Here is a 72,089-nt window from a genome sequence, read left to right as displayed (position 1 = left end):
TTTGCTTCAAGAGTTTGAGGGTGATTTGCCTTGGAAACCCTAGTTTGACTAGGTATCTTGAGTAACTTCTCCAACAATCTATCTCACTAATTGATCAAATTTCTCAAGGGAAACTTCAAAATTCATCATCTTATGCATATAAGATCTACCATGAACCAAGAAAGTCAATAGAATTGGAAGTTAGCAAGTTGGTTGATGGTGGTTGGCCAGGTGAATTCATCTGATCAAAACTGGGTCTCTCTAGACCCTATCTCCTACAATTTTCACCATATGAAAATGATTCCAAGAGAAAAATTACTCTTAATGACATTACAAAAAACTTTCATGTTGATACCTAGAGCTATTTTTACTTGGAAAATCATTTTCTATGTTAAAACATTATAGGTCATTTTGTCTAAACCCTAATTTGAAAGTCAACTTCCCAAGGCCATAACTTGCTCAATTTTTATAAGATGAAAGTTTCCAAGTTTAAAAATCAAATTTAATGTGTCTACTTCAACTTTGATGTTTGGAGTAGGAGCCAATTCAACTTTTTTGAGCATGTGATATGAGGTTACATTATAGGTCACTTTTGACCTATACCATTGATCAAGTGATTCTTCCAAACTTAAAAAATGCATAAATCTATTATTTTAAATCCAAATGGCATGAAATTGGTTACCATTTTGAAGGTTTTTGAGATATCTACAACTTTGATGAAGACACGTTTCTCATTTGAAGCTCATATAAAAAGTTAAGCAAGGTGGAATATTGAGACATATGGCTTGACCCTTAGAAAAATTTTGATATGTCAAAAATTTCCAAACTTCCACCTCAAATTTCTCCAAGTTCCAAGCTCCAAATGAAAAAGTGTTTAACATGAAAGTTGTTCCTCTTGATCTCACCTTTCCAAAGAGCTCAATTTCATTCATTTTGGACAAGGAATGTATAGGCTGCACATGGCATGAACAGGGTGACATCACTTGGCAAGGATCAAACTTCAAATCCAAATGCACACTTGCCTTGCAATCCAAGCTTAATTCAGACTATCCAACATTCATTTGTGGACTTATTGCAATGATCTCATAGGCCTGTACACGCCCATGCACCCATGTATCACCATTTTGCCAAATTTGGAAAGTGATTTCAAGTGTGCAAATATCAATGATTTCAGCTATAAATAGAGCTCCAATTGCTCAGAATTTCAGAGACATTCGCGCCAGCTTTGATCCCCCATCTCAAACCCTCACTTTGCAAAGGATAAGCCTGAGAAATTCTCTTGAATTTGAGGTTGAATTTCCATTATTTTGAAATTCAAATCTCCAGGAATCCACAACCTTGTAAGCATCCAATCCTTCTTCTGCAAGCAAATGGAGTGAGATCAAGCACAAGCAACATCAAGATCAGTTGAATCCAGACCTCCATTGAAGGTATTTTCCAGAAATTTTGAACTATTCAATTCTCTTAAATTCTTGCTCAATTCTATTGATTCTTTGGTTGTCTGAAGTCCTACCAATGTAGGCAAGAAGATTGAGTTGCTTTGAGGCCAAATCGAAGCAACTCAGATCATGTACCTCAAATTTCAACTCCATGTATCTCTCAATATACTTGGAGTTAGAGTGAATTGAGGCCAGATTCGAGCTCAATGCCATTTTTACTTTAAAATCATGTCCCTGTTTTTTATTTTGGTGATGGTTGATGGTGGACCAGTCCGGTGAGGTCCACCGGAGAAGAAGACCGGAGCAACAGCTTTGGCCATGCGTTGGCATGTCTCCTAGCCACATGATCTTGTTAATTTGTTTTAATCTGGAGCGTGCGTTTTGATTACCAATGTTGCCACGCGCTAACTAATGACCATGGTAGAGCGTGCATTCCTGGCCACTTGATCTGCCACCTTAACTAATGAGGGAGATCAAGTGGTCCACGTTTTTTCTGATTTTTAAATTTTCATTTTAATTGCATTATTTTCAATAATTTATATTAAATTCAATATTGATCCAAAAAATATGGGACTTTCACCAAAAAATTTTAAATATTTTTCTCTTTCATATTCTGAATTAAAATTATTTTTTGGATCATTATTAATATTTTTCATGAATTAATTGATTTTGCATTTGTTTGTAATTGTTTAAAAATATTTTTAAATGTCCAAAAATTATGAAATTTTTTCTCCAAGGTCCTTTGACCTTGTTTGACCTATGATGAATCTCATGGCCATTTCTTTGGTGTTTTGATGAGATTTTAGGAATTTGACAAACCATATTTAATTTAAATGTACTATTTTAGTATTTTTAATTTGAATAAATGCCAAATAAATTTGTTGACCAATTGTGATGACTTGTTTATGTTTGACTCTTGTTGTTGGGCATTGGTCAAGGTTGATTTTACTTTGTCAAATTAATATCATTGGATTTAGGGGATTGATGGAAGGTACATTCCATCTCCCAAAATGAATGGATGATATTAATTTGGTAAAAGTCCTCATTTGACCAATTTGTGATTTGATCCATTCCCCTCCCTCTTCATCTCATTCCCCTTCTTTATGCATTCATTTCATTTGGCCTATGATATCTCAAAGTCCTAATGCTAGTTGATTGAAAAATTGACATGAGTATGGATGAGATTAGGCCACACCTTTTGCATATTCTTTTTGTGTGTGGTATGTTTCATGAGCATAGTCCATTATACTATGTCTCTAACATGCATTAACACCAAAATTCTATTGCCCGACCTCAAATAGTTGTGACTTCTACATAAGTCCAATTACGATTGCTTAACATAGCGCTAAATTTGTGACATAAAAGGCATAAGCATTCTAGTTAGTGAGATTGTAAGTCTCCCCTCTTTCATGGTATTGTGTGGAAACTTGGCCTTCTTTCCTTCCTTTGGAATATGTTTTGGCTCAAGGATTCATGCTTGTGATAAGTGGGTTGAGTGTTCTCCAAAGAATGTCTTGAAAATGAAAAACAAAAACAAAACAATACTAACTACTAACCTATTAACTACTAACTTTTAATTTCAAGCCTTTACTTTAATGCAATTTACTTTTAGCACTCTATTTCATTTTCCATTATTCATATCATTCTAATTGTTTATGTTAGTGAAATTTTCACTTTATCCACTTGGACCATATTGTGATATATTTTGTTTGCGTGTACTTTACTTGTTTGTGTTGTCTTTGACCATTAATGTACATAATAATAACAAAAACCCTAAAACTTTTGAGTGGACTGTTGGCTTGATCTTGGACAAATGGACTTAGAATTTAGGCAACCTTCCTAAGCTCAAGGACTTGGCCAATGCTAATTTGTTAAAGAACCAAGTCATAGCAATTTGAAACTTCATCTGATACATCTTTGAAGACATCTCTAAGCTCATCTGCAACATGATCATTGTGAAGCTGTTATTCTGAACCTGTGACTTGTGGAATTCATCTGTTACATGGGCTATTTGAAAAAGATCATGGAGTGGCTGAAGCTTGGATGAGGCTATCTTTATTTGATGCCTTTGCTCTTAAAGATAATATAATTGTGCATTTGTGTGTTGCTTGATTCTAAATGTCCAAAGGGAATTCTGGGTTTCTATTGACATTCTTGTCTATTGGATTGCTACCCACTTGGTCAGATCTTTTCAACTCTAAACTCTTAATTTTATACATAGGATAGTCTCTTCATCTTCTCCCCATTTCTTTAATTTCAAAATCTCTCCTTCCATGTTTTCAAAACCTTCTTTGTGTGAACTATTTTTGTTCTAAACTTTGACCACTTTTGCAAAAAAGGATAGAAACTTTGGTTTTATGCCATTGCATTTTCAAACTTCTTTTCTTAAATCAAACTTGTAAATAAACTTAACTATACTTGACTTAAACTTTCAAAAAGCCAAAAAGAACTAACTCATTCAAACCATTTTGGGTCTTTGTGCCTTTCAAACTTAATTTTTGTTAAAAGCAATGCATCCATTTTGAAATTTGTATCACGAACTACAAGGTTTTGATCCCTCATTTTTATGTTGGTACGTAGGCACAAGGCCGAAGGTCTTGTCAAACACAAAAATATAATTAATGAATTCTTTTCTCATCCCCCCATTCTATTTGTTTGTAAACATCACTTTGTACAAAATACATATGCACACAAAAAGGGCTCCCTAGGAGTACCTAGGACACTTTGGGTGCTAACACCTTCCCTCTGTGTAACCAACCCCCTTACCAGTGATCTCTAACTTTTTATTAGTTTTGATTTGAAAACTTCTTACTTTCGGGTTTTGTTCGTACTTTTTCCCTTTTCCCTTGGAAACAATAAAAGCGTGGTGGCGACTCTTCTTATTTAATCTCTAGCTTGTCAATAGCTTGATGGTCATGAATTTCCCGCTACAGCTTGCTTCAACCATGTGCTATTGGATTCTTCTCCAGATTGATAGTTGGCATGTTGTCGATCTTCATGGTAATTGCTCAATGACTCTTTATTGTTATCTCTTCGACCGGTATCACCATCCATGTTGCTTGACATGCACAAAGGGAATCAGCTATGTATTCTTCTTCACACGATGATAATGACACTACTGACTCATTTCTCAAACTCCAAGCATTTAGTACACCACCTAACATAAACACATAGCCATCTGTGGATTTTCTATCCTCAACATCACTACACCAACTTGAGTCGGTGTATCTCATTAGTTTGCATTCTTTTCCTTCATCAGCTTCAGGTGACAAAATGCCATAGTCGAGAGATCCTTTCAGATACCTTAGTATCTTCTTTGCTGCTTCTAGATTTGATACCTTTGGCTTCTACATGAATCTACTCATCATGCCTACATTGTATGCTAAGTCAAGCCTTGCGTGTCAAAGGTATCAAAGTGACCCAATAAGTCTTCTATATTGGGTTGGGTCGACATCATCTTCATCTGAATCTTTTGACAGTTGTAATATGGGCTCAGCTGGAGTCGAAGTTGGGTTGCAATCTTGCATCTCAAATCTCTTGATTATTTCGCCTGCATACATTCTTTGATGCATCATCAAACCTCCACCACTCTTATATAATTTGATGCCAAGGAAATATGAGATGTCACCCAGATTTGACATTTTAAATTCCTTGTTGAGATCACCCTTGAAGTCTTCGATCTCCTTATTGTAGCTACATGTTTTCAATAAGTCATCGACATAGAGACATAGTATAAGCAATTCACTCTTTCTTCTTCTTACATATACTCAATGTTCAATTTTTCACTTGACAAATTCCTCCTCCCTTAGAAAACCATCTATTTTCTTGTTCCAAGCTCTTGGAGCTTATTTAAGTCTATACATGGCTTTATGTAGCCTGTACACCTTTTTTTCTTTGCCTTGTTTCACAAACCCATCTGGTTGTACAACATAAACTTATTCTTCTAAGGGGCCATTCAGAAATGCACATTTCACATCCATCTGACACATCTTCCAGTTGTTCATGTTTGCTAGACCAACAACCTACCTGATTGTTTCGATCCTAGCAACAGGTGCAAAAACTTTGTCAAAGTTGATTCCTTCTTTCTGAAGAAATCCTTTCGCCACAAGTCTTGCCTTATGTCAATTCACTTCTTCTTTGGGACTCAAATTCACCTTGTATACCCACTTCACATCGATTGCCTTCTTATCTTGGGGAAATTCGACAAGTGACTAAGTGTTGTTGACTTCGATTGACTTCAGTTCTTCGTTAATTTCTTTCACCCACTTTGAATCTTTCAATGCTTGAGTTTCATTGACTGGTTTAACATCTGTGTAGAAAGCATAATGTACCAACTCACCTTCTTCATTGACTATATCATTTGATGTAATCATACATTATTGCAACCTTGCAGGCATGTATCTTGTTCTTTAAGGTTTGCTTGGCCTGTTTCACCTCTGACTTCTTGTCGTACTTCTCTTTCGACTTCACTAGCTGGTTCATCACATAAGATTATCACTGAATCCTTCTTAACATTCTCAGTCCAATCCCATTCCTTAAGCTCATCTATGATCATGTCCTTGTTGATCACAATTTGCTTGTTCACTGGGTCGAACAACTTGTATCTTCCATTCGAATGATATCCTATCAGGATCATCTGACTCCACCTGTCATCAAGTTTTCTTCTCAGCCGATTGGCACATGTCTATGTGTTATAGATCCAGACACCTTCATATGACTCAAGTTAGGCTTGACACCAGACAAACATTCTTCTGGCGTGATTCCTTCTAGCTTCTTCGTTGGACATCTGTTCAGGATATATGTTGTAGTCGACACAACTTCTCCCCATAATTCATTGGGTAGATGCTTTCCTTTCAACATACTTCTCACCATATTCATGATAGTTCTATTCTTCCTTTCAGCGACTCCATTCTGTTATGGAGTGTAAGGTGGCACCACCTCATGCACAATCCCTTCTTTCACACGTAATGCATCGAAGTCTTTCGACACATATTCTCCACCACCATCAGTCCTCAGAATCTTGATCTTTCGACCATTTTTTATTTCAACCATAGATTTAAACTTGGAAAATACCTCGATCATTTCACTTTTCTTCTTGATCAGGTAAGCCCACAGTTTTCGACTAAAATCATCTATGAATCCACCTGGATAGGACCACATACATCAAAGTATATGACTTCAAGAATTTCCATCGACTTGCTTCTTGCATCCTTACTGATGTTGTTCTTATGTTTCTTTGCCTGCACACATTCTTCACACACTTCGTTTGGAATTTTGATTTCTGGTAATCCTGAAACCATATTTCTTCTCTTTAAATATCTGATGTCTTTGAAATTGAGATGGCCAAGTATATAATTCCATATCCATTCATCTTTGTTGGCTGCTGTTGCGAGGCGCTTATGCTCCATCACATTAAGCTCAATCTTGAAGATTCTATTCCGAGACATGGAAGCCTTCAAGATCAACCTTCCATTTGAGTCGAGAACTCTCATCATTTTGTCTTTGATCGACACCTTGTAGTTCTTTTCGACTAACTGCCCTATGTTGAGTAAATTGTTCTTCATAACTGATATGTACAACACATTTGAAATTACTAACCTTTTGTCATCTTTCCTCATAATCAGAACATCACTAACAACTTCAACTGCTAGAGTGTTGTCATTTGCAAATTTTACCATGTTATCCATTGAGGACTTTATGTTGACAAACCAATCTTTCCTTCCAGACATGTGTGATAAGCATCCCGAGTCCAAGTACCACAGGTCCTTGAATCTCTCTTCATCTCATGTTGTAACCATCAGCAACATCTCTTATTCTTCATGTTTCGCCAGCTTTACATAAGTTTCTTGATTCTTCTGCTTTTCTGGACAATCACTAAAATAGTGATCATACTTCTGACAATTGTAACACTGAATGTGACTCTTGTCTCACTTTTGACCACCACCTCTTCCTCAACCTGCAACACCACCTCTTTGGTTGCCTTGGTTCCAAGATTTTCTCTTATTCAACCGATTTCCTTCTTGCTGATTTTGATCAGTCGAGTTATTGTATCCTCCTCTACCTTTGTTGTCATTCTAGCTTCTTTTGTCATTCCTTTCTTTTGCTGATTGCGCCTGCAAAGTCATATCACTCTTCGACTTTCCTGTGGCTCTTTCAGTCATTCTTTGTTCATGAGATTCAAGCGTCCTTCCTTTATCAGTTTTGACAAATCTTTCAACTCTTCTATGGCTACTACCACGTGGTCGAACTTTGGAACCAACGGCCTTAAGATCTTTCCAACAATAGATCTTGATGTCAACACGTCTCCACATACCTTGATTTGATTCACTGGTTTCGTAACCTTAGTGAAAAATTAGTGATCGGTCACCATTTCCATTGAATTCCCACCGTTAATCTGACATATTTTCATCACTTTGGTAAGATTTATGTTTGTTTTTAGTTGCTTCGGAGTCATTTATCATGTTTTGTTGGTTTGGTATCGCATTGCATTCGATTACAAGTTTATGTCAAAAAGATCTTGTTTATGCTTCGTTTGGTAGTGTCATTGTTACAGGCCATTGCATAGGTTTAAAAGCAATAATGGTGAAGCTATGGATACTCAGAAAGGCAAAAATATGAAGAAGCAGCAGGTCAACACGGGCACCCGTGTGCCATAACACTGCCCGTGTTGTTGATCAGGCAGAGCAAAATGGGAGGAGAAAAACAGAGATCAACACGGGCACCCGTGTGGTGAGGGATACTATGAAATTCAAGGATGACGAAGGGGCGAGTAAGAATATTGAAGTGTTAGATACTGTTTTTGCTCAATCTATGCAGATCACAACACCCAAGCTTCCTTTGGAGAGAGTTTTGAGTTTATCTATCGTTGAGGATACTGAAGGAATTGATGAGAAAGAATCCGAAGTGGTAGCGATGTTAAAGGAACAACCGCCTTGGGTTCGTTCCCGACCGCAACGGTGGGAGGAGCTTCGACCTAAAACATCTTCAGAATCGAAACAGGATATAAAAAAGGGGATAGAGTTGAAACAATTACCAGATTATCTCAAATATGTCTTTCTTGACAATGAGGAAAAATGTCCAGCAATCATCAATTCAGGTTTGAGAGAGACCCAAGAAGGAGAGCTAATCAAAGTCCTAAAGAAATACAAGGGTGCTATTGGGTGGGCGATGGACGATTTGAAAGGAATCAGCCCGACAATGTGTATGCATAAGATCTTGATGGAGGATAATCAGAAACCGGTCGTCCAACCTCAAAGAAGACTGAATCCAGCTATGAAAGAAGTTGTTCGCAAGGAGGTTGTGAAACTATTAGATGCGGGGTTAATTTACCCAATATCTGACAGTTCATGGGTGAGCCCAGTTCATGTGGTACCAAAGAAGGGAGGGACAACTGTGATAAAAAATGAGAAAAATGAGTTGATCCCCACCCGTACGGTTACAGGTTGGAGAGTTTGCATAGACTATAGAAGACTGAACACTGCTACAAGGAAGGATCATTTTCCTTTACCTTTTATCGATCAGATGTTGGAAAGATTGGCAGGTCATGATTTCTACTGTTTTCTGGATGGGTACTCAGGGTACAACCAAATTGCTGTGGCACCTGAGGATCAAGAAAAAACAGCATTCACATGCCCGTATGGAATCTTTGCTTATAGAAGAATGCCATTTGGTTTATGCAACGCACCTGCGACATTTCAGAGGTGCATGACATCCATATTTTCCGATATGCTTGAGAAGCATATGGAGGTGTTTATGGATGATTTTTCGGTTTTTGGATCTTCTTTCGAAAATTGTTTGTATAATCTGTCACTTGTGCTGGAAAGATGTCAACAAACCAATCTAATTCTGAATTGGGAAAAGTGTCACTTCATGGTGAGAGAAGGGATAATACTAGGTCATAAAATTTCCCATCAAGGGATAGAAGTTGACAAGGCAAAAGTGGAAGTGATCGACAATCTCCCTCATCCTGTGAATGAGAAAGGTATACGGAGTTTCTTGGGACATGCAGGATTCTATCGTAGGTTCATCAAAGATTTCTCCAAGATCGCAAAACCTTTGACTAGCCTGCTTGTGAAGGATACTCCGTTTCTGTTTGACAAAAAGTGCAACGAAGCCTTCGAGACTCTAAAAAATAAATTGGTGTCTGCTCCTATAGTGATCTCGCCTGACTGGTCTCTACCCTTTGAGATAATGTGCGATGCGAGCGATATAGCAGTAGGGGCAGTCTTGGGGCAAAGAAAAGACAAACTCCTCCACGTCATCTACTATGCTAGCCATGTGTTGAATCCAACCCAGATGAATTATGCAACCACAGAGAAGGAGTTACTGGCTGTGGTTTATGCCTTTGACAAATTTCGGCAATACTTGTTGGGAACAAAGGTAATTGTTTATACTGACCATGCTGCGTTGAAATATCTTTTTTCTAAACAGGACTCGAAGCCAAGGCTGCTCAGATGGATCTTGTTGTTGCAAGAATTTGACCTTGAAATTCGAGACAAAAAGGGGTGTGAAAACACCGTTGCTGACCACCTGTCTCGAATGTCTCCGATTGAAGAGACGGAAGAGGAACATCCCATAAAGGACGAGTTTATAGATGAAAGAATCCTCGCGGTGGTGGGTGTTCCTTGGTTTGCTGACTACGCAAACTACCTGGTAGGTGGTATAATTCCTGGCGACTTTGATTATAACAAAAAGAAAAAGTTTCTTCATGATTGCAGGTTTTATTTGTGGGACGAACCATTCTTGTATAAGAAAGGGGTAGACGGACTAATTCGTCGATGTGTCCCTAAGGAAGAACAAAATGAAGTCTTAAAGGCATGTCATGACTCAGATTATTGGGGACACTTTAGTGGAGACAGGACAGCCGCAAAAGTCCTCCAATCAGGGTTGTACTGGCCCACGTTGTTTAAGGATGCCCAAGTCGTTGTGAAGGAATGTGACAGATGCCAACGGACAGGAAATATTTCTAGGAGGAATCAGATGCCTCAAAAGGGCATGCTTGAAGTGGAATTATTTGATGTTTGGGGGATAGACTTTATGGGGCCATTTCCACCCTCATTTGGAAAAAATTATATTCTGGTGGTTGTGGACTATGTCTCCAAATGGGTGGAAGCCGTAGCCCTCCCTTCTAATGATGCGAGAGTAGTGGTAAACTTTCTCAAACAAAACATCTTCGCAAGGTTTGGTGTGCCTAGAGCACTTATCAGTGATGAAGGAACACATTTCTTGAATAAGCTCATGGAGAACTTATTGAAGAAATATAATGTGAAGCACAAGATTGCCACACCATATCATCCCCAAACGAGTGGGCAAGTTGAAGTGTCTAATCGGCAAATTAAACAGATTTTGGAAAAGACAGTGAGTGCTTCAAGAAAAGATTGGGAAATCAAATTAGATGACGCGTTATGGGCGTACCGAACCGCTTTCAAAACCCCAATTGGCATGTCTCCGTATCAACTGATTTATGGTAAGGCGTGTCATCTTCCTCTGGAATTAGAGCACAAAGCCTTTTGGGCATCCAAGTTCTTAAATTGTGATCTTGCCAAAGCCGGTGAATCCCGAATTCTTCAACTTCACGAGTTAGAAGAATTTCGTAATCAGGCATATGAGAATGCAAAGATGTACAAGGAGCAAACACGGAAGTGGCATGATCAGCAAATCATCAGGAAAGATTTCTGGGAAGGACAACTGGTATTGTTGTTCAATTCAAGGCTCAAGTTGTTTCCTGGGAAATTGAAGTCAAGATGGTCTGGGCTATTTGTCGTGCATAAGGTTTTTCCCCACGGAGCAATAGAGATTAAGAACCAAAACAATGGAGATATATTCAAGGTGAATGGCCAGAGGCTGAAGCCCTATTACAGAGGCCAACAACCTGGATTGATTGACCATATGCGCCTCGCCTAATGAGGTGGACAACCGTCGAGCCATGCGACGTTAAACGAAGCGCTTCGTGGGAGGCAACCCACGTGTTCGATTGTTAACTTTTTTTTTCTATGTGGGTATGAAACGTTGTTGCAGGTAAGGAGTGGAACTTGGAGAGTATAGTCATAATCACTTCCCAGCAAAAGGATGCCAAACCTAAGAATCATTGCAGAATTCAGAAATTGAGGAAAACAGGGCATCCACACGGCCACCCGTGTGGTGACACACGACCGTGTTAATCAAAACAGTGGATTAACACGGGCGCCCGTGTGGTGACACACGGCCGTGTTAATTAAAACAGTGAATTAACACGTGCGCCCGTGTGCAGGAACACGGCCGTGTTGTTTGTAACGGATTAATTTTTGAAATTTTGTGATTTTGGGTATTTTTAATATTGGGGCCCACTTGCTATTACATCTCTTCCCCACCACTTATTCTCACTTTTTCTGATTTTTGAAACCTCTCTCTCCCTCTTCCTCCATTGTTAACCTAGCCTCCATCAAATTAAGCTTCACTTTTCTCATAGCTCCACTCACTTTAACCTCATCTCACCTTCACAAAAATTGTTCCTCTCGCCGTCCTCTACACAGTGACGGTGGCAGTTTTCACTAATCTGTTCTTTGGATTTTGAAATTTTTTGCAGGTACCATTATGCCCCCAAAGCGTATAAGCAAGGAGAAGGATGTAGCCACGTCTTCTCGACCGAAGCAACGGGTTAGACGCTCTACAAATCCTCATGGCATTTTGTTTGACCAACCGAATCATCAAGAGAGGTATGTGATTCTCGCTAAACGTAAGCTCATTCCGACACGATATATGTGTGATGCTACACTGGATGAGTTAGGTTTAAAGGAAGAGGTGCACCGCATGTTTCACAACATCGGTATGCTAGAATTCATGCAATTCAAAGCACCGACCTTCGCTCGTATCACGCTTGAATTCTTAAGTACGGTTGAGTTCAAAATGAGGAGAAGGTGGACAGGTTCGGAGATGGAATTTTATGGTCAAATTACTTTCCGCTTGTTTGATGAAGACCACGAGTTATCTGTTGAGGAACTTGGGAGTATTCTGAGACTCCCGGTATCTGGACCCGGAACCCCTCCGGACACTTTTTCTGCTATTGATTTCTGGAGGGCAATTACAGGTAAAATTGGCTATAACCCTAGCTCGGGAAAAGCTTCTGGAATTCATAACCCGTGCTTTAGATATGCACAAAAGGGTTAGCCTACACGTTGTTCGGACGGGGTGATAGTACCGGGGTCGCTGCTAAGAGAGAGTTATTTTTTCTTCATTGCATGGCCCACAATGAGTGAATCAATGCAGCGGCTTTCGCCGCCAATCATTTGAAGCAGGTTGGCCACGCAACTACCGGTGATATTTCTGTGGGTGGTATGATCACGCAGATTGCGGGCCACTTTGGGTATGATCAACTCTTGCTGGAAGAGACTGTAGTGATGGGCAAGACTAAGATTGACATGCACACTCTAGTCAATCAGCAAATGATTGCCATCAGTCCGACTCATTACGCTCTGGTGATTTACAATGTGGAAGTGCTCGCACTACCAGCACCTGGGTCCATTAGCATTGCCAATGTTGCTAACTGGTTGTACACAGGTTCAGCCCAAGCTGTAGGGGAAGATACTTAGTTTGACCTTGACCTTTCAGGTGAGGACATGGAAGAAGATGAGAGGCCAGCTACCCACAGTATGCCACCCCCACATGATTCGAGCCTACATGGTGAAGGATCCTCCTTTATGTCTCAGGACCAGTAGGGTTGGATCCAGACTGAGATGGGAACTCTCCGCACCGAGCAGACCAGACAAGGTGCGGAATTAGATAGACAGAGTGTGGAACTGTTCCGGCAAGGGACAGTCATGGATGACATGCAAGCCATGATGCAACGTCTGATGTTGCATTTCCCGCACGATCCTCCGCCTCCTCCACAACAGTGATCACTGTAAGTCCCCTTCGTGTTTGAATTTAAATATTGAGGTCAATGTTTAGTTCAAGTGTGGAGGGGTTTTTCTCCTTTCATGTTTTTATTTTCTTTCAATTTGTTTTGTTTTTGTTATGTTATCGTTATATTAGTATGTTTGTTTGTTTTGTTTATTTTCTGTTCTTTTGGACCTACTGTGTGTACAGAGTGATGAGAAACGGTTGGACAAGCCCGGGATAAATGGTAGTGGATGAAGGACACCCCTCAAACTTAGGCTGATAAGGCACCCCGGAAGTTGATGCAACCTTGAGAAAATAAGTCGGACACAATTTGAGGACACCGGACCAAGAGAGCGGTAGGGAAAAACCAAGTCAGAAAAGAACCACATAACACGAGGAGGCTTCAGAGCTTGCAAGCTAACCAACATGGTGAGATCACAAAAAGCCAAACACTAAATATCAGCATGAGAGTTCAGCCAGGTATGACTTTATCACTCTAATTTTGCGTATGTCCTGTTGACACGTCACAGCATGACAACACACACTGAGGTAAGTTGTTTGTTTAGCCAGGGCCTTTCTAACCATCCCTATCTGTATGTTTCCCTTCGTGAACCCCGTTGAGCCTTAGCCATTTTATTCATCATAAACCCCCTGTTAACTATTAAGCATTATTCATCATAAACCCCCTGTTAACTTTTAATCATTCATTTTTTTCCATAACTCAGTATGATTGTGTGAATTGCAAGATGTGCAATAAAACTAAGTTTGGGGTGGAAATCTTGAAAGAGAAGGCAAGTGCATAATAAGAGATCATACAAAAAGAAAAAGAGTATGTATGTTCTGTAAAAGAAAAAAAAAGAAAAGAAAAAGAGAAAAGAAAAACAAAAGAGAAAAATGCACTTGCCGATACTTAAGACTCTAACACATATAAAATGCTCGAAAAATTTGAGTAGAAAAAGAGTCAAAAGAGTGAAATTAACCCCCAGAGTATACGTGATGCACGAGAAAAAGAGAGAGAAAAATCACACAACATGACTACCGAGTTCAAAACCCTTTGTTATCCATTTTTTTTTGTTTATCCCGCCATACCCAAGCCCCGTTACAACCCAAAAAGACCTCGAAAAGTGTGTGGAATCTGCTGTGGTAGTGACATTAGAATGTATTCAAAGTTAAGAGTTTGGTATTGCATAGTATGCTGTGAGTGTACACACCTAACCCTGAGAGATATTGTGAGTGTGTGAAAAGCTTGCAGGTGAAGAGGTTTCTGATGTGGAAATGTGGTAAACTGCCTGAATCGGAGAGACCTGAAACTCGATTGGAAAGGAAGAACACAAATGGTGAAAGACCAGGTTGCATTGTGGAAAATGAATTCGGGGGTGACCTTTGTTTGGACTCAATACATCACTTGAGGACAAGCAATGAGACAAGTTTGGGGTTGTGATCGATCACCATTTCCATTGAATTCCCACCGTTAATCCGACATATTTTCATCACTTTGGTAAGATTTATGTTTGTTTTTAGTTGCTTCGGAGTCATTTATCATGTTTTGTTGGTTTGGTATCGCATTGCATTCGATTACAAGTTTATGTCAAAAAGATCTCGTTTATGCTTCGTTTGGTAGTGTCATTGTTACAGGCCATTGCACAGGTTTAAAAGCAATAATGGTGAAGCTATGGATACTCAGAAAGGCAAAAATATGAAGAAACAGCAGGTCAACACGGGCACCCGTGTGCCACAACACTGCCCGTGTTGTTGATCAGGCAGAGCAAAATGGGAGGAGAAAAACAGAGATCAACACGGGCACCCGTGTGGTGACACACGACCGTGTTGTTTAAAACAGTGCATTAACACGGGCACCCGTGTGGAGGAACACGGCCCGTGTTGTTGCCTCTGTAGCTTGTGTTGAAAATAATTATCATGGAGAGCAACACGGGCACCCGTGTGGTGACACACGGCCGTGTTGTTGGGCGCAGCTTGGAAACCCTAACTTTTGCTTTGTGAACCGATTCTACTCATTAAGGGTAGTTTGGACCTTTTGCTTGGAAGAGATTGGTCTGAAGCTATAAGAAGGCTTGGAAGAGAAAGGAGAAGACACTTTTTTTGGACGGACGAAATAAAACATTGCATTGGAGAAGATAGCTACTACGAAGGATTTGAAGACGACGAGATTCAAGGGCATCAACCATTGAAGATCAAAATCTCCTAATTCTTTGTAATGTCTAATCTTTACATTATGAATTCTTTGAGTACTATGAGAGGCTAAACCCCCTTATGCTAGGGGGGTGGTCCTGATGTGATCGTATGTTATGAATTTGAACAAATGATTTCTTGATTACCATGTTACTTATTTCAATTCAATTGTGTGATGTTATTATGCTTTTGTATCGGACAAATACAAATTGATCTATGACTTTCAATAACAGGATTGTGATTGTTAGGGTTTTCACACAATTGGGTTTATGAATGCATCATCTAGGACTAGTAACTTTTGTAAATCACCGTAAACCTTGTTTATGATTAAAACCAATGATTAATTGAATGGACATTTGAGTAAGAATTGGTAGTTTAATAGTTTCTTCCTTAAGGACTTAAGGAAGAACATTCTGAGGTTAGGTGATTGAATGTTTCATATGTATGAAGGAAATCTTGACTGAATTCATAACTGGTTAAATCAACCACTCACCCTAGCATATTTTATCTTAATCAATTATTTCTACTATTTTTGTGTTTACTATTATAAATTCCAAAACAACCAAACCATTATCTTTTTGTTCTGATAGAATCAAATTAAAATAAGTATTTCCTACGCAATCCCTGAGATCGATACTTGGAAATAAAACTCCTTATTACTACATCGGTAAAAATAGTACACTTGCTATTTTTCCGATCAATTAGTTATACTTTCATTATCTTCCATTTGAAGCAATTTATACGACCTTTTGTGAGTTTGTAACTTCACCTCTTTCACCTTCTCCGCGCCTCCAAACGAATTCTCCAGAATTTTCCATACTTCTTTTGTTGACTCTACATCACTAACCTTTTCAAAGTTATATGAATCAACACATTGATGGATTATAAAGAGAGATTTATAATCTTTCTTTTTCAATTCTTTATGTCCATCCCTTTCTTGATTCGTCGCGTTTTCTGCAAGCGTTGTTACTCCTTCCTTCACAAGATCCCAAAGATCTAGATAACAGAACACAACATTCATCTACTTGCACCAATTCTCATAATTATTGTTCTTGAGAATCAGAAGATTCGCTGGAAAATATTTGTTTGGATGATTCATTGACATCGTGATGTTATTCCCACGAATCGCTTAAACCGGAGCTCTTAATACCAGATGTTGGAAATCCACCACAACCTATGGAGAATTTCTATCAATCTTGACGAAAAAGATTGTTATCACCCATATAATGACAATGAAAAGAAAAGAAAAATTGAGAAAGAAAGAAAAAAAACATTTAATAGGAAGAAGAATATTTTCTGCAGAGTTTTCTCTCTGTCCACAACTTGTGGAAAACTTCTTTATTCACTTTGCAACTGCAATTTTTTGTGAATACAATGTTATGAGTTCTTTTTTCTCTTCATACAAGAATAAGGCTTTACTCCCTCTATTTATAGATTTAGGTTAGCTTACTCCATAAGTCAAAGCCCAAAATTATAAAAGTCCAAAATAGATAACATACTAAAATAGGCCTAAGTCGAAATCCTGTATGCAGCAACATGCTTCGACACTTCGACGCACTAATACAACTCGGTACACTAGGTGATTTGAAACTTTCTTACTTCTATCGATCAATCTGCTTCGACACAAAGAATTACAATTCAACAGTTTGAATGTTAATGCTATGAAAATAGGATGGAGTTGATTGACGAAGCCAAGAAGGAAGAGTTAGCTTGAAGATGGGAGAAGTTGCACATTGTTGAGTTGGAGTTGTTTGTGAAAAAGGATGAACTAGTTACAGATCAGACGAGGTTGATACTCGAGGCCTACAAGAACTTCTTCTCAACCCATTAGGAATGCTTGCATGATCATACTCAAGAATAAGCTGGATTGATCAATTTTTTGTGGATGGATATTTTTGTGTGGTAATGCTAGTACATCTATGATCTATAGTTTATGTTTCGTGTAGTGATTTTGTTGCATGTAACACTTAGGTTTGGATGATGGTTAAAATGCTAACTTCACTCTTCAATATATGATAAATCGTTCTTGTAGCAATTTTCTTATTGTTTCCTATCAAGCCAACTCTAATTTTGATTATCATTTATGTCTCGCACTAGCACTGACTTTTCAGATTGAAAGTCTGTCAAAGTGTTTTGACACTTGTTTCCGTCTATATTTCGACACTTTTTGTGATTAACACATGCAATCACTTATATTTACCAACATTCCGTTTATAAATATGTGTGAACTGGACCTGTAACACCCTAAACCCCACACATAATTTATCGCGTAAATTAAATATAAAATAGAACCATGTAGGGTGTCACACATTCATAACACATATGACCTGCTTCGTAACACGGGTCTCAATAGTAAATTTCAATACACACATTTATAATAAGGATGTTTACACGACATCCAACTTATCTGAATCATACCCGGGATGTTTACACGACATCCATCTCATCTTATCGGTATTATATATTCATATAATAAGACATTTCATAACCTGTCAATGCATGCTCACTTCCATTTTTAAGTATCATTGCAGCGAAATTATCATCACAATTATGGAAGATAAAGCAAGTAATAACATCTAGTCTTAACTTCAATTATAATAACAAAATAAGAGAGTTGTAATCAATCAACTTAACATCTTAAGAATTCTCAACAACAAAATTAGTCTTATGACTTCAACATAATCAGGCATAAGGAATAAAATAAGTGTTTAACCCAACTCGATGTTACATGATCAGAGCAAGGTACCACTAGTAAAAACGACAAAATAAAGAAGTAATCCAAGAGCTACTTTCCACTTACTTCAACAATATTACTCTTGAGTATCTGCATGATGCCCATGTAAAAGCAACATTCAAACAGAAGGGATGGGAATTCATTTCAATAATAACGATATAGGATGAAGAATAGAGTACAACATCTACACAATCATGCACAACAATATATCACATTCTTACATCCAAATCATAATCAACATCATACACAACAACTTCTCAATTATCATCAACATCATACAAAACCACAACTCAATTATCATTAACATCATATGCAACAACATATCATCCAACAACACATCAATAACAACCAATACAAATGCAACACTTATGCAATGTACTCAACACCGACTCGACATGCATGTGATACCAAATATGAACACTCAGGTTCATCTCACTCCATTATCCCCACCATAGGATCCATTCCCTCTTAGAACCGAAGCACACCAAAATCGCTACCATCACCACAGGTAACACTTCACTAATCCCCCATAATAGGAATTAGCTACTCGCACTCGATCCATCACAATGGGATCGAGGCTCACCAAAACTCGTTACCATCAACATAGGTAACACTTCAATAATCCCCCATAATAAGAATTAGCTACTCGTACCCGATCCATCATCATAGAATCGAGGCTCACCAAAATTGGACCGAAGCACGTACACCAAGATGCATGACTCTCAAATAACATGCATTAACACAACAAGGTCCACCTAAAGGATCCCCACACACATCACATCATTTATGCATCACATCATTCATCATACAACAACCAACTCATGTTGCCACGTGAATAATATCAAAAAACAACAGCAACTCATCAACATCTTAACATCATCGACATAACAACATAATCATCACACCACAATATTACAACAATGCAATGATTCATCAATCAAACGTATAAACCAATACATTTATTAACATATCAGACATATGAATATTATTAAAACATATCAAAAATCACTACCATGTTATAGGTCTGAGTGTTAGCTTTCTAACCCCTTAAACGACATCAAAATCGGATATACGAAATAAAAGTTATGACCAAAATCGTTGGAATATGTCAACAATTCATTAATCGAACGTATGAATAAAACTTCACCAACATAGTAGGCATAAGAATAATACTTAAACAATTCACTTATCATCATTATGTTATATCTCTGAGAGTCAGATTTCTAATACTTCAAATCCCAATCCAAAATAATTCACTAGTTGAAAGTTATGATCAAAACCGTGCACGAAGACGTTACTAAAAAGTTGTTGTTTTCTAAAATTTCCAACACAATTTTCATCTTTTTCAACCACAAAAACGTTCATGAAATAATCACCAAAATTGTTTTATTCCTGAAACAAAATTATATCCCTTTATTTCAGATATCCAATGTTTCAAACGGCACTCGATTTGGACTTACGGATCAAAATTTATGGCCAAAACGATTTCGACCAAAAAACACAAAAAAGGCTCCCGCGCTGAGCGCGATCGTGACGGACAAAATGCATAATTTTCTACGTTTTTCATCGTTAGAGGCCTTCCGGACCTCCGATTTTGATTTCGTAAAAAGGAAAACGCTCAGAAAATTATAACCCATGCAATACTCTAATTATCTAAAGTTAATTTACAGTTTTAACATAATTAAATCATTTAATCATAGTTTTAAGATTATGCCTAAAACCTTCGAAATTGCAACAATGGTGGATATATGTTCAATCATAAAAACAGAAAAATACACGCACATAAGGGACACAAAATTCATCATATAATTATCATATAATAACTATCATAACATCCAAATTCAAAATTATGAATCAAAACACCAAACCCTAAGGAGGTTAAAGGTTCCTCCATTCTACCCTTATACCATACCCATTACTATTGGAACAAGTTCCCACACGTACCTGAATTCCTTGCAAAAATTCTAAATTGAAACTTTCACTCTCTTTTCTTGATCACTCTGCCTCTTGCCTCTTTGCTCCTTTTTCTCAAATATCACGTACTGTGAAAATCTCCCTAAACCCAGGTTCCTCTTAACTTTTTATTTTTAGGGTAAACTTTTCCAAATCACCAACTTCGCCCAAACTTAATTATCTCATATTCCTTCCACCCACTAACTTTCTCAATTTCTCACATTTGCCCCAATTATTCTATCTTCACTAATTAATATAATAAAAATAAATAAAATATTTTTTTTAATTATCAAAACAATTCTAAATTATTCTACTTACTTCTATCATCTCTTTATACCCCTAACTCAAGGATACATACCCCGCAAACACCCAGGCATAAAATAAATTATCAAAATCCATAATTCAAACAATTAAAATATAATAAAATATATAATAAAAAACGGGGTGTTACCGGACCCATGGATCCAATCTCCCAAGAATCACTCATTTTCTGATACGAAGCTGACAACCTGAAAAGGTAGTGCTCGTTTCGACAATAAATTTTGTACCTTAATGCATTAGTTCTATCAACTTTGTAATCAGCTGATAGTTCCATGTGAAACTTTTTAATAGCTTTTACATAATCTTCTTTTGTGCGAAATGTATCTCCTTCTTTCAAAGATCCTTGTATTTGCATATAAGGATTGTAAAATATATCTGATGAAGGTTCATCGGAATCCAAATTCAAGCTTGTCATGTGTTAAGGTGGATAATATACATGACTGGCTGGTAATGGCTCCTCTTCTTCATCACTTTTCACCATTGAATCAACCAAAATATTGACTTCTTCTTCTCCCTCATCTACAACATTGACATTAGCTTGTTCGTCGTCATCAGTTTTACAAAACACTTGTGACTGATCAATAAATTGAGACACTTGTTATTGTTGTGGTAATATATACAACTTTATATCGTTGTACTCAGATTTTTCGTGACTAACAAACATATGATGAACATCATCATCATCTCGAATCTTCTTCTGATAAAACTTCACCTGGTTGTCTACAAACCACACCGGATTTTTATAGATGATTTGGCACACAGGACTGCACTGTAATTTCTTTTTTATTCTTTATTTTAGTTGTGAAAAATTTGATCGTCGATTTATTGTAAACCGAGTTACTTCTGTGTTACAAAAATAAAAATCAAATAATTGATGCTCAAATATTTCACCTTCGATATGGGCACTGATCATGTAATTTGGTGAGGGAGACATTTTTTTAAATGTAACTTTAGTGTTTCTACTAATGATGAATGCATTGATCTGTTATTCACATGCAATTAAATAGGATAAATAGTATATGCATTGATCACGCAATTCATCTGCAAAGATAAGACAATGAATTGCAAATAATTCATGTAGAGATAATACAATACAATGCATACGCCTGGTAGGAATCTATGCACACAAAGCATGTGCCTGCACACAATAAATCTCACAAGGAATTTGTGCCCTAATAATCCAAGGCAGGTGCCCATTCCAATGGCGCATAAAGCAAGGTATGCGCCCAAGCCTTTGGCACCTCTTCCTTGCATGCCTAAAAAGACATGCATGCGCCACTAGCCTTAGCACATGTGACCATGCATGTCATAAACTGAGCATGCGCCATAGCCTTAGGCGCTTACTCTCTTTTCACATGCATGCATCAAATCCAAAGCTTCACATGTTGCGTACCTATTCAACCTATTCATCACTTACTCATCTATAAATAGGGCATCAACAATCAATATCTCATCATATGCAACACTAACAATCAACCTCTGCAACACTCTATCTTTACCATAGTTAACCTCTGCAACACTCAACCTCTGCAGCATTATGTCTCTATTGACTATGGGTGATGAACACCGAGGAACAATCGATAATATCTCGTCATTTGTATGTTATTACTTATTTTTACTTATTTCATATTTATTTTGTATTTATTTCTTATATATGTTTTTATTGTATATTACTTCTTCTTCTTCTATTTCTTAATTATGTTTTATTAGGATCTAAAATGATTTCGATTTCGTGTACATGAATATGTATCCACGATCCTTTGATAGAACTATATCTTAGAGGAAGTGGTTTTGGAAATCTCCTCAACATAGTCTCGTACTCGGTTGACTATAAATTATTCTTGCTTTGTTGGAGAGATGGAGACCCGAGACCCACACATTTCACCTTCCTTTTGGTGAGTGTACCGTCACACTTGAGGATGTCTGCATGTTGTTGGGTCTACGTATCGATGGTAAGACCGTGAATGGTAGAGTTAACCAGGATAACTCTATCTGCAATGAATTATTGGATGCCCCTTTGTGTGATGACCAAGTTGCGGGAGAGACATCCGGTCAAGCTAGGGGGCAAGGTATAAATTTAAGATATCTCAAACAATATTATGAGAGTATAATATTGATCGAAGAATCTACCAAGTACGGAAAAATAATTAAAGCTCGGTGTTATTTTATGATTTTATTTGATAATTTTTTATTTCCAGAAAGTACTGGTAATACGGTAAATATTATGTATTTACCGTTGTTACGAAACATAAATAAGGTAATCACATATAGTTAGGGTTCAACTGTTTTGGCCCATCTATATAGTGTGATGTGTAAAAATGCCAAAAAAAATACTTGTACTTTTTATTCTTGTGCGTATTTGCTACAAGCACGGGATTGGTCAAGAATGTTATCACTCGCCCCGGTAAACGAGAAGCCATTCATATTCCTATTTACAATAAAGTAAGTTTAAAACTTTATCATATAATTAATTATACTTTATATTATAATTAACTGTAAATAATATTTTTTCAATTGTTTTTTATGTAGGTGGTCAGTTAGATGGATGAACTACAATAGGTGTCTGAAACACGCTATAGTAGTCTATCGCAATCTATTGGATCACATTGGACCAGACGATGTAATACTCCTACACAACTCTATTTTAATTTAAAAATACTTATCAAATTATTTATCATCTAATCATGTCGTATTGTTGTATAGTTTATCTGGAGGCCATATATAGGTCTTGATAATCAGGTTAACCATGATGATAATGCAGTTTGGACAGCAGAGACACCAATTATCTGATTCACTATTATGGAGATGCACCAGAGTGACTGGGTAAAACTGCAATTCGGCATGCAACAACAAATTCCAGAACCTCCGTCGTGTTTGGGAGATTGACGTCAAAAAAGAGTTGATACCCAATGGGATTATTCCGACTAGAGAGACTTCGCCAAAGAGATATGTTGCCATTGGAGGAATCGACGACAACACATCTTAAACGAACCAGTCATACAGGGTGCTAGACCAACTCAACAATATATGGCATGGTTTAGGTCGGTTACAGCGCAATAATTTGTGTTTGAGCCAAGGTATTTGATTGATCCCCGCCAACTATCTTCGTCATCATACGCCCAACATCAAGTCCCCATCCAACACCAATGTCAAACCACCCAAACCCAACAACCAACCTCACACCATCACCTTATCACATACATCCAACAACCAAACACCCAACCTCGCAACCCATTCATGCCATATGAAGTCAAGCTTCTATATGATGAATGTTTTTGATGAAGACAAAACTCCAAGCAACAAGAAGGCAAAGATTTCATTCTATGATAAAGCATCTTGATTCAATAAGTTAAGCTTTTCACTTCAAGAAGGTATAATGAGAATACTTACCTTCACTAAAGTCTTAGATGCTCAAGTATTCATATGGTTGTTGCATAACTTTTCATAGTGCATGGAAAATGTCTTAGAATCATATTTTTCATTTTCAAACTGGGTAAATCGATTTACCTATAAGGGAAATCGATTTACCACTGAAGCTTTCATATTTTTTAAATGCAAAGAATAAATTTTTCACTTAGGTAAATCGATTTACCACTTAGGGAAATCGATTTACCACTAGAGCATTACCTTTCCAGAAGCGAAATTTTAAGTTTTTTAACTAGGTAAATCGATTTACCTCTTAGGGAAATTGATTTACCACTGAAAGATTTTGAAAAATTTTAAACGTTGCAATAGGGTAATCAATTTACCCATTATGTAAATCTATTTACCACTGCGCGTTTCTGAAAAATCAATGGTTGTTCATACACCTCTTCATGCACCATTTCATGGAATCTTTTCATTTCATCTTTGACAATTGTTCATGATTCTTTCAGAACATTACCATGTTTCATTTGAGGTGTTATGTGCATATAAATACATGATGAAATTCTAGTTATCAGACTTTCGATGTCACACGGGTTGTTATGACATCTAATTCTGCACAGACAAGAATTATGCAGAACTTAAAAGTAAGTGCAGTAAATAAAACAAGTAATTGTTTACCCAGTTCAGTCCAACATGACCTACGTCTGGGGGCTACCAATCCAGGGAGGAAATCCACTATTAGTAGTATTAATTCAAAGCTAAACTCCCCCGTTTACAACTCTTCACTTAATCCCTACCTAATGCAATTTCAATCTTACACTAAGATCAGAGTTCCTACTCACTCCCCCTCAATCACCTCAGTGATTACTACCTTTAATCAATATTAAAGACAATTATGAAGTCACACTTCAAACAACTCTTGATTGTGCTTAACAACTTTAATCAAGATACACAACACTCACGCTTAAAAGCTTAGAGTGACACAACACTTACAACTCAATGAACACCCTATACCAATGCAATCATCTACGTGATAATAGCTTGGCTTACAAGATATGTCTAATACAAGACTCACAAAATACAGCAGTGAAGTATGATGGACACACTAAATATTCACACCTCAAAATCCCCAGTTCTAAATGAAGGATTGCCATCCTTTTATATTGCAGCACTTGGGCCTTGAACTTGTATCTTCCTGAAATTAAGGTCACGCAAGTTCCCCTAAATTCCATATCTAGGTTACTAACAAATAGGCTATTTGTTAGGTTCATTAATTGTAGCTTGGTTGTTGGTTTCCTGGATTTTCTCTCAGCTGTTGAATCCCTGAAGAATAGCCTGAGAAAAATGCTGAAACAGAAAAACTAAACAACCTACAATATAGCATACGCTGTCAGGAATGAATGTCACAACATTCAGTTTGACCTTCAAGTCACTAACCATATGCTAAGTCTGTTTTTCCTGAAAACAGACTGTACAATTTGCTGTACTGTACAGAATCAATCTGTCCATGCTTCAGTATCAGCGTACATTAATAAATGTCAAAACATCCAATTTTGACATTCACACATAGAGACTTACATCAGGTTTGTTATCCTCTTGATAAGCAGACTAACAATAAATACTGAGTTATAGTAGAACATCACCTGTTCTATTCCTCAGTATCTGCTGACAGGGATGAATGTCATAACATCCAGTTTGACATTCAATAGATCCTGTATTAGCTAATCCTGCAGTACACTACTCAGAATGTCATGACATCAGCCAAGACATCAGAGTACAGCTAGATATTCTAACCTACAATGCAGTCACACAAACACCTCCATATCTTGTCATGACATCAGTCAAGACATTAGAATCCAACTAGTGTTTTACCATACAATGCAGCCAATTAAACACCTACAAACTCCCCCTTTGGCAAATTTTTGGCTAAAACACTTTGATCTCACAACAGAGTCCATAGCAGCGGAAATCACACATCTAGCAGGAAATTGACCTAGCTAATACACTCAGAGTGGCAGCACACTCACACATATGGAAGTTAAATAAAAACTTCACATAGCAGCACACATACAGAAGTTAAATAAAAACTTCTAATTGCAGCACACACATACATACTCACACTCATAGAAGTGGAGCTTCAGCTGCATAGTAGGGGAGGGAATCTTGAATCTGTCATGAATATCTGTTTTAACAAAACAATCTGTTGTCCTGGGGTATCACCTGTTACTCCCCCTTTTTGTCAAAAATGTTGCCAAAGCAACACTTTAAAATACAGATCCACATAACATAAACAGAATTACATATAAATGACAGAATTACAGACTTGGTTTTACTTCACAGTTTCAACCAAGTCAACACCCACTTGATCTTGCTTCACAGCTTTGATCAAGTAGTCACACATTCTTGCTTTACAGTAGGTACCACCATATCAGATGCCATGACTTTGTGTCTGACATCCAGAACCACTCCTGCATGAACATTGTCCTTGAACTCCTGCAGGAGCATAGGCTGCCTCAAGGTAGGATATCTCCTTAACCTCTTGTTGTCATACTTGTTGCAGGTGACATAGTTATGATTTGTTGACCAATCAGAGCACACTTCCAATTGTTTAATAGGCAGAGATATTAAACAATACATCCCAAACATCATTGGTTGCTATAAGTTCTCAGAGAGACATATTCCCAGTTTGCCCCTTAAGTTTTCAAACTGAGTAGCATCCAGAGCCTTTGTAAATATGTCAGCCAGTTGGAGTTCAGTGGCTACATGTTCCAAGGTAATCACTTTGTCTTCCACCAGATCTCTGATGAAGTGATGTCTAATGTCAATATGTTTGGTCCTGCTGTGTTGGATGGGATTCTTGGAAATATTGATGGCACTGAGATTATCACAGAACAATGTCATGACATTTTGAGAGACATTGTACTCAGTGAGCATCTGTTTCATCCAAACCAGTTGGGAACAGCTGCTTCCAGCTGCTATGTATTCAGCCTCTGCAGTGGACAGAGATACACAATTCTGCTTCTTGCTGAACCATGATATGAGACTGTTTCCCAAGAAGAAACATCCGCCTGATGTGCTTTTTCTGTCATCAGCACTCCCAGCCCAGTCAGCATCACAGTACCCAGATAGGACAAGCTCAGAACCATGTGAATACAACATCCCATAATCACAAGTCCCATTGATGTACTTGAGAATCCTCTTGACTTGATTCAAGTGGCTCACTTTGGGCTCTGCTTGGTATCTAGCACACACTCCAACTGCATAGGAAATGTCAGGTCTACTTGCAGTTAGGTATAGAAGACTACCTATCATGCTTCTATACAAACATTGATCGACACTGGGCCCTCCATCATCCTTGGTTAACTTTAGATGAGTAGGTGCAGGAGTTCTCTTGTGCCTAGCATTATCCATACCAAACTTCTTAACTATGTTTTTGGCATACTTGCTTTGGGAGAGAAACATAGAATCCTCCATTTGGTTGACTTACATTCCAAGAAAATAAGTCAGTTCCCCAACCAGACTCATTTCAAACTCAGATTGCATCTGGTGAACAAAATGTTTTACCATTTGCTCTGACATTCCACCAAACACTATATCATCCACATAGATTTGAGCAATCATGATTTTGCCATCTTCATCCTTCACAAACAAGGTCTTATCTATCCCACCTTTTCTGTATCCATTTGAGGTCAGAAATTCAGTCAACCTTTCATACCAAGCTCTAGGTGCTTGCTTCAACCCATACAAGGCTTTCCTCAACTTGCACACATGTTTAGGTTGGTTAGGATCATAGAACCCTTTCGGTTGTTCCATATAGACTTCTTCATTTAAGTAGCCGTTTAAGAATGCACTCTTCACATCCATTTGGAACAATTTGAATTTCAGAATGCATGCTACACCTAACAACAATCTGATTGACTCAAGCCTAGCAACGGGTGCAAACGTCTCATCAAAATCAACCCCTTCAACTTGAATATATCCTTGAGCTACTAGTCTTGCTTTATTCCTAGTGATTACTCCTTTCTCATCAGACTTGTTTTTGTAGATCCACTTGGTACCAATGATGTTAGTCCCTTCAGGTCGAGGAACTAGCTCCCATACTTCATTCCTTTTAAACTGCTCCAGTTCATCTTGCATGGCATTGATCCAATATTCATCAGTCAGGGCTTCTTTCACATTTTTTGGTTCAACCTTGGATACAAAGCAGGAATTTGAGCTAATTTCCCTTGATCGGGTAGTCACACCACTATTGGGATCTCCTATGATAAGATCCTTAGGGTGGTCTTTCTGAATTCTGATAGATGGCATTTTGGTGGGTGCATCTACCTCACATTCAGTAGGAGTCTCCTGTACTTCTTCAGACTTGACTGGTATGTCTGTTGTAGTATCAAGGAATGTTCCAACATCCTCTATGACATCGATTCCTTCCTCTTTATCATCCACAGTAACATTTATGGATTCCATCAAGACATTGGTCCTGTAGTTGAACACTCTGTAAGCTCTGCTGTTAGTTGAGTATCCTAGGAATATACCCTCATCACTTTTGGGATCCATTTTCCTTCTCTGTTCACGATCTGTGAGAATGTAGCATTTACTTCCAAAGATATGAAAGTACTTCACAGTGGGTTTTCTTCCTTTCCATATTTCATACAGAGTGGATGAGGTTCCTTTTCTCAAGGTGACTCTATTGTGAACATAGCAAGCGGTATTCATAGCTTCAGCCCAAAAGTGCATAGGGAGCTTCTTTGCATGAATCATAGCTCTGACAGATTCTTGAATAGTTCTATTTTTCCTTTCAACTATCCCATTCTGCTGAGGAGTTATAGGAGATGAGAACTCATGACTTATTCCTTCAGACGAGCAAAATTCATCAAACTTGGAATTTTTGAACTCCGTACCATGATCACTCCTAATTCGGACAACACAACTGTCCTTTTCCCTTTGAAGTCTGATGCACAGGTCTTTGAAGACATCAAATGTATCTGACTTCTCTCTGATGAAGCTTATCCACGTGTATCTGGAATGGTCATCAACCACCACATATGCATATCTCTTTCCACCCAGACTTTCAACCTGCATAGGTCCCATTAAGTCCATGTGCAACAGTTCCAGAACTCTGGAAGTTGTAGGATGTCCCAGCTTCGGATGTGACATCTTGGTTTGCTTGCCCACCTGGCATTCTCCACAGACTCTTCCTTCATCAATAAGCAGCTTTGGGATTCCTCTAACTGCTTCCTTGGATATGATCTTTTTCATTCCCCTTAAGTGTAGATGACCACGGCGTCTATGCCACAGCTTCACCTCTTGTTCTTCCTTGGCAGAGGAGCACATTGTGGAGAAGTTTGAGAGCTTAGGTTCCCACAGATAACAGTTATCTTTGGATCTGGATCCTCTCATAACTTCTTGATTATCTCCGTTTGTCACAACACATAGCTCCTTAGTGAACTGAACATAGTATCCTTGATCACACAGCTGGCTTATGCTGATGAGGTTGGCCGTCAGTCCTTTTACTAACAGTACATTATTCAGTTCTGGGACTCCAGAGCAGTCCAGCTTACCCACACCTTTTATTTTTCCTTTAGCACCATCACCAAAGATCACATAACTGGTAGTGTGAGGTTGTATATCCACCAATATATTCTCCATACCAGTCATATGTCTTGAACAGCCACTGTCAAAGTACCAGTCTTCTCTGGTAGATGCCCTTAGAGCTGTGTGAGCTAACCTAGCATACCATTGTCACTTCTTGATGGGGACATAGTGCCTATATGTCTTATGCTTAGGCCTGACATGAGGGGCTTGGTTAGGGTAACCATGAAGCCTGTAGCAGAAGGCTTTTATATGCCCAAGCCTACCACAGTGGTGACATCTCCATTTCTGGAATTTCCTCTTCTGATGATTATTCATCCTGGTTCCCTGATGTTGAGACATTGGATGTGACCTCCGCTTGAATTTCTGAACTTTAGCCTTTGGGCGTTTGAGTTCAGCTGAGGATTTTTTCACAAAGCCTAAACCAGATATGGTTCCATACTTCTGTCCCACCTTTAGGATCTCTTCCAAGGTGTCAGTTCCTTTATTCAACATTCTGATGGATTTAGTCATTTGATCCAGCTTGGAGGTCAGCAGGGTTATCTCACCATTTAGACCCTCTATGACTGTCAGATGCTTCTGTCTCTCATCTTCCAGCTCCTTGATGAGCTTCTTCTGCTTTTCTCCTTGTACACGCACTTCTGCACTGGTGACACATAGCTTCTTATAAGCTGCAGTAAGTTCATCAAAGGTCAGTTCATCTGCACTTGAGTCATCATCAGTGGCACAAACACTCGTTAGTGCAGTGACATGTTTAGCAGATTCTCCTTCAGATTCACTTTCAGAATCTCCCTCAGACCATGTGATAGCTAGCCCCTTCTTTTGCATCTTGAGGTAAGTAGGGAATTCAACTCTAATGTGTCCATAACCTTCACAACCATAACACTAGATTCCCTTGCCTTGGTTGAACTTTTCTTCAGAAGTTGATCTTTTCCTGATGTCAGACGAGATGTTCTTGACATTAGGTCTACCTCTTTGATCAATCTTCTTCACGAACTTGTTGAACTGTCTCCCAAGCATGGCTATGGCTTCTGATATGCTTTCATCACCTCCAGTATATCCTGCTTCTGACTCCTCTTCAGTATTAGATACAAAAGCTACGCTTTTGTTCTTCTTTTCAGCATTCTCACACAAGCCCATTTCAAAGGTTTGGAGAGAACCAATGAGCTCATCCACCTTCATATTGCAGATGTCTTGAGCCTCCTCTATGGCTGTGACCTTCATAGCAAATCTCTTAGGCAAAGACCTGAGAATCTTTCTTACAAGTTTCTCTTCAGCCATTTTCTCACCTAGTCCACTAGAGGTGTTTGCAATTTCAAGAATATTCATGTGAAAGTCATGAATAGTCTCATCCTCTTTCATCCTCAGATTTTCAAACTTGGTGGTCAGCATCTGAAGTTTGGACATCTTCACCTTGGAGGTACCTTCATGAGTTATCTTGAGGGTATCCCAAACTTCCTTAGCTAGCTCACAGTGGTGCACCAGCCTGAAGATGTTCTTACTGATTCCATTGAACAATGCATTCAAGGCCTTAGAATTTCCAAGGGCTAATGCCTCTTGCTCCTTGTCCCACTCTTCTTCAGGAATTTGCACACTGACTCCATCTTCACCTGTCTTCGTTGGATGTTCCCATCCTTTGTTGACAGCTCTCCAGACTTTGCTATCTAGAGACCTTAAGAAGGCTATCATACGAGGCTTCTAGTCATCATAGTTAGAGCCATCCAACATGGGTGGTCTATTTGAGTGTCCTATATCCTTGTCCATGGTACTAGAAAGTAACTTCCCTAGATCTCACCCAGAAATTAACAGGCAGGGTGCCTGCTCTGATACCAATTGAAATTCTAGTTATCAGACTTTCGATGCCACACGGGTTGTTATGACATCCAATTCTGCACAGACAAGAATTATGCAGAACTTAAAAGTAAGTGCAGTAAATAACACAAGTAATTGTTTACCCAGTTCAGTCCAACATGACCTACGTCTGGGGGCTACCAAGCCAGGGAGGAAATCCACTATTAGTAGTATTAATTCAAAGCTAAACTCCCCCGTTTACAACTCTTCACTTAATCCCTACCCAATGCAATTTCAATCTTACACTAAGATCAGAGTTCCTACTCACTCCCCCTCAATCACCTCAGTGATTACTACCTTTAATCAATATTAAAGACAATTATGAAGTCACACTTCAAACAACTCTTGATTGTGCTTAACAGCTTTAATCAAGATACACAGCACTCACGCTTAAAAGCTTAGAGTGACACAACACTTACAACTCAATGAACACCCTATACCAATGCAATCATCTACGTGATAATAGCTTGGCTTACAAGATATGTCTAATACAAGACTCACAAAATACAGCAGTGAAGTATGATGGACACACTAAATCTTCACGCCTCAAAATCCCCAGTTCTGAATGAAGGATTGCCATCCTTTTATATTGCAGCACTTGGGCCTTGAACTTGTATCTTCCTGAAATTAAGGTCACGCGAGTTCCCCTAAATTCCATATCTAGGTTACTAACAAATAGGCTATTTGTTAGGTTCATTAATTGTAGCTTGGTTGTTGGTTTCCTGGATTTTCTCTCAACTGTTGAATCCCTGAAGAATAGCCTGAGAAAAATGCTGAAACAGAAAAACTAAACAACCTACAATATAGCATACGCTGTCAGGAATGAATGTCACAACATTCAGTTTGACCTTCAAGTCACTAACCATATGCTAAGTCTGTTTTTCCTGAAAACAGACTGTACAATTTGCTGTACTGTACAGAATCAATCTGTCCATGCTTCAGTATCAGCGTACATTAATAAATGTCAAAACATCCAATTTTGACATTCACACATAGAGACTTACATCAGGTCTGTTATCCTCTTGATAAGCAGACTGACAATAAATACTGAGTTATAGTAGAACATCACCTGTTCTATTCCTCAGTATCTGCTGATAGGGATGAATGTCATAACATCCAGTTTGACATTCAATAGATCCTGTATTAGTTAATCCTGCAGTACACTACTCAGAATGTCATGACATCAGCCAAGACATCAGAGTACAGCTAGATATTCTAACCTACAATGCAGTCACACAAACACCTCCACATCATGTCATGACATCAGTCAAGACATTAGAATCCAGCTAGTGTTTTACCATACAATGCAGCCAATTAAACACCTACACATGATCTTTCAAATTCAAATTTCACCTCTTCCAATCATTCTCTTTAATTTTCAGAATTCACACTTATTGTTATAAACCTTCACTCAAGATATTTTCTGCATATTTTCATATCATTTAAAACAGAAAATTCTTGAGCAATCTAATATCTTTGTGTTGTGAATTATTTTCATTGGAAAAGAAGATCAAGCAAATTGATATATCACTTTGCGTGATCATTATACTACAAACTTTACATTCAATCCATTGTTGTTATCCATATCTTATTTTTAGAATTGTTGAAAATTAAGATTGTGTGTTTTGTAAACACCTTTCTATCTAGGATTATTGGAAGCAAGAGAGTTGAGTTTGAGAGGATTGTTCTCATATCAACTTGGTGAATCACAAGAGGTTGTTCTTGGTGATTGTGTCTGTCGTGTACAAGTCATAACAGATAGTGAAATCTCTTTCATGTTGAAAGGGGACTGGAGTACTCTCGATCTGTGAGGGGAACCAGGATATTTCTTCGTGTCCTTTATCTTTCTGCACTTTACCGTTCATCGCTTAACATAACCAGAAAAGAAAGAACAAAGTTTTTCATAAACCGGAAAAAGTGTTCAAAGATCCTAATTGACCCCCCCCCCCCCTCTTAGGCGCTACTTAACTAACAATTGGTATCATAGCAGGTTTTGGTAACTTGCTCCACAGATCCAAACAATGGCTTCCGCAAGCGCAAACCCGGTTTTTAAAGATGGAGGTAGTAGCAACAAACCACCTCTATTTTCTGGAGAATATTTTGATTTCTGGAAAATCCGCATGAAAGCACATTTAGAAGCACAAGGAGATGGTATCTGGGAAACCGTTGAAAATGGTCCGCATAATCCAAAAAGTGTGATCAATGGTGTTGGCACCCCAAAGATCAAAAGTTCGTATGATGAAGACGATAAGAGGAAAATACTTAATGAGAAGAAGGCCATCAACATTCTTCAAAGTGCATTAAGTATGAACGATTTCTTCCACATATCTCAATGCAAATCTACGAAAGAAATATGGGATACCTTGGTGGAGACTCACGAAGGAACCACTGAAGTCAAAAGATCCAGATTAAATACATTGAGTCAAGAATACGAAATGTTCAGAATGCAGCCCGGAGAATCCATCTTTGTTTTACAGAAAAAATTTGTTCACTTAACGAATCACTTAATCGCTCTTGGAAAGACCTTCACAAATGATGATCTCAACCTTAAAGTGCTTAGATCCTTGACTAGAGAATGTCAACCAAAAGTAACAGCCATATCGGAGAAGAAAAGTCTTTCCACTATGACGTCCGCATCATTATTTGGAAAACTCCAAGAACATGAACTTGAACTTGGAAGACTCGAAAAGCATGAAAATCAAGAGAAGAAATCCAAAGGAATTACTTTAAAAGTAGATTCAAAGGAAGATAAAAATGATGGCGTATCGGAGGAAGATGAAAATTTCATGCTCCTTGTTAAAAGGATTGGTAAGTTTTTTAGTAAAAATGACAAACCCTTTAATGCAAAAAGAAATAAACATTTCAGGAAAATGGAGGCTTCCACATCTACGCAAGAAGTCACATGTTATGAATGTGGAAAGCAAGGTCACATAAAGTCGGATTGTCCGAAACTCTCAAAGAAAGATGGATTTAAAGGCAAGAAGTATTTCAAGAATAAAAAGGCATATGTTGCATGAGAAGATAGATAAGTTCTTTATCCGAATCAGAAAGCGACGAATGTACAAATCTAGCATTAATGGCCTCGCACCATTCCGACGATGAAGAAGATGAGGTTAGTAATGAGTTTTCTCTTTTCGATAGTGATGCACAAGGTGATATAAATGAACTTCTTGAAGAATGCAAAATTTTGTATAAAACTATATCTTCTTAAAAGAAAACAATTTTATCTTTAGAAGAAAAAATCGTGACAATTGAAAAAGATGTCAACGATGAAAAACAAAAGATGATTAGTGAAAAACAGAATTTTGTATGTAAAAATTGTGAATCACTTTCTTTCCAAATTGTCCAATTAAAAAGAGTTCTTGAAAGGTATGAAAAAGGATAAATTGGGTTAGAAGGTGTCCTTAGCCAACAAAGATATTCCAATGACAAAAGTGGACTAAAATCACTTATATGAACTAAAAGATATTTCAATAATTTATTTTTTATTTTCAATTTTTTAAAATTTAAAATCACTTATATGAACTAAAAAATTTATCAACCTTTTATCACATTTATTTTTCTTTTAAATTTAAAATTTTACAAATATCAATATAATTATAAAATAAAAATGAATATTTTAAAGCCTAAATATAGTAACAAAATATATTTAATAATTAGTATTTATAGTAACAAAATATATAATGTAAAAAAGTTTAATCCAAAATCCACCACCTCTTTTCTCATATATTTAATCCTTATAAATAACACATTGTTTGAGTCTATACCCAAAACCCTGAGATCCAAAACCCTAAAATCTTTTTGTTATTCATAACAATGAGGAAGAGACACTACTCATCGTCATCATCGGATTCATCATCAGATTCATCATCTTCTTCCTCGGAAGAGGAAACTTATACTAAGCGTTCCGTGAAGATCAACAATAACAAGAAACGTAAACCTCAAGAAAGTGGGAACCCTAATGGTAAAACCATCGCTATTGAGCAACAACCACCAATAATAATTCGTTGTGAAAATGTGGATATGCATGCTGCAACACCCGCAGACGTGAAGGTTTATTCTGACTCATACGTGTATGAGATCGATATGCCGGGATTGAAATTTGGTAGTGAGATAAATGTTAATGTTGAAGATGACGATTACCTTGTGATCAGCGGCGAGAGGAAGAGGGAAGAAGGTGTCGAGTATTCGATGATGGAGCGAAAGGTTGGCAAGTTCATGCGCAAATTTGTTCTTCCAAAGAATGCTAATACAGATGCTGTTTCTGCTATCAGTCAAGATGGAGTTCTTAGTGTTACCGTTCAGAAATTGCCTCCTCCTCCTCAGCCTAAGAAGCTTAGAAGAACTATTGAGGTTACCATTGCTTGAAACATTTTTTTCTTTTTTAGGATCATTTTAATATGTTTTTATTATTGATTGATGCACTATAAAGTAATGATTTTGATCTGTTATGTTACCAAATCAGTTAAGTTTTTTTTGTTTGTTTCTTGATTATGATTTATTTGAAAATCTATTTCTGTTACTATATTTGAAAATCATTATTTTTACAAAATAAGTAAAAATCAAGGAATGATATTCCCTTGATTTGTCTTAATTACAAGCTCTTCGGTGGGGGTGCCGATTATCTCGCAAGCCCTTTTCAATCCAACACATTGATATCGGCCTATGGGATCCTGAATTCCAACAAAAAGCTTCAATCATTAACAAAACTCAAAATCGGCATATAACAATATATCATGTGTCTTAGACATTCATAGTCAAATTTAATGTAGTACTAGTTAAAAATCCGTGCGGATGCAGGACAATAGGTAATGTATGTATATCTGATAATTTAATAATGCGTAATTCTCTTAAAATAGAAGCAAACTCACTCACCCGAGTGACAATTCCCAACTTCTCAAGTTTATGAACCGCGTCATCTATGTCAAAATTGCAAGTTTCATTGAATTCTTCTTTGATAAGTTCTTCACACCCTTGATCAAGTTCCTTAATTCACATATAGCTTATATTATAATCAACAGCCATAGAATACAACTCACTCTTGATTGTTTCTTCAAATCAGAATTAAAAGATTGATTTATTTATATACCTGTCTTGTAGCTCTTCCCTGTTCCATCAGAATAAAGAATGAAATCACTACCTCTTTCACCTGCATATTAAGAAATTCAAATAAGCACTTATTTTAACATGTTTGGCTTGTGCAAAAGATGTTTCTCCAATAATCAAATCACGAATTACTTACTTCTTGTTGAATGACGTCGTCGCATAAATGGAGAAGTGTTCCTCTTCCACTGTCTAGTTGTTTTTCATACATCGACTGCGTAATCATATCTTGATACGCAGCCAAATTTTGTTGGAACCTATAGTAAGTTCAATATAATGACTAGTTGTTTTGTTGGTTGAATAGATTCATCAAAAACATGTCGAATGCGGCTATTAATAATGCTTACGTGAAATATGTTTTAACACAATAACCTCCAACGGTAGAAAGAACAGCCCCGATAACCATCAAATCGGTCGTAACTGCTTGAAGTGAACTAACAACAGCTACCTATTAAGGAGAAGTTAAGCGTGTTTAATGAGTAGATTAGTTAGTTAAACACTTTGGTTAATAAAACCTGTTAGTGTCTTGAGAAAGAAGACTAACCAATCCAACCATAGCAGATCCAAGAAACTTCACCCAATCCATAGGAGTTAGTCCCGGATTTTTCTTTTCTGGCTGTCAAGTAACAACTAATTATCGTCATTCGATAATTTATAGTTCTAAACTGCAGTTTGTGTTTGCGATTGCGGCCGCAACTGCAGTTACAAGTTGCGACTGCATAAGCATCATTTGTATGCATTTTGCGAAGTTTGCAAAGTTGGCAATGTAAATGCGAACACTAACATTAAAATGTTTTTGAAATGATTTACAATTGAGATAACTCACTAGAACTATTTCCATATCAGCCATTGGGATGTTTCTGAAATGCTTCACGAAAATTCCTCTGTCTGGTTTCGAATTGGAACTTGCTCGCCTAAAAAACCAATAATGTCCGACTAATAAACTGTTATGGTATGTATAATGCGATGATCGGAGAAACTAGGATTCGAGATTTTAAAGGATAACCGATTTTTCAAAAAGAGCATTTTTTGTAGTATTTATATACCTGTAAACCACAATGATCCTATCAAATGTAGGTTCTTGGATTAATGTCTTGCTTAGCAAACTACCAGAACTGAAAATTACATCTCGTTAGTGACAAGCTAGGCAACACGGACACCAAAAACACGACGTGGACATTGAGACAGACACACATTTTTTCAGAGATGTCGGTGCTACAGACGTGACAAGTTTTTATTTTCTTATAAAATAAAGCGTAGAATCAATTGAAATGAACTAAAGTAAGACCTCAATGGCATATTTTCAAGGCGTATTCGTTCATATACATCGTCTTGATAAGCTTCTTTTGACGACGAGTTTATTTCTTCGTTCTTCTTCGGATCTAGTTTCTTGCCATGTCTTTTTGATCTTTTTGCTAACAGTTTTTCCAATCTGCAAAGACATATATTATTTAGTTTCTCTAAATTTTCGATTACGAGTTTCTTAATTAGATTACCTGAGTGTTCGCAGTAGAAATGCCCATAAACGCGCAATGAGCATGTCCACTTTCTCCATTATAAAGTAATCCATCGTTTGATCAATTCCAACCCCGCGCCGAAAGATTATATACTAAAAAGAATTAAATTGTTAATATGTAGTTTGAAGAAGTTGACAATCTTCTAGCAGCATCATACTTTGATTCTGTTATTGATTATTTGAGATGAAGTGTTCTTGATGTTAATAATGATGATAATAAGTATATAGTTTTGAAATACTGACATTGACACATCGACATTAATAATAATTTGGAAAAAAATGAATAAATTAAATGTAATCACAAATGTCATATCGGTTTCGGACAGAAGACACTGACATTCACACACTTTTTTCCAGAGGTTTTGAAGGATTATTACCTTATCATAAAAATCTGGAAGATTATTATTGGGATGTGATTCAAAATACTTATGCAAAAGTTTATTGTCAAGCTACATTCAACAACAAAAAGAAACGGATTAGCAACGGCTAAAACACATTAAGGAATTAATCATGAAATTAACTTATTACAAAGCATAAAAAGAGTTGTAAACCTTAGATTCATTAACAGTGATTGGAAGATTTAGAAGATACTGTCCAGAAAGTGCAACATTAATTTCATCATCAGTTGCAATCTTGAAGTTGCTCTTTTTCATTACCTGAGTAAAGAATCAAACAATCTTATATTATATGAATTAAAAACTTTTTTTTTTTAAAATCGGACATCCGCAAAGACTAATTTCTCGGATACAAAGATGAACACAACAAATCCCTTAAAAGAATTTAACATTGTTGCGTGTGTCCATGAGATCAATTATCATTTCATTTCATGATGTATTATATTATGCTATATAAATGATTGAAGCATCCAAAATACCTCAAAAAAATGGGTCAAGAAATTTTGTTCAAGTACATCAATTTCTTGAGAAGTTAAGCCTTGTTGTTCCAACTTTTGGGCACCACCGACAGGATCAAAGAGTGAATATAGTTGCTGTAGACACAAAAATGCAATAACTAATTAATTATCCTTAGATTATGAAATTAGGAGTGATAAATGGAAATATCCGCTCCATTTAAATCTTTTCCGTTAATATCCCCAAAAACTAAGGTGGACCGAGCATATCGGTATTACATCTATCAAGGTTAAAAATTGTACAAATTGTATTAATTTCCATGTCTGCAAAAGTTCTTAAAAAAAATAGAATCGAGCGGAACGTATATATTAAAGGATATGGGTTTAACATTTTGCTGCGTCATAAAAAAAAAGCAGATAAAAGAGATACATCAGATTCATTTTGTCACCATTATTCCAAACACCAAACACGTTGTTCTAGTTGTATATGATATTTGAAAATGATCAAGAAAATAAACAATACCATCATATCCTCAAATTGTAGAAGATACCAAGCTCTAATTGTATACTCAATTCTTTTGCATAGCTTCAAAAACTCGGCTCGATCAGAACTATGCTCTATATCAACATCACAATGTTAGTGTCATTGTATCTTGTATATATGTTCCTCATATTTTGAGAAAGAGTGAATAAAATTCTATTTAGAATCAACACGACACATTATTGATGACACATTTAGTGTTTGTATCTGACACCGATACAATACAATGTAATCTCAGATAAAAAAAAATGATAGAGAGACGTACTAATAAGATTAGCCAATGAGATGAAGAGCCTAGGTTTCAAAATTGGAATGACAGATTCACGTTCAATTCGAATTACTTCTTTCTTTTTTCCTCCTTCTAAACTTGATGAATCTGTCATTTTTCTTTCAACTTGAACCAAAAATGGAAAGATGATGAATTAATGGGTGATTAAGGGATATAAATGGTACATGTAGAAAGAAAAGGATCTGTGAAACTTGAATGAAATAAAGTATTGTTGTTGTTCAAACAAAAACATGATGGAATTAGATTCTTGCTTTGCGGAAAATGCAAAAAAAAATGTTCCTAACTGTTTAAACTGCCACTAGCGTATTGGTCGGTTACAACATACAAAATAAAATATGATTTGATTTATTCAAACTATAGTTTTAATTAAAGTTTAATAATAATAATAATAATAATAGACTTAATTCATCTTTTAATACTTTAATTTAATTTATTTTTATTTAATTCTTTATTTTAAAAATGTTACACATCGGTCCCTTAAAACATCTTTGTTAGCCTTATAAATATCTTTTGTTAAATTCTATTGAAAAAACGTTAGCAAAGCCTACGTGACAAATTGGAAACACTGACATGGCATAGTGTTTTATTTTTTAAAATTATTAATAAATATATTTTGATTTAAAGTATGTGATATCCGTTTCAAGGATAGAAACATCATTTCTGAACTCTTCACCTACCAATAAAAGCAGATTTTTTAATCTAAATTATTCAGCTTCGAACCCTAGGTATTTGTTCTACTCTCTCATTGTCTGAAACCCTAGTTGCGAATGAGAAGATTTGGAGCGACAAAGACGACGAAGACGACGATAGTTGGAGCGACGAAGAAGACGATACTTATCTACTTTCACCGTTATTCATTTCGAGTCTAAGGTACGCTTATGCGTTTACTATATTAAAAAGCGAACCTTTAGTTTTCCCCTTCTTCAAAAACTCATTTTTGCATTATTTGGTGTGATTAGGTCATGAGTGATCGGTTTGAGTGTGTTATCCATCATGAGATGTGTTTGTTGAGTTTAGCAGATTAGGTTACAAGGGGTTATAGAAGTTTTGGCAAGTTGACCCTGATTTCGGGAGTTATTTTGAGGTTCTGGATGGTTTAAATGATTTAGGGTACCCAAAAGTGGAGAGATTGTGGTATTATGATGCAATGAATATTAATGAGTTAATTTTGTTGAAAGATGATGCAGGAATAAATAGAGAGAAATTGATAGCACTGATTAATGGGAATGTGCATTTATATGTCATGCATCCAGTTAATGGGGAAGAGCCAATATTGTCTCTAGAAAACAATGTAGGACCCAATAGTGTAGAAGAAGACAATTTGGAAGATGACACCTTGGATGATTTGAATAATGATGTAAAAGGAACTTTGGATGATTTTGGTATTTTTGAAGATTTGAATAATCTAGGTGACAAGTTTGATTGTAGCGGTAAATTCATGACCATCAAGCTATGGATAAGTTAGACGTCAAATAAACAAGAGTCGCCACCGCGCTTTTATTGTTTCCAATGGAAAAGGAAAAAGTACGAACAAAACCCAAAAGATAAGAAGTTTTCAAATTAAAACTAATAAAATGCCAGAGATTACAGGTAAGGGGGTTGGTTACACAGAGGGAAGGTGTTAACGCCCAAAGTGTCATAGGTACTCCTAGGGAGCCCTTTCTTGTGTGCATATATGTTTTTGTACAAATGATGTTTGCAAACAAATAGAATGGAGGGATGGGAAAAGAATTCATTAATTATATTTTTGTGTTTGACAAGACCTTCGGACTTGTGCCTACGTACCAACATAAAATGAGGGATCAAAATCTCGTAATTCGTGGTATCAATTTCAAAGTGGATGCATTGCTTTTAACAAAAAATTTAAGTTTGAAAGGGCACAAAGGCCTTAAAATGATTTGAATGAGTGTTAGTTCTTTTTGCCTTTTGAAAATTTTTAAGTCAAGTATAGTTAAGTTTTTTTACAAGTTTGCTTAAGAAAAGAGTTTGAAAAATGCAATGGCATAAGGCCAAAGTTTCTAGTTTGCAAAAAATGGTCTAAGTTTAGAAACAAACACAAGAAAAGAAGTTTTTAAAAGGAGGGAGAGATTTGAAATTAAATAAGTGGGGAGGAAATGAAGAGACTAACCCTAAGCACAAATTTAAAAGTTGAGAGTTGAAAATATTTGACCAATGGGCTGCAATCCAATAGACAAGAATGTCATATAGAAACCCACAATTCCCTTGGACTTTAGAATCAAGCAACAAACAATGCACAAAATATCAACTTGAAGAGCAAGGCATCAAATAAATATAGCCCCATCCAAGCTTAGCAACTCCAAGATCTTCTTCAAATTTGCCCATGTAGCAGATGAATTCCAAGATGGCATAAGTCACAGGTTCAAAATAAAGCCTCACAATGATCATGTTGCAGATGAACTCAAATGGATCTTCAATATTGCAGAGATGAAGTTTCAATTCTCAAGCACTTGGTTTCATGAAAGTTGGCATTGGCCAAGTCCTTTGCATGGGGGGTGTTGCCTAAATTCCAAGTCCAATTGTCTTAGATCAAACCAACAGTCCACACAAGATATTTTTTAGGGTTTTTGTTCTTATTATGTACATTAATGGTCAAAGACCACACAAACAAACACAATATATACAAACAAAATATATCACAAAATATGGTCCAAGTGGACAAAGTGAAAATGACATTAACATAAACAATTAGAATTGTATGAATAATGGCAAATGAATAAAGTTTAAAAAATAAAGTACATTAAAATAAAGATCTTGAAATTAAATGTTAGTTGTTAATAAGTTAGAAGTTAGTATTTCTTTTGCTTTTGCTCTTTTGTTTAAGTCATTATTTGGAGAACACTCAACCCACTTATCACAAGCATGGATCCTTGAACTAAGACATCTTCCAAAGGAAGGAAAAAAGGTCAAGTTTCCACACAATACCATGAAAGAGGGGAGACTTACAATATCGCTAACTAGAATTCTATACCTTTTGTGTCAAAATTTAACGCTATGTTAAGCAATCGTAATTGGACTTATGTAGAAGTCACAACTATTTGAGGTCGGGCAATAGAACTTTGGTGTTAATGCATGTTAGAGATATAGTATGATGAACTATGCTCATGAAACATACCACACACAAAAAGAATATGCAAAGTGGGGGACCTAATCTCATTCATACGTATGTTGATTTTACAATCAACTAGCCTTAGGATGTTGAGATACCATAGGTCCATGACATGAATGCATAAAGAAGGGGAATGAGATGAAGAGGGAGGGGAAATGGATCAAACTCAAATTGGGCAAATGAGGACTTTTACCAAGTTAAGATCATTCATTCATTTTGGGAGATGGAATGTACATTCCATCAATCCCCTAAATTCAATGATTTTAACTTAACAAAGTCAAATCAACCTTGACTAAGGCCCAACAACACAAGTCAAACCCACTAAGGCAATTAGAATGGCTCTACACAATTAATTTGGCATTTAATCAATTAAAATATTAAAAATAATGCATTAAATTAAATGTAGTTGGTCAATTTCCTAAAACCTCATCAAAACACCAAAGAAATGGTCATGAGATTTATCATAGGTCAAACAAGGTCAAAGGACCTTGGAGAAAAATTTTCAGAATTTTTGGAAACTTAAAAGTATTTTTAAACAATTAAAAGTATTCACAAAATCAATTAATTCATGAAAAATATTAATAATGATCCAAAAAATAATTTTAATTCAGAAAATGAAAGAGGATTTTATTTTAAAAAATTTGGTAAAACTCTCATATTATTTGGATCAATATTAAAATTAATATGAATTAATAAAAATCAAAGGAATAAAAAATAAAAACCAGATAATCAAAAAAACATGGACCACTTGATCTTCCTCATTAATTGAGGTGGCATATCAAGTGGTGGAGAACGCGCGTTCCATGATGCGCGCTAGTCAACTGTCCACACGCTTGGTAATCACAATGAGAGCTCTAGATTAAAACATTTTAAAACAAATCAATGGCTCTGAACATTTCCAACTCATCACCGGAGCCAAAGGCCGGTCATCTTCTCCGATGACCCTGGTCGGACTCGTTCAATCATCACCGTATCATAAATGAAAAAGAAGGACACGATCTTAAAGAAAAAATGGCGTAGATCACGAATATCACCTCAATTTAACCTAACTCCAAATATATATAGAGATACGTGGAGTTGAATTTTGAGGTGTGTCAATTGAGTTGCTTCGATTTGACCTCAAAGTAACTCAATCTTCTTGCCTATATTGGTAGAACTTCAAACAGCAAAAGATCCAAGAGAATTGATGAGAATTGAGAGAGAATCTAAGAGAAGAAAAATCTGGAAAAATACCTTCAATGCTGTGTAGAAATGGATCTCTCTTGCTTCAATTCGTGCTTGATCTTGCTTATGGAACTTGTGGAAGTGGTTTAATAGTAATGCAAAGCTTTGAATCCTGGAGTTTTTGAATCTCCAAACAGTGAGATTCAAACTCAAATTTCAATTGAAAATTTTTAGGTTTTCCTTTGAATGGTGAGGGTTTGGAGCTAGGGATTCAAAGTTGGCACGCAAGGTCCTTCAAACTGAAGAATTATACCTCTATTTATAGCAAAAGGGAAGTGTTATTTGCACACTTGAAATTACTTCCAAAATTGGCAATGCAATGTACATGCTTGCATGGGCGTGTGCAGGCTCATGAAGCCATGCAAAAAGGTCCACAATCAACTGAAATGAGGTATGCATGAAGCTTGGATTTCAAGGCAAAGTTATTTGAATATTTGAACCATGAATCTTGCCAACTGATACAACCCTGTTTAAGCCATGCGCAGACCCCTCAAACTTTGTCCAAAATGAATGAATTAGGACTCTTTGGAAAGCTTAGATCAAGAGGAACAACTCTTATGTTGAACACTTTTCCATTTGGAACTTGTATCATGGTGAATTTTGAGGTGGAAGTTTGGAAATTTCAACATGTCAAAATATTTTCTAAGTGTCAAGCCACATGTTCAATTAATCCACCTTGCTTAACTTTTTATGTGAGCTCCAAATGAGAAAAGTGTATTCACCAAAGTTGTAGCTCTTTCCAAATCCTTCAAAATGGTCAAAAATTTGACATCATTTGGATTTGGGATGAGTGAGGTATGCATTTTTGAAGTTGAGGAAAATCACTTGTTCAATGGTATTGGTCCAAAATGACCTATAATGTATCCTCATATCATATGCTCATAAAAAGTTGATTTAGATCTCACTCCAAACATCAAAGTTAAAGTATACATATGGAATTTTATTGTGCAACTTGGAAATCTTTCATCTCATAAAAAATGAGCAAGTTATGGCCTTGGGAAGTTGACTTTCAAATTAGGGTTTAGACAAAATGACCTATAAGGTTTTAACATAGAAAATGACTTTCCAAGAAAAATTAGCTCTAGACTTCAACATGAAAGTTATTTGGAATGTCATTTAGAGTAACGTTTATTTTGTAATAATTTCCATATGATGAAAATTGTAGGAGATATGGTCTAGGGGGACCCAGTTTTGATCAGATGAATTCATCTGGCCAACCACCATCAGCCAACTTGCTTACTTGCAATTATCTTGACTTTTTAGGCTCATGGTAGCTCATATATGTATAAGATGATGAATTTTGAAGTGCCCCTTGAGAAATTTGAGCAATTGGTGAAGAAGCTTGTTGAAGAAGTTACTCAAGATACCTAGATGAACTAGGGTTTCCAAGACAAATCAACTCCAAACTCTTGAAGAATGCTTGATCAAAATAACACGTAGAGATCATTGGGACTCATACATGATGCTTAGAGTCATTTTGGATCATTCCTTGGTTGTGCTCTTGGCAATGAGGGTCTTAAACCCTAGATGTGAACTTGATAGATCAATAGTGATCATGCCCTACCTACAAAAGAGTTAGGCAAATACAAAGACATATTTTTGGTATTTTGGTTAGTAAAATGATAAAATAAAAGTATGATACAATCACATGGTGCTTGGTGATCTCTCCCAAAACAAACCCAATGAAGAGGGGTAAGGAGGATGCAAAGGTATGATCCCAATGCTAATGCATATGATGAGATTGCATGAGGGATCTTAGGGTCAAAATTGGGGTCTTACATTGATGAAGGAGGGACCACTAGTGTAGAAGATAGAGATACAATTGACCTAGAATCTGCATGTGAGGATGTTAATTTGGATAGCACCATTGAAGGCATTGACAAAAAAGATTCATGCCAGGATGTTAATTTTGAGGGGGCCACTTTGTCTGGGGATGCAATAATGGATATTACATTGGAGGGGACCACTGATTATATGGTATGTGATCAAGAAGCTGATATATTGGATTATACACTTTATCTAGTACGTGTTCAAAAAGATATTGTAGCTGAGGAACTTATTTGTAACAAAGATGAAGATGAGGGACTGGAATGTAACCAAAAAGATGGTGGTGGTAGTGAAGATGACAATGTTTTGCATGTAAACTTTGAGGATTCTGATGAGTATGTTATAGGAGTTGGTGAAGAAATTGTTGTTGATAATGTTAATTTCTTATATTTTTTATTGGCAGTAAATTTGTTAAAACTAACTTAGCTGCAACATGTTGTCCAAGATGTCCTAACATGTTATTGTGACATCTTGTCTGAAACAGGCTTTACTCTTGTTAACGTTTGTGTTTAATAGATTCCAGAATATTCGAGGAATATTAAGCATTCCCTTGTGACGCTCGTGATTGAGGAATCAAAGATTCTAATTGTGGTTAACAGATTCTGTTTTCTAAATGTTAAGACATTTTAGGAAACTCTTGATTGATAACCTAATGTTGTGCATTTGGTTCATGTGGAGTACAAGACCCAAATCCAATTCATTTTATGGCTATATATAGAATGTCTCAAAACCTAATTGAGGACAGAGAAAAGAAGAGAGCTTATTGTATTAGGGTTTGAGTGTACGTGTTATTTTTTAGCCTCTCAAATATCATCCTGATATATGAGTAGGATTGTGTTAACTGACTGTAAGAATTATCAAGAACTCATAAGCTTTTAAGCATTGAGTGATTGTGTGTCTGTGAAGTGTGACTTATGAATTCTTGTAATTGTTTAAGTATCATTGTTGTGATTGATAAGGAGGTGAGAAGGGTCTCACACCTAGGAGAGTCTTAGGTAGAAGTTAAGCACGGGTAATGATTAGGGTGTTAACTGTAAATTGGAGATAGTTTGCAGAAGGCCTACAAACTAATACTTATTAGTGAATTTGCTACTTGGCTTTGTAGCCCCCAGATGTAGGTGTTGTTGTACACCGAACTGGGTTAACAATTTTGTATGTTCTGTTATTTTACGTTCCTCTATATATAAGTTGTCCAGTTATTGATCAGATATCAGTGTCTCGACATCTCATAGGACATCTGATATCTGCATAGCAGAATTTCAATTGGTATCAGAGCAGGCATCCTGCTTTGTTTTGGGGTGAGATTCAGGGAAGATACTTTTTGGTACAGTGGACAAGGAAGGAGAATTTGTGAACAGACCATCCATTCTTGATGGAACCAACTATGACTACTGGAAAACATGTATGGTGGCTTTTATCAAATCCATGGATAACAATGCTTGGAAATTTATGGTCAAGGGATGAGATCAACCAATGATTAGAGACAAAGATGGCAAGATTACTGATGAGCTGAATCTTGAGGAAGACCGGGATGATGAAGATGATAAATTAGCTCAGGGAAACTCAAAATTTTTGAATGCTCTATTCAATGGAGTTGACAAGAACATCTTCAAACTAATAAACAACTGCATTGTTGCTAAAGATGCTTGGGAGATCTTGAAGATTGCGCATGAAGGAACCTCAAAGGTAAAGATGTCAAGACTTCAACTTCTGACCACGAAGTTTGAGAACTTAAAAATGAAGGAGGATGTGAGCATTCATGACTTTCACATGAATATCATTGAGATAGCCAATGCCTCAAGTGCTTTATGGGAGAAGATGTTAGAAGCCAAGCAGGTCTGAAAATCCTCAGGTCTCTTCCAAAGAGATTTTACATGAAGGTTACTGCCATTGAAGAAGCTTAAGATATCAACAACATGAAAGTTGATGAACTGATGGGATCTCTTCAAACCTTTGAGTTAGGAATCAGTGAAAACTCAGAAAAGAAGAAAAGCATAACTTTTGTTTCTAATACTGAAGACCTCGAAGATGAATGTGACCTGGATACAAATGAAGGGATATCAAATGCTATTGTTTTACTTGGGAGACAATTCAACAAAGTGACGAAGAAGATGGACTGGAAGACAAGAGCTAATGTCAAGAACAAGTCATTCGACATCGCCAAAAATCAGGATTTTGGCAGAAGGCCCAAAACTAAAGAAAAGACTAACCAAGGAAAAGGAATATAATGCCATGGGTGTGAAGGGTTTAGTCATATAAGGGCTGAGTGCCCCATATTTCTCAAGAAGCGGAAGAAGGATATATGTGCCTCTTGGTCAGAAGATGATTCTGAAAGTGATCCTGAAGTGGAACCTACCAAACAGGTTACTGCCCTGACTAGAATTTGTGACTCTGATTGTGAAGAACTAACCTTTGAAGAACTTGTTGAACCCTACAAGGAATTGTGCCTAAGAAGTGAAGAAGTCTGTAAACTGGGAGAAGATCAAAAGAAAACTATTGCTCAATTACAAGCTGAGAAAATGGAGCATCTCTCTATCATATCTGATATGAAGGAGGAAGTTGTACTGCTCAATTAAAAAATTGACAATATAACTAAATCTGTAAGAATGCTTAACAATAGTTTTGATGTTCTGGATGAAATTCTTCAAACTGGTAAGAATGTTGGAAATGTTCAAGGTTTAGGCTATGACTATCAAGGAGGAATGAACAAAGGAAAAGGACTTGTAATGAACTTTGTTCCATTCAAAAGACAACATGAATGACATATGTCAAATCAAATGTCCCAACATCAGCAAGGGTATCAAGAGGTTTACTCAGGAAGCAAGACCTAAAGATGGAAGTGTCATCATTATGGGAAGTTTGGTCATATAAAACCTTATTGCTACAAATTGTATGGTTATCCTAAACCTGCTTCACAACTCAGAAGAAAGCAAACCATGGTGAAGCCAAAGAAAAGATGGATTCCCAAAAATGGTATGTCAGGACTTATAGCTCACACATCCCTCAAAGCATCTTCTAGAGAGGACTGGTATTTTAATTGTGGTTGCTCTAGACACATGACTGGTGTCAAGAAATTTTTGGTGAATATTAAGTCATATTCCACTAGTTATGTCGCCTTTTGAGATGAATCAAAAGGAGAAACAAAAGGGATTGGTAAGCTAGACTATCCAAGATTGCCTAGTCTAGATGATGTTCTATTTGTTAAAGCATTGACTGCTAATCTTATAAGTATTAGCCAACTATGTGACCAAGGTCTCAAAGTATACTTCAATAAATCTGAATGTATGGTTACTAATGAGAAGGATAAAGTTATCATGAAGGGAGCTAGATCAAAAGATAACGGCTATCTATGGACTCCTCAAGAAACAAATTATCTCTCCACGTGCCTAATGTCAAAAGAGGAAGAGACTAATTTATGACATCAAAAGCTTGGTCACTTACATCTGAATAGTATGAAGAAGGTTATGTCAAAAGAAGCAGTCAGAGGAAATCCTAAACTAAAAATTGATGAAGGAAGAATTTGTGGTGAATGTCAAATTGGGAAGCAAACAAATATGTCCCACAAGAAGCTTCAACATCTGACCACCTCAAACATTCTGGAGCTACTTCATATGGACTTGATGGGACATATGCAAGTTGAAAGTCTAGGAGGAAAGAGGTATGTTGATGTTGTTGTTGATGACTTCTCTAGGTTCACATGGGTGAATTTCATTAAAGAAAAGTCAGAAGTGTTTGAAGTGTTTGAGGTGTTTGAAGTGTTTAAAGAACTCTGTCAAAAGATTCAAAGAGAGAAGGATTGTGGCATTGTCAGGATTAGAAGTGGCCATAAGAAAGAATTTGAGAACAACAAGTTTGAGGAATTTTACACCTCTGAAGGAATTAGTCATGAGTTCTCTTCACCCATCACCCCATAACAGAATGGTGTGGTTGAGCATTAAAATAGAACCATTCAAGAATGTGCCAGGGTCATGCTTCATGCTAAGAAACTACTATATCACTTTTGGGCTGAAGCCATGAACATTGTCTGTTATATTCTTAATAGAGTGACTATCAGATCTGGAACTTCTGCCACATTGTATGAACTATGGAAAGGAAGAAAGCCAACTGTGAAATATTTCCATGTATTTAGAAGCAATTGTTATATTCTGGCAGATCGTGAGCAGAGGAGAAAAATGGATCCTAAAAGTGATGAAGGTATTTTTCTATGGTACTCTACAAACAATCGAGCATACAGAGTCTTCAACTCCAAAAACAAGGTAATGATGGAATCCATAAACATTGTAGTGAAGGACTCTACTAACGAAGTTGATGTCACAGATAATGTTGAAACATCAATGAATGATGTCCCAGAAGATGTTGCAGACACAAATACTAATACTAAACCTACAGAGAATGATTCAACTAACAAAGGGTCTTCCATCAGAATTCAGAAAGATCACCCTAAGGAACTTATAATAGGAAATATAAATGAAGGAATTATCACCAGATCAAGGGAAGTTCTGTCAAATGCCTGTTTTGTCTCTAAATTTGAACCCAAGAATATCAAGGAAGCTTTGACTGATGAGTTCTGGATTAATGCTATGTAATATGAACTTGGGCAATTCAAAAGAAATGAGGTGTGGTACTTGGTTCCAAGACCTGTATGAACAAATTTTATTGGCGCTAGATGGTTGTATAACAACAAGTCTGATAAACAAGGGGTTGTCACCAGAAATAAAGCCAGACTTATTGCTTAAGGATACACCCAAGTGGAAGGAGTAGACTTTGATGAAACCTTTACTCCAGTTGCTCGCCTAGAGTCTATCAGATTGTTGCTTGGAATGGCATTTCTTTTAAATTTCAAATTGTTCCAAATGTGTGTTAAAAGTTCCTTCCTAAATGGCTATTTAAATGAAGATATGTATGTTGAACAACCAAAAGGATTTATTTATCCTATATTCCTAAATCATGTGTACAAATTAAAAAAGGCAATGTATGATTTAAAACAAGCCCTGAGAGCTTGGTATGAAAGTTTGACCGAGTTTCTTATCAATCATGGATATAGAAAGGGTGGAATTGATAAAACTCTCTTTGTCAAAGAAAAGGATGGAAAACTCATGATAGCTCAGATCTATGTGGATGACGTTGTGTTTGGAGGGATGTCAGATGATATGGTCCAACATTTTATCAAGCAAATGCAATCTAAGTTTGAAATGACTTTGGTAGGAGAACTGACATACTTCCTTGGGCTCCAAGTCAAACAGATGGAAGACTCCATCTTTCTGTGTCAAAACAAATATGCTAAGAGTATTGTGAAGAAATTTGGATTGGAGAATGGTAGTCACAAAAGAACTCTTGCAACTACCTACTTGAAGTTATCTAAAGATGAAAAAGGCTTAAGTGTTAACCATAACTTATATAGAAGCATGATTGACAGCCCTATATACGTTACAGCAAGCAGACCAGATATAACTTTTGTTATTGGTGTGTGCGCTAGGTATCAAGCAGAATCCAAAGTAAGTCACATCAATCAAGTAAAGATGATTCTAAAGTATGTGAATGGCACAAGTGAATATGGAATGTTTTACTCCCATGATTCAAATTCTATGTTAGTAGGATATTGTGATGTTGATTGGGCTGGTAGTGCTAATGATAGGAAAAGTACCTCTAAAGGATGTTTCTTCTTGGGTAACAATTTGATTTCATGGTTCAGCAAGAAACAAAATTGTGTATCTCTATCCACTGCTGAAGCTGAGTGCATAGCAGTAGGTAGTAGTTGCTCTCAACTAATGTGGATGAAACAAATGTTGGCAGAATACAATGTCACACAAGATGTCATGACATTATTCTGTGATAACTTGAGTGCAATTAATATCTCTAAAAATCCTATTTAGCACGGTAGAACTAAACACATTGATATCAGGCATCATTTTATCAAAGAATTTATTAAAGACAAAGTCATAACACTTGAGCATGTTAGCACGGAGAATCATCTTGCAGATATTTTTATCAAATCCTTGGATGCAAGTTAATTTGAAAAGTTAAGAGGAAAACTTGGGATTTGTGTTAATGAGCATTTATAGCAATTACAACTAATTAAGTGTGTTAGACAAGAGCATATCTCTCATCATTACACTAGACACGCTTACCTAAACCCCTTACCTCATTGTGTATCCATTTGGACAAAACTAAACTACCTTTTCTACTCAAACGCCTCATTCTCTTCCAGACATTTGTGTTATCTCTCTCTCAAAAACCTTTCCCTATTCCATATGCCTCAAGTGTCTACTAACATGTCTCAATAATCTTCACCCAGTAACATGTATGTCCCAGCTGAAACTAATGGATCTTCATCACCAACGTCTAGGGCAAATGCACCATTTCAAATTATCAACATGGCAAATCTGGTTTTGGATGTTGCCCCTCTATCCATGGTGCATCCCCCTCCCCAGAAGAAAGCTACACCTTCTGTGTCAAAAATTGTCAAGACTTCTTGTAAGTCTTCCGAACCTATAATCCGTAGTAAAGATAAAAATGTTGTTGAGGAAGAATCTAGGTTTCAAGGTTCTGATTTAAGAAACCCTAGTATGCATGATGACGACTCTGAAAATCCCATGGAAGTAGAAAGAAGTGCAACTGATAAAGAACTTAGGAAGTTTGTTGCATTTGTGTTAAAGGAAGTAAACTCATATGTTTTGCCAGATGTTCAAACATCTTTGGAAAAAGATCCAAGCCCTGACAATGTCTCTAGTGGAAAAACTGAGGAAAGTGTTCCTGAACATGCTACTCGTGAGAGAAGAAGTAAAAAGAAAGTTGAGCTTGTTGTCAATGTTGAAGAACTTACTTCTGATGAAGAACCCCTTACAAACACAGTTACCCCTGGTATTGCCAAGAGACTGCAGAAATGCAAAGAAAAGACTGTTGTTTTTGAAGATTCTCCCTCCAGAGAAGTGAATAGAAAAGGTGATAGTTTGAAAGGTACTCCTTCTAGAAGCTCCATAGGAAAATCTCATATTGGACCCACTAGGTCATGGAGTAAAGTTGTTACCCCTACTAGAAAGAGGGAAGTTATCTCTTCTAGTAAATTCGAGTTTGATGTTGAACAGGATGTCCAGGACATCACCCCTATAAAAAGATTTGCTAACAAGAAACCTCATGATGCTAGGTTGAAAACTCCATTGGACAATGCTTCTTTACATTATGTAAAGAATTCAGAAAGGTGGAAGTATGTCATTCAAAGGAGGGTAGCCCTAGAAAGGGAATTGGGAAAGGATGTCCTTAAGTGTAAGGAGGTCTGTTAGGCGATAGTACCGATCTAGAAAGGGGGTTGAATAGATCAGTATTTAAAATTCAGCACTTTTTAAAAAATGTTTTCAAGGGTTGCGAAAGCTCCCTAGACCACAATCGTCTAAACGATCCGTCAATGGAAAGATCGAATATGCGTGAAACCAAATGGAATAACTAAGATAGAGATAATCAACTACTATCTTAAGCAATCGATTAATTACCCAATCCTTGATATAGTTACCACTAATGATGAGTTAACACAATAAAAGAACAAGTAAAATATTGATAGACTTGTGTGAGGTCAATTTTATCAAACGTTTGGTGTGCACTTCACACCAAGTCTCAATTTCACTCAAATTGAATGTGCAGAATTTTACTTAGTTGCAATCAAAATGATTGCACCAATTTATCAAACAGCTTTTATGCACAACAATTAAGCGAGATTAATTTTACTATTAAATTCACACAAGACTCAATTAATGCAGAATTTAAAGAGTTAAGAGAAAGAGAGAACAACACCAAATTTGTTTAGGCAGTTCCCCTTTCGTCCTCACTTAGGGTATGTCAGCCCCCAATTCCAAAACTAGAATTGAGATATTTATTATCAAATTGCAAAGTTAACATAAGAGAAGAAATGATCACCACCAACCAACCCCAAGTGTTGTTGCAGATCCTATTCACTTCTCCCCCTTATTTCGAGTTGAACCAAGTCCTTCAAGCGTTCCGAACAACCCTTCGATTGTAGTTACCTTATTGTAAGAACTCCACGTTCTTCAAAACTCTAGCTCGGCTGACTTCAATCGGATCTGCGTGAAACCTCCAGTTGTAGCTACCTTATTGCAAGAACTCCATGTTCTCCGAAATTCTATCTCAACTTACTTCAATCGCAAGACGCTTGAACCCTAACCTTTCTTCATAATCCTCCAGTTACCATTACTTGTTTGAACGAACCCACCGTTCTTCAAACCTTTCACTCGGCTGAATCTATGAAGTAAAGATTAGTGCAAAAACCCTCAATTCTTTGAGGACAAAACCCAAATGGTTTTATTCAAGAAAAAACCCACTCAAAACCTCTACCCAAACTAAGATTACACAATCCTATTTGGACGTTATCACTACAGCAATGCACAATGATCAACAAAAATTATTATGTGTAATTGTTGAGAAATGCAATGAAGAATGAAGATGAAGAGGACTTTAGTGTATATCTTTCACTTTTCTCATTTAAACCATATTTATTTGCAAAAATGCACAGCAGAAAATTGAGTGCCTACAGCGACCAGTCGACCTGTTCACACAGGTCACTCGACCTGTTCAGACCCGAGGCAAAAACTACTCAAATGAAGCAGGCGATGAGTCGACTCAAACAGGGTTTTTCCAGAGTTGAGTCGACCTATGACTCGACCTGTTCAGACTTGTGGCAATCATGGTTTAAATGAAATAGAGAATGAGTCGATGCAATCATGTGGATGAGTCGACTCATTTGGTTTTCCCAGGATTGAGTCGACCTATGACTCGACCTGTTCAGATCCGAGAGTTTCACAGACTAGGATATGTATGAATGCGTCGACCGCTCCAGGATGTGAGTCGACTCAAAGTTCTTAGACTGTCAAAAAATGAGTTTTGAGACGTATTTTGATCATTTGAAACCATTATTTTATGAACCTAAGGTACTAACGATGATCAAGTGCATTATTCAAGTCAATGAGATGCCCCTATATGCATGGACATATTTCACTTATACTTTGAGCAAGTTGGAGGATGAATGCATTTTATGATATGATGACACCGTCCAAAGCATATGTTATGAGCAACTAGAAAGGTTTGACATCATTAAAATAAAGACTAGGAATCTTTTCCCTCACAAGGTCATGGAACTGAAAGAAGTTGTTGGGCTGATGAAGACTGTCACACACTTTGGACCTTGCTGTGAAAACTTAGTAAAGGAGTTTGTGGTGACTATCCCTAATGGGTGTGGTGATACAAAGAGTGTTGACTATGGTAAAGTTTATGTGAGAGGAAATGTTGTAACATTCTTCCTAACTATGATCAATAAATTTCTAGGAAGAACAGATGAACCTCAAGTTGAGCTGGAAGTTATGGATGATCAAGTGTGTAAAGAGATCATGGCCAAGCAGGTTAGACATTGGCCAAACAAAGGGAAGTTGTCTGCTGGTGAGCTAAGTCTAAAATATGTCATCCTTCATAGGATTGGTACTTCTAATTGGGTGCCCACTAATCATACCTCAACAATCTCTACTTGTCCAAGTAAATTTATTTATGTTGTTGGTACAAAAAGAGTGTTTGACTTTCGAAAATACATCTTTGAACAAGTGTCGAAACAAGCCTTCTCTACTGCTGTAAAAATGCCCATCTGTTGTCCATCCCTCATCTGTGGAACCATCCTGAATCAACATCCTGGTATCTTGCTACCCATTGACAGAGTGAAGAAAAGGGATTCTCCCTTATCACTCCACTACAAACTCTTTGTAGGAACTCATGTCCCAGACATTGTTATAACATCCTCTCAGGCACCTGGCCCTGCCACATCCAAGAAGAGTGTCATTGCTCAACTGAAGGAAACTTGTAAAAAGCTGGAAGATCCCATCAGATCTAGCACTGTAACAAAGATTAAACTGGAGACATTGATGAAGGTTATGATGGAAGAGGAGAAGAAGGAAGCTATACAAAGTGGTGATGTTAATGAAGGAACTGATGATGAAGATTATACTGGTGAAGATGATGTTGATGAAGAGAAAGAAGATGAAGGAGAAGAGTATACAACAGCTGACTCAGATAGTCAGGAAGATATCTGATTGCAGTCTTGTTTTTTTTGTTTTTTGTTTTTGGTTTTGGTATGTGACCAGGATATTTTGCACCCTTAGTTGCCCCCTTGTGTGGGATCTTGTACTTTATGAATATGGTTTTATCAGTTTATCGTTAGATGCTTACCTTTGTCAGATTATGGCTAAAAAGGGGGAGTATTGTATGCACTAACCACTAACCTCTATCTCTGCTACTAACATGTTGGTGTGACATCAATGTGATTAAGGAAGTGTTTTATGTGATGGAAGTTATTTTCCACTGCATATGCCTCTAATATGTGAGGTAAAATAGGTCGTGTTTGCTATGGAGGAACCCTTGAGAGGGAGTCCTAGTTATGTGAAATAGGGGGAGTATTGACTTTGAATGATGTGATTGTCTGAGTACCCTTGTTATTTGTGTGTTTAATTTTGATATGTTTGTGTTTCAGTCCTAAGATGGTATCCTAGACTGTGGTACATGTGTGTAAAGTGTACTTGGTTGTTTTACATAAAATTTGCCAAAGGGGGAGATTGTTAATTCCTTATATTTTTTATTGGCAGTAATTTTGGTAAAACTAACTTAGTTGTAACATGTTGTACAAGATGTCCTAACATGTTTTTGTGACATCTTGTCTGAAACAGGCTTTACTATTGTTAACGTTTGTGTTTAACAAATTCTAGAATATTCGAAGAATATTAAGCATTCCCTTGTGATGCTCGTGATTGAGAAATCAGAGATTCTAATTATGGTTAACAGATTCTGTTTTCTAAATGTTAAGACATTTTAGGAAACTCTTGATTGATCACCTAATGTTGTGCAGTTGGTTCATGTGGAATACAAGGCCCAAATCTAGTTCATTCTATGGCTATATATAGAACGTCTCAAAACCTAATTGAGGATGGAGAAAAGAAGAGAGTTGATTGTATTAAGGTTTGAGTGTACATGTTATTTCTGAGCCTCTCAAATATCATCCTGATATATGAGAAGGATTGTATTAACTGGTTGTAAGAATTGTCAAGCACTCATAAGATTTTAAGCATTGAGGGATTGTGTGTCTGTGAAATGTGACTTCTGAATTCTTATAATTGTTTAAGTATCACTGATGTGATTGATAGGGAGGTGAGAAGGGTCTCACACCTATGAGAGTCTTAGGTAGAAGTTAAGCACGGGTAGTGATTAGGGTGTTAACTATAAATTGGAGATAGTTTGCAGAAGGCCTACAAACTAATACTATTTAGCGAATTTTCTCCCTGGGTTGGTAGTGAAGCTAGCGGAAATATACCCGAACGCATCGCACGCTTAAAAATACAACAAAGTTGCCATCGAACTTTATTTATCCCCAAAGGGAAGGGAAAAACATCGATAAAACCCGGGGAAAAGAGATATACTGGGTAAGGAAGTCGGTTATGCAAGGGGAAGGTATTAGCACCCCAAACATCCCTGGTACTCCATGGGAACTATTTTGATTGGTCTCGCTCGAATACGTGTGATCTAAAGATTACTCGCAAAATAATAGGAAAAGGAAAGGAAATAGATAGAGTGATCGGTGAGGATTGGGGCCCTCATGCCTACGTATCCTCATAGTGCAATGAGGAATTCAGAGCTTCGTAGTTCAAGGAACTAGAAGTGGGAGGTGGAAAGGAGTGTGATAGAAGGTATGATATGAACCTAGAGCCATCAAAATGGGCTGAAGCCCATGGGCCGGCCCATCGAGCCCGGAAAAAGTTAGGGCATGGGCCTTATTTTTTTAGCCCGGAAAAGTTAGGGCCTGGGCCTTATTTTTTGGTCCGACCCGAAAAAGCCCTAAAAAAAATGGGTCGGCCCGTATGGGCCATGGGTAGCCCAGCAGCCCGAAATAATTTTTTTAAAAAAATAATTACCTTACTTAGCACATGAATTTGGTCCATCTATTAGTATTCAATTATTCAACAAATTCATTAGTAAATGTAATTACACTTTATTCAATTACTTATCCCATTAATAATCACACTTATTGAATTATTATTTAGTAAATGTAAGTTTGAGATCCAAACAACAACACCATAACATCCCTATCAGATGCTTTTGAATTTGGTTTTATACGCATTTGACGACATCTATATTTAGTTATGATGTTTTCATATTCATTATATTATTATAATAATTTTCTTTATTTATTCATGATTTTACTACCAGAATTTTCGATGTTTTTAAATGATATGAAATGTGCTAAAGATTTTTTAATTATGCAAATAAATAGTTTTTATTTTAATTTGCTTTTTTACGTGTTTTTACACTGTAGGACTGACAATACAATAAAACTAATTTTGAAGTAGTTTGGAATTCATTCGGCAACTAATTAGTTGAATTTCTTTCATAAGACAAGTTAAGTTTTGACCTAAATATTTTGTAACTAAATGAGTTAATTGGTAATAAATCTGTAGTATTTAACTGATGATTTTTTTTTAATTTATGCAATTTGAACAAAGAGTTGAAGTCATTTATTTGTAAACTTAAAATGATTTTAGTAATAGAGTAAAAATAATTTAAAAAAAAGGATAATATGGTTATTTACAAAATAAGGAGAATTTTTTTTTAAATGGGTCTATTTAGGGCCGGGCCCGTTTAAGGTCGGGTAGCCCGCAACTCAGACAGGGTTGGGCCTGGGTAGTAAAATTGGAGCCCATAGTCAATATGGGCTTTTTAGGCCCAGCCCGAAAAAACCCGAGGCCCGCCAGGGCCAGCCCGTTTAGGACCGGGTAGCCCATTTTGACTGAATAAGTATTGTTTGAAATCAAAAGGTGAAAGTGTATTGGAATCCATAAGAGAAATAGGGTTTCTACCATAGAGGGAAACAACGTTAATCGATACGTGGACTAGCAGGCTGCCACTGTAGGGTTTTGGCTAAAAAAAGGAATGAATTAAGTGTTTGGGGTTGTTTTCCCAAACAACTCTAGGTATGAAATGCGGACTATTCGTTAGGCGTCCTAAAAGGGTGTATATGGAATTCCAAAGAAAGTGTACTTCGATGTCAAAGAGACAGTATGTCACTGGGTGAACGATTTATGATCGGAGGTAGATAATGGGCAGTGAAAGATATGAATGATGCCCTAAGGCGAAGGAGTAATAATTAGGAGTATGCTCGCCAAGGATTCGCATCCTCGTGCCTATGTATTCTCATCGTGCGATGAGAAAGTCAGAGCAATCGTAGTTCGGAACTACGAGAATAAAGGGAGAGAGATGTTTGTCTAAGCAACAGGGACTCACAAGACAAACACCAAGTCAAGGAAGGATTGTATTATTGGAATGCAAGGAGTAGTGTATCACTTGTTGAGGAATCAACAATTCGAGATCAAATCAGAATAGTATCTTGGATCCAAGAGAAGGATAGACTCTTAATCGAAGAGCAAGGTAGGCATTTACCAATACATGGACTAGCAGGCCGCCACTATAAGGTAAAGCCAAAAAGAAAGACTGAATTAAGTGTTTGGGGTTGTTTGCCCAAACAACTCTTGATTGAAGAGGTGGACTGTCATCAGGACGTCCTAAAAGGATGGACAAGGAGTCCAAGGAGAAGTATGATTGATCTCAAAGAGATGGTATAGATTGAATGAATGAAGTCATTGGATAGAGAAGATAAGTTGATAAATAAGATAGCTCGTGAAGAAACTGGGTTCTCCTGCCTACGTATCCTTATAGTGCAATAAGGAAATCAGAGCTTTCGTAGTTCAGCCCACTAGGGCTGAAAAGAAATTGATTGGAGGCAAGAAGAAATGGATGATAGAATGATTGAATTGAAGTAAGAGAATGAGGTGATAAGAAGGGAGAGATGTATTAAGAGACTTGATAGTCGATTGATAGGAATCACTCTAAAGTATATGAATAAGGGCGAACACTTTGAATATTTGGGGCATACGCCCCATACGCAAAGTCGCTCTAGACAAGGGTAGGAGAGACTCCATCTCATCATTCCTTATCACTTAAGACTCGAAGTGCATGATACTTATCTTGATTGATAAGTTATTGATGAAGAACCTTTGTTGTTGACTCTGGTGTTGATGTTGTCTTTACATGAGGAAGACTTGGTAGTTTAATCGATTCGTATTGTACTAAAGTCTATGAATAAGGGAAAACACTTTGAATATTTGGGGCATACGCCCCGTACGCAAAGTCGCTCTAGACAAGGATAGGAGAGACTCCATCTCATCATTGCTCATTACTTAAGGCTCGTTTCGTATAATTAGAATCGTATTTACCAAGTGTTGACCTTTGATTTATCTTGTATAATCCACTGCTTGGTGTAATTGAGGATGCCTTGATTGAAGATCTTGTCTTGAGGCCTTGAGCTCCACAGCTTGGAAGAAAAGTCTTATTAAGTGACCGAGGGTCTTTTGGTCACTCAAATTAGACTGTGGGATTATACAAGTTCAAAGGATTTAATTAATCAAAATTGCTTTTGATCAATTTAATCATGGGTTTTGTTTTGTTTTTAGGAAACTAAGTTTGGATCTAATCAAAGTTAGTAATTGTTAGAAACTACCCTAAGGGATCATGTATTGGAAATTGATTAAAAATTCTAAGTTAGAGGTCCTAAGGGAGCATGTGCAAATTCTAACACAAAAATACCAAAAGTAAGCCCATAAGGGTAAAATTGTCATTTGCAAAATATATCCAAATATCACAAAAAATAAATTCTAGCCTAGACCTAAAGTTTAATAAATCCTAATGTTGAAAATGGTATGATTACAAATTTAATCAAAGGCTAATTAGAATTTAATCTCATGCCTAATTAAAATCCTAATTAAACTCTAATGGAAATTCTAAAATGTGAATTAATCCTAATTAAAATTCTAATATTCTAATTAAATCCTAAAATCGAGATTTATTAACCTAATTGTCAATTATCCATCTAATTATCCTAATTGAAATATCAAACAAAATGAAAATAAAAGAAACAAAATAATGGAAAATGGGGTGCAAATTATGAAATGGAGTGTGAATTATAATTTAGGCTAATGGGCTGCCAAATCAGCCCATTGCTGGGTTTTTTGTTCAGCCAAAGCAACTCCAAAAATAAGGGGGTACACGCAGTAGAAACGGAAATGGGTCATTTGAGCCCAATACTCCCATAATCATTCCAAACAGGGGGGGTGCAAACTGAATATGCATGGTGGGCTAGCAAAAACACTAATGGGCCGGGAGAAACCCGTTTTCAATTCCTTTGCAAATAACTGGGGGCGCATTAGCGAAACGATGGTGTATGAAAGTAATTTGGTGGGCCTAAAATTCTAAGCCCAATTACATCTCCCTGTTGACTTGTCCAAGTCAACAGGTTTGAATTGGTCATCTGCGCGCTCATACTCTCCTCCTCAGTCTCACCGTTCATTTGCCGTAGACCACTGCGCCGACGGCTATCGTCGGTGACGGTGGTAGCTAAGCCTAAGGTCTAACCACCAATGCATGTGCAAGGTCACGCTGATGATGAAAATGGGACCAGTTTTGGGGATTGATTCCTGGATTGGCCAGATCAAAGGACATTTGGGAAGAACCCTAAGTCTCTAAGTTCAAACTAAATGGAATTTGGGATCAGTTAACCTCCTACACCATAGGGCTTTCACTCCTTGGCCTAGATATTACACTCTGGTATGCTCAACGCATGAAAATATCACATAAGAGAAATGGACTTACCGGAGAAGACGATCGGAAACTTCAGCAGGTGAGTTCTTGATCTCATTTTGCACATTTCTTCTTCCTCTTTCTTCTTCTTCTTCTTCTGAATTTGGGAATGGTGAGCAATGCAGTGGTTAAGCTCAAGCAAAATTGAAGCTTCAATGGCTTTTTGAGAGAGAGAGAGAGAGAGAGAGAGAGAGAGAGAGAGAGAGCTTTGGTGAGGGTGAGGGAATAGATTGCAGAGTGAGTGAGCTTCGAGCAAAAATGTCCAAGGTCCTTGAAATGATGATGATGGATATGCTTTAATAGAGAAGAAATTTGGAGCTTTGGTAGGCTTGGAGTGAGGTTAGGAATTAGTTAGACTTAGGTTTGGAGTCAGTTAATCTTGGCTCACTGAGTTAGTGGTGAACTCAGTTAGTTGAACCTCACTCAGTTAGTTATGATCTAGTTAGTTGATTAAGGTTAATGACCGGCTGTTGTAGGTTACACTTAAGTGGAATTGAACTCCAATATGCATGATGACCCGTTGAACACGTTTTTCTCCTAGTTGGCTTGGTTAGTGAATTGAAACATTGTAATGTAATTTCACTGTTATGCTTTACAAACCCAGACCCATGCTTGCTTTGATTTTCTTTGAATTGTTATGGCTAAAGTTAGTGGTTGAAGAATGGTGAATGAAATTGTGGCAGATGATTTTGTTGTAGGTTTGGAACAAGATGTTGTTTTGATGTGTGTTCCACTGCTGTGAAGATGATGTGCTATTGATATGCTTATTGCCATATATGCTTGGCCTTGATTACAATTTTGTTGCAACTTCTGGCTAGTGGTCCACAACATGGCATGTGACACATGGTGTTGGCAAAGTATGCATGTCTGTACTTGGTTTATGACTGCTGTATCAAGTTAGTTGATGGACTGATTGAACAAGGATGTTGGCTTGTCTACATGTATTGGTTGTGATCGAGTTGCAAGGTAATCACCCTGGTTCAGTTTGGTCTACTTCAAAGTCAGTCTTGGTCAGTTGTGTGGTGAAATCTCCATGACCTTGCACTTGTTTGTTTCATCTTGGTGCAGTACAACACAAAGAGTGGAATTGCTTATCGTGTAAATCATGATTAAATCCATGTTGATGTGCACCTCATGGTGTGGACTGATAGGATATGTGCTTTCACTTGGACTGCATTATTTATTCACTGATTTGTTCTTGCTTCTGGTTTATAACTTGTGCAGGTTTGGCATTGCAGCAAGGTACAGTAGGGCAAATGGCTTTGAGTTGGCAATATGTTATGTGTACTGCAAGTTTGGTGCAAGGCTGTTAAGATTTGGTATGGTAAGATCTCCATGACCTTGCATTTATGTGGTTGTTTGTAAAGGTTTGTTTTAGGCTCATGAACTTGGTTGGTCAAATGTAGTGGCTTGCTGATGGTTTGTCAAGGTATCAAGTTGGATGAATGCTTGGCTGTAATGTTTGTCTGGTTGATCCAGTGTTGTCATAGTGTGAGGTATGCTCTAACCCACTTGTAATCTTGGCTATGGTTCATGGCTTTCACTCTGGTTGTGAGCTGGTTTTTCTGCAGGATTCATACATGTTGGATTCATTTATGTATGTTGATTCTGTTGATGTACTGCTGCAAGCAAATTTCTTCCTGGCTTGGATGAGTACCAGCTATATCTTCCATGTTGCTCACTGGTTTTTGCAGGCTTGGTTATGGTTGCAATGTTGCAGTGACATGGTTTCTAACTTGGTTCCAGGCTTATTATGCATTGCTGGGTCGATTTTTTGTGGCTTAAATTGATGTTTTCATGTATTGTTTGCTGCAGGATTTGTTGTGGTTTGGTTTGAAAATAGGCATTTGTAACAACCCGTATAATATATATCTAGAAAAATATCATACAAGTGTTAATAATTGGTACTGATCCAATATAAGTGCCTAATGGCATCAATATATATACATGTCCAAACTAAAAACATCAATGGAACATGTTATACAATAATGCCTAAACAATAAAATCTAAGAACTATGTGCAATATCTTCATTGCACACAACTCCACAGCGGAAGATCATGATAAACAGCATCCCTTGAAACATCCATAAACAGCTTCTCTTAGATTCAACCTGTAAGGATTACCTGAAAAGTAACAACAATAATGGGATGAGATAATAATCTCAGTGAGTTCTCCTATCCTATGGGTCCACTCGGCTCTACAGGGTTTTCTAATCAATATTCAACTCATATCCAACTCAAGTCAACAAGGGAACAAAGACTTGAGCGATGGGGAAGCTATCTCGCAATTGTATGGCAACATGCATCTGAGTTCTCATAACTCAACCTCGATCATTATTCAGATCACGACGCATCAATTCCTGAACGGACTTACGTCTAAGCCAGGCCCGGTTCATGCATGCTCGTATGATTCGACTTTTGCGGTGGATATCGGGTCCTCTGTGAGGCTTAATCCCCAGTTCAAGCGACCGTCACCCGTATGGGACTCTAACCCACCTAGGGTATCTCTCACCGTATGAGACTCTAACCCACCTAGGTGTCCACCTTTCCCCCCATGTCCGCCATGGTTGGGGCTCAAACTCAATTGAGGCTCGAATCATTGGTCCCACATCCCAATGCTTACTCATCTAAGCATACCAATAGAGATGTGTACCACCACAAAAAAACACACATTCTGAATACATGATCGGTTCCATAATCATCGGTTCCACGAACCATAACAAATTCATCAATCATAGGTGACTTCATTCACCTCAATACGCAACAATAACATGGCATGTTCCATACAATGCGTCTCATTCTCAATCATGGCAACAATTCATCCACGACCTCCACATAAGCGTCGTACGAATGAATACCGTATTCTCATACATATATCACACATGTTCTATAACCTAGATTATATTTCTAAGTTATTAATCAAGTTATTCTCCTAGGTTTCCTCACTCATCTTTGTAAGGTTTTTAATCATGTTATTTCACAATCAAACATATCAACAATGTTTGACATTCATCATAATATAATTCATAGAATTTGTAAGACACATAATATACTATAACATGGTATAATAATGATAGCCTTTTTCGTTATCCTTCTAACGCATCCGTCTGCGTCCAAAACGGAGTTATAATCCTCAATTAATTCATTAATCTATCTTAATCAAGACTTAGATTAACATTTATTCATTGCATATGTATTCAACAACAACATCCTTGGCCTAGTGGTAAGGCTTGTACCATATCAAGGAGTTCCCGGGTTCAAACCTCATTGGTGATATATTTTAATTCATCAAATAATGAATTCATGTCAATAGATTAATCAAATGAATCAATCTAACTTCTTCAACAACAATCAACACTCAAGTACTTCTCAACCTCATAAACACATGCTCATAACAACAACAACAACCATGTTCAATCACAACAACACCATGGAAGACATGGTTAACTTGGAATATTTCATGAATAACTTACATTTTTATGAATTCATGTGATTAACCTCCATAACTTCAACAACAACATGATATCAACATGTATCATGGATGAGAAGTATGTGTTCCTTCTTCTTCTTCTTTCTTCTTCCTTTCTCCCTTTTTTCCTCTTTTCCTCTTCTTCCCTTTCTTTCTTTTCTTTCTAATATCTCTCTTTCTCTCTTACCTACTTCTTCTTATCTTTTTCCTTTTTCTTTCTCTTACCACCACACAAATATATATAACATATAATATATATATATATATATATATATATATATATATATATATATATATATATATATATATATATATATATATTATAATATTAGGTAGTAACATAAAATATCTCAATTGATATTTCATCTTCCAGTACCAATTGACCAATTATTAATGTTACCAAAAATGTCCTTTCTTGTACTTATTAATATAGGTTTGTCATTTTATTAATAATTAATCTCTTCAGAGTTCACTGGTTACTCTATTGGTCCTAATTGACAATATTTAGAGCACATATGAGCTCCAATTGTTACAAATGATAATAGATAGAGTACATAGGAACTCAGTTGGTCTTAACTGACAACTAATTGAGCATTTAAGGGAATGTGGGATATTACATTCTCCCCCCCCCCCTTAAATTGAAATTCGCCCCCGATTTTCCTTCACTCAACAAACAAACAAACCTTGCATCAACATCTTAAACCAACACTTGACTTCTCTTCGATTTCAAGTCTCTGGCATACTCATTCTTCTAACTTGTCTTTGCTATCAAATTTCCTTCTTCATGAACTCTTGAAACTTCTTGATTCCCATCATAATCTCATTATGATATTGGATTAACATTTGAACTTACTTCCACTTAATTCCTCTTATATACCGCTCAACATCAGTTGGTCACTTTCCTCCCAGAAACCATGACTTCCCTTCCTTGCACTAAGTTACACAAAACATAATTATGAAACCTTATCTTGACTTGGTTAATCAATACTCAGTAATTCTTCATAAGAACATTTATTGATTCCTTAACCACACAATATTGACTACTCTTCTCTTATTATTTCTTCAATAAATGCGACGACTTTGTAATCCATTTATTGATAATCTCATAAACTTCACTTGACCTAATGCTACATGCTGCAAGCCTCTACTCCAATTGTTTCCCTTCTCTCGTACTACTCAAATGAGATAGAACCATTAACACAAGATTGTCTTACTCTCATCCTTACCTCCATTCTTACGAGTAATTATCTCCATGATCCCCATAGACTTGATTGAGCTCTTTCTTCCATCACCTTCCATTGTGCTACTCTCGTACTACTCAAATGAGATAGAACCATTAACACAAGATTGTCTTACTCTCATCCTTACCTCCATTCTTACGAGTAATTATCTCCATGATCCCCATAGACTTGATTGAGCTCTTTCTTCCATCACCTTCCATTGTGCTACTCTGATTCCGACAGTGGAACACCTGGGATTCCTAGGCACTACTGGTTAGCTGACAGTCTACATAGAAACACATTTATCCTCCAGAGTGCCTACTGTCCAAAATGGTACTAGAACCTTGCCAACTCCCATTAGTAGAATAACTTCCTTGATGACTCACAAAAGTTTAGAATAAGACCAACACTCTTCAGAAGATAGGTATCCAGGAGTTACATTACTACAACCATAAAAACGTAGAACATCCAGATTCATCATGCATTTCGAAACCATATTAGTTTGACAATATCCGGTTCTGGTTACTATATTCCGTATCAAATCCTCTTATAGGGCTTTGATTCATTCAAGATTTCTCCCAACACATGATCTCGACCAATAACAAAGTAACACCACCAAGGAACTTTAAATCATCGACGAGACACCCACTTCTAAGGAACTTAAGAAATCTAGAGTGTAACTATGAGTGTCCATACACCTCGTAAAGTCACACACAATATTTCACACACATCTAGAGATAACATTTCACTTCGTATCCAAAATCATTCATCTCAATCGTCCTGTCCCATCTTCCATGATCTTAGCTCATGATCTTACTAACATACAGTCTGAGTTACATGTTTAACTTCAAGAATCTAATTCTCGTTCCATCTTGGAAGTAAAACATCACAAATCCTTCCAATAGTCTAGAGCATCATTGTATACAAAAATACTACTCTCCGGGAGGTCCTCATCCGAAGCCATGAATCCAAGAAATTATTGAATGTCATATCCCAACTAATCAATTTACACTTTACTAACGTATACAATACACTGAACTAATCCCTTCCAGATCACCACTTAGTAAGTCTCTTCCAACATCACTCCTTATGGTTCTCATTACCCGTAGTAGTGATACACCCAAGAGTCACTCACACCGGATATGGTTCACTAGGTTGGTTCCCTAAACATATGACTTCTATGATAACTCTACAGATTACCAACTATGCATTACACCTTCAGAAATCCCAATTTCAAAACTACCAATCTGACTTGTGGTGACTTGTAACTCCATCCTCAATTTGTACATCCACAATGGTACACTTATGACATCTAAGATACCCTTAGCTCCAACACGGTGTGAATGTTTATACTCTGTGACCAACCAACCAAACACTTCTCAAGAAGATAAATAACAACCAGACTTCCAATAAGCCATTATTACTCTTGCAATTCAATAAAATGCACTTAAGATGAATCTTATCATTGCCACACGCTTGTGACTCGAATTTTCTTCTAAACCAATACCTACTACACCCTTCATCATATTGGGGTTACTTGTCTAGATGACTTGCTACGGACAACCCTCATTGTCTCCCAATAAGCTCTTGCAACATAAAATATTCGACACCCTACACTTAGTCCACATGCTCCAGCTTGGCTTGTCTATCATCAACTCAACTTCTTAGAATACAAGACTCACTACTCAACAAAATGTATGTTACTTTACATCCATCTCAAGACAAGGAATCCATTCACTTACTTGTGACCATAATGTTGCTATCACATACTTCTCTTAATACCAAGGTTTAACTTCCTCCACTCCATTACATACCAAGCCCATAACTTCGTCTTAATGAATCTTAATGGTCCCATTGTACCTTTATCTAAAATGTACCCCATTACAACGGTTGTATTGTAACATTCACACTGCTTCCACACTCTATGTTCACTTATCTTCCTATGGTAATTCTCCCAGTTCCAATTACAAAACCATTATACTAGAATTCCTTAAATCCAACTTACTTCCTCTTCTCCTCAACCAAATCTCCTACAACCAAAACTCACCGGAGCTTCCATTACTATATAATGTGCGTTCTCTCTTTCCACACGAACTCTTATAATTAATCCTTAGGTAACTTAACATTCCATAATGGTCTCTTACTAACACTGAACCACTGCTGAGCTATTCCAAATCCGACCTCCCTTCTAAGACTGAACATACTTGGTTTATCTTCTAACCTCCATTTGGTCCATACATGTTTCACTTGGAACAGATAACCATGTCCCCGTGTCTCTCCTTAGACTTCACCACTACTTTAGGCTCCCAACAAAACTGAACGTTCTTATCCCTCAAGTCCTTAGCCACTTGCAAGATATAATTCCAAATATATATACTCCATGAAGTACTCTCGTTCTTCCAAAATATTTTAGTCGCCTTATAAACTAAAACACTGATACACCACCTCACTTCTAGACCTTATGACATATGTGTAACATAACCATCCTTTCTTATTTACCATACAGAATTACTCACAATACTTATTCCATATTAGTGAGTACATCTTACTCCACTAGCAATTCAAACCTTTCTTAAAGCTCTGACAATTCATCCAATAGAGATCCTTAACTTCTCAACTCTGTTAACACCGCAGAATCGCTTGAATGATACACTACTCTTCAATTTCATAATACCCAAATCATAACTCCTCCGAAACTTCAACCGGGCTATCTAGTTCTCCTTACTTTCTAACTCTTGGCCTAAGCCTACTCTCAAAGCACAAGGTCAACCCACACTTCGGAGTCCTCGTGGTCGCTCAACCATGATCCTACCTTCCATGCACATAATATTAGGTTGATCAGGCCCAATACTACATATAGTGATATTAAGAATCATGTTGGCTAAACACACATATGAGGCAGGAATAGATTTACTTATGATGTTTCAAGGCTAGGTCGAGAATCGACCTGCTCTAATACCAACTGTAACAACCCGTATAATATATATCTAGAATAATATCATACAAGTGTTAATAATTGGTACTGATCCAACATAAGTGCCTAATGGCATTAATATATATACATGTCCAAACTAAAAACATCAATGGAACATGTTATACAATAATGCCTAAACAATAAAATCTAAGAACTATGTGCAATATCTTCATTGCACATAACTCCACAGCAGAAGATCATGATAAACAGCATCCCTTGAAACATCCATAAACAGCTTCTCTTAGATTCAACCTGTAAGGATTACCTGAAAAATAACAACAATAATGGGATGAGATAATAATCTCAGTGAGTTCTCCTATCCTATGGGTCCACTCGGCTCTACAGGGTTTACTAATCAATATTCAACTCATATCCAACTTAAGACAACAAGGGAACGAAGACTTGAGCGATGGGGAAGCTATCTCGCAATTGTATGGCAACATGCATCTGAGTTCCCATAACTCAACCTCGATCATTATTCAGATCACGACGCATCAATTCCCGAACGGACTTACATCTAAGCCAGGCCCGGTTCATGCATGCTCGTATGATTCGAATTTCGCGGTGGATATCGGGTCCTCTATGAGGCTTAATCCCCAGTTCAAGCGACCGTCACCCGTATGGGACTCTAACCCACCAAGGGTATCTTTCACCGTATGGGACTCTAACCCACCTAGGTGTCCACCTTTCCCCCCATGTCCGCCATGGATGGGGCTCAAACCCAATTGAGGCTCGAATCATTGGTCCCACATCCCAATGCTTACTCTTCTAAGCATACCAATAGAGATGTGTACCACCACAAAAAACACACATTCTGAATACATGATCGGTTCCATAATCATCGGTTCCACGAACCATAACAAATTCATCAATCATAGGTGACTTCATTCACCACAATACACAACAATAACATGGCATGTTCCATACAATGCGTCTCATTCTCAATCATGGCAACAATTCGTCCACAACCTCCACATAAGCGTCGTATGAATGAATACCGTATTCTCATACATATATCACACATGTTCCATAACCTAGATTATATTTCTAAGTTATTAATCAAGTTATTCTCCTAGGTTTCCTCACTCATCTTTGTAAGGTTTTTAATCATGTTATTTCACAATCAAACATATCAACAATGTTTGACATTCATCATAATATAATTCATAGAATTTGTAAGACACATAATATACTATAACATGGTATAATAATGATAGCCTTTTTCGTTATCCTTCTAACGCATCCGTCTGCGTCCAAAACGGAGTTATAATCCTCAATTAATTCATTAATCTATCTTAATCAAGATTTAGATTAACATTTATTCATTGCATATGTATTCAACAACAACATCCTTGGCCTAGTGGTAAGGCTTGTACCATATCAAGGAGGTCCCGGGTTTGAACCCCATTGGTGACATATTTTAATTCATCTAATAATTAATTCATGTCAATAGATTGATCAAATGAATCAATCGATTGAATGATTCCCAAGGCCAATCGATTGGTCTTTGAAAAATTTCATCTTCTTCAAAAACAGAAAGTTTAAACAATCGAGGGACTAATCGATTGGTTCCTGCAAAATTCCACTCCTAAAAAAATCTAAGTTCTTTAATTCCCAGTAACTTCTTTCCTTAAATAACTCCTCTATTATTTTCCTTTCCAGCTACCATTCTCACATAACATGATTCTTCAACAACAATCAACACTCATGGACTTCTCAACCTCATAAACACATGCTCATAATAACAACAACAAAACACATCAGCATCAAATACTCAAGAATCACAACTTTAACACACAACAACAAAATGATATCAACACATATCATGGATGAGAAGTATGAACACAACAAGTTCATCACAAATTCACACAAATCATAACCCCCCAAACATAGGTTATTTTCCCCCAAATGCTAAATCTATCTAAGAACTCACCTTGGACACATGGAGATGGTGAAGATGGTGAGTAGAAAGTGGTGATAATGATGATGAAGATGACATGATGATGGTGGTTCCATGGCTTCCTTCTTATTTCTCTTTTCTTCTTCCTTTCTCCCTCTTTTCCTCTTTTCCTCTTCTTCCCTTTCTTTCTTTTCTTTCTAATATCTCTCTTTCTCTCTTACCTACTTCTTCTTATCTTTTTCCTTTCTCTTTCTCTTACCACCACACAAATATATATATATATATATATATATATATATATATATATATATATATATATATATATATATATATATATATATATATATATATATATATATATATATATATATATATATATATATATATATATATATATATATATATATATATATATATATATATTAGGTAGTAACATAAAATATCTCAATTGATATTTCATCTTCCAGTACCAATTGACCAATTATTAATGTTACCAAAAATGTCCTCTCTTGTACTTATTAATATTGGTCTGTCTCTTTATTAATAATTAATCTCTTCAGAGTTCACTGGTTACTCTATTGGTCCCAATTGACAATATTTAGAGCACATAGGAGCTCCAATTGTTACAAATGATAATAGATAGAGTACATAGGAACTCAATTGGTCTTAACTGACAACTAATTGAGCATTTAAGGGAATATGGGATATTACAGCATTGGATTCCAGCAGGACCAACTTGCTTGCCCTTTTGGCTTGGTGCAACAAGGCTTTGATCCTAGACATTAAGGATGTTTCCTGCTGCAGGTTGCAGTATCTCAACATGATGCAGGGTGTATCAAGGTGAGTGCAAGACCAACATTCATGTGCATTACCTTGTCAAATTAACCATGCACATACCATGTTTGACCATGTGATTTAGGTGTCTGTTTTTGTGGTGAATGCAGGGCATGTTTGGCCAGATGGAGTTAGGGTTGGAAGTGCAACAAAACATAGGTCATGACATGGTGGACATGAAATTGAACATGACCCAAATTACTTGAAAATG

At 36.9% G+C, this 72,089-nt stretch overlaps 4 protein-coding genes across 4 annotated transcripts; 3 read left to right on the top strand and 1 right to left on the bottom strand.

The window, feature by feature from the left end:
• The first annotated feature begins 35,023 nt into the window (after positions 1 to 35,023).
• Positions 35,024 to 35,872, top strand: LOC127126362 (17.3 kDa class II heat shock protein). Its single transcript, XM_051055284.1, has one exon. It carries the CDS (start codon positions 35,095 to 35,097, stop codon positions 35,644 to 35,646), a length of 552 nt encoding a protein of 183 aa, XP_050911241.1. The 5' UTR covers positions 35,024 to 35,094; the 3' UTR covers positions 35,647 to 35,872.
• On the bottom strand, positions 35,749 to 39,769 carry LOC127126354 (uncharacterized). The gene is made up of 15 exons (XM_051055271.1): positions 39,554 to 39,769; positions 39,271 to 39,365; positions 38,772 to 38,885; positions 38,449 to 38,553; positions 38,275 to 38,346; positions 37,878 to 37,990; positions 37,670 to 37,813; positions 37,428 to 37,496; positions 37,208 to 37,295; positions 36,926 to 36,997; positions 36,729 to 36,829; positions 36,521 to 36,638; positions 36,368 to 36,427; positions 36,154 to 36,264; positions 35,749 to 35,951 (listed from the first exon to the last, which is right to left on the bottom strand). The coding sequence occupies exons 1-15, from the start codon at positions 39,669 to 39,671 to the stop codon at positions 35,841 to 35,843; spliced, it is 1,491 nt and encodes a 496-aa protein (XP_050911228.1). The 5' UTR covers positions 39,672 to 39,769; the 3' UTR covers positions 35,749 to 35,840.
• Positions 39,770 to 52,054: 12,285 nt separating this feature from the next.
• LOC127098348 (uncharacterized) lies at positions 52,055 to 53,035 on the top strand. The gene has a single exon (XM_051036924.1). The coding sequence runs from the start codon at positions 52,055 to 52,057 to the stop codon at positions 53,033 to 53,035; it is 981 nt and encodes a 326-aa protein (XP_050892881.1).
• A 1,857-nt stretch (positions 53,036 to 54,892) lies between these two features.
• Positions 54,893 to 55,837, top strand: LOC127098340 (uncharacterized). Its single transcript, XM_051036914.1, has one exon. The coding sequence runs from the start codon at positions 54,893 to 54,895 to the stop codon at positions 55,835 to 55,837; it is 945 nt and encodes a 314-aa protein (XP_050892871.1).
• Positions 55,838 to 72,089: the final 16,252 nt, after the last annotated feature.

This window comes from Lathyrus oleraceus, chromosome 1 (assembly GCF_024323335.1).
Source record: "Lathyrus oleraceus cultivar Zhongwan6 chromosome 1, CAAS_Psat_ZW6_1.0, whole genome shotgun sequence".
NCBI lineage: Eukaryota > Viridiplantae > Streptophyta > Magnoliopsida > Fabales > Fabaceae > Lathyrus > Lathyrus oleraceus.
The sequence above is the reverse complement of the archived record's forward strand: the minus strand, read 5'-3'. Positions and strand labels throughout refer to the sequence as shown.

Coding starts and splice junctions, on each gene's coding strand:
- LOC127126362 (XM_051055284.1), top strand. CDS start 35,095: ATGAGGAAGAGACACTACTCATCGTCATCATCGGATTCATCATCAGAT.
- LOC127126354 (XM_051055271.1), bottom strand. CDS start 39,671: ATGACAGATTCATCAAGTTTAGAAGGAGGAAAAAAGAAAGAAGTAATT. Junction 37,814..37,877: donor TTTCTACTGCGAACACTCAG/GTAATCTAATTA, acceptor ATGTCTTTGCAG/ATTGGAAAAACTGTTAGCAA. Junction 36,998..37,207: donor CTGATATGGAAATAGTTCTA/GTGAGTTATCTC, acceptor GTTACTTGACAG/CCAGAAAAGAAAAATCCGGG.
- LOC127098348 (XM_051036924.1), top strand. CDS start 52,055: ATGTATGTCCCAGCTGAAACTAATGGATCTTCATCACCAACGTCTAGG.
- LOC127098340 (XM_051036914.1), top strand. CDS start 54,893: ATGGAACTGAAAGAAGTTGTTGGGCTGATGAAGACTGTCACACACTTT.